General features: G+C 35.3%; 5 protein-coding genes and 1 pseudogene across 9 annotated transcripts in view; 3 read left to right on the forward strand and 3 right to left on the reverse strand.

Annotated features, from left to right (window-relative positions):
- Positions 1 to 3,486: 3,486 nt before the first annotated feature.
- LOC132600063 (ethylene-responsive transcription factor 13-like) lies at positions 3,487 to 4,088 on the reverse strand. Its single transcript, XM_060313195.1, has one exon. It carries the CDS (start codon positions 4,086 to 4,088, stop codon positions 3,519 to 3,521), a length of 570 nt encoding a protein of 189 aa, XP_060169178.1. The 3' UTR covers positions 3,487 to 3,518.
- A 2,462-nt stretch (positions 4,089 to 6,550) lies between these two features.
- Positions 6,551 to 7,426, reverse strand: LOC132600064 (ethylene-responsive transcription factor 13-like). The gene has a single exon (XM_060313196.1). It carries the CDS (start codon positions 7,348 to 7,350, stop codon positions 6,742 to 6,744), a length of 609 nt encoding a protein of 202 aa, XP_060169179.1. The 5' UTR covers positions 7,351 to 7,426; the 3' UTR covers positions 6,551 to 6,741.
- A 3,087-nt stretch (positions 7,427 to 10,513) lies between these two features.
- Positions 10,514 to 19,515, reverse strand: LOC132645791 (COP9 signalosome complex subunit 7). Of its 4 annotated transcripts, none has more exons than XM_060362991.1 (10): positions 19,368 to 19,515; positions 19,054 to 19,214; positions 17,505 to 17,580; positions 16,201 to 16,289; positions 15,373 to 15,462; positions 14,972 to 15,016; positions 14,816 to 14,886; positions 11,753 to 11,891; positions 11,353 to 11,458; positions 10,514 to 10,836 (listed from the first exon to the last, which is right to left on the reverse strand). In XM_060362991.1, exons 1-9 carry the CDS (start codon positions 19,450 to 19,452, stop codon positions 11,387 to 11,389), a joined length of 828 nt encoding a protein of 275 aa, XP_060218974.1. In that variant the 5' UTR covers positions 19,453 to 19,515; the 3' UTR covers positions 10,514 to 10,836; positions 11,353 to 11,386. The 4 variants fall into 4 exon arrangements, with proteins under 4 accessions (XP_060218974.1, XP_060218973.1, XP_060218972.1 ...); XM_060362990.1 differs by having other exon boundaries at positions 11,353 to 11,461; XM_060362989.1 differs by having other exon boundaries at positions 11,353 to 11,441; positions 19,368 to 19,514.
- Positions 19,516 to 29,374: 9,859 nt separating this feature from the next.
- On the forward strand, positions 29,375 to 36,080 carry LOC132645792 (uncharacterized; annotated as a pseudogene).
- A 17,480-nt stretch (positions 36,081 to 53,560) lies between these two features.
- On the forward strand, positions 53,561 to 61,533 carry LOC132645793 (leucine carboxyl methyltransferase 1 homolog). Of its 2 annotated transcripts, XM_060362993.1 has the most exons (13): positions 53,563 to 53,743; positions 53,932 to 54,020; positions 54,106 to 54,233; positions 54,993 to 55,040; positions 55,202 to 55,283; positions 56,981 to 57,083; positions 57,977 to 58,097; positions 58,258 to 58,305; positions 58,381 to 58,464; positions 59,693 to 59,757; positions 60,248 to 60,299; positions 61,008 to 61,046; positions 61,148 to 61,533. In XM_060362993.1, the coding sequence occupies exons 1-13, from the start codon at positions 53,664 to 53,666 to the stop codon at positions 61,217 to 61,219; spliced, it is 1,011 nt and encodes a 336-aa protein (XP_060218976.1). In that variant the 5' UTR covers positions 53,563 to 53,663; the 3' UTR covers positions 61,220 to 61,533. The 2 variants fall into 2 exon arrangements, with proteins under 2 accessions (XP_060218977.1, XP_060218976.1); XM_060362994.1 differs by lacking the exons at positions 59,693 to 59,757; positions 60,248 to 60,299; positions 61,008 to 61,046; positions 61,148 to 61,533 and adding an exon at positions 58,704 to 59,660 and having other exon boundaries at positions 53,561 to 53,743.
- Positions 61,534 to 70,536: 9,003 nt separating this feature from the next.
- The window catches only part of LOC132645795 (nitrate regulatory gene2 protein-like), a 4,808-nt gene continuing 3,255 nt past the window's right edge, over positions 70,537 to 72,089 (forward strand). The window contains exon 1 of the mRNA XM_060362995.1: positions 70,537 to 72,042. Within this exon, the coding sequence (XP_060218978.1) occupies positions 70,791 to 72,042 (1,252 nt within the window). The 5' untranslated portion in view covers positions 70,537 to 70,790. The remainder of the gene's footprint in view (positions 72,043 to 72,089) is intronic.

The following is a 72,089-nucleotide window of genomic DNA, read 5'->3' on the forward strand; positions in this document are numbered from 1 at the left end:
TCAATTCTCCCATTTTATTAAAAAAAGATTGTATAATGATCCAAAACTTCAGATGTTTTTCTATCATTATCCCAAAGGCTAGGGTCTCAACTATAAGGAGTTGTTCTTTTCTGCTTTTTAGGAGGATTAGAGTTGTTCTTTTCTGCTTTTTAGGAGGATTACCCACGGAAGAAGTATTAGGTCATTACCATGTGCTTGAGTTGCACCAAATGCTGATGTAACTGAAGTATCTTCTATAGGAATCTCCAAATCTACAACCTCTGTCCTTTTCATATGAAAAATATTAGAAGTTTAGGACCCATCCAGACAAAAAAAAAGGTATAAATTCAAAAAAAAAAAAAAAAACCTAAAATCAAATGGCTGACAAAGAAATGCTAAAAATTTAAGTTAAAGACATTAGACTCTAACATGAGCTTCTGTTAGTAAGTTTACACTTAACACTTAAAGAGTTAAAAGACTTAAAGACATGGGCTTGGACATATTCTTAAAAACATGGACCTTAAACAATCATGTGAAATAAGTAGATCAAAAATAAAATTAATGATTAAAAAGTATAAAATATTTATAATTATTTATGAAAAACTAATATTATACATATAAATAATTATAAAATTTATGTATATAATTTATCGGTTTGGTTCGGTTATTTATTCGGTTATTTTTTAATATAACCATAACCAAACCAAATATTATCGGTTTTTAAAATTTAAAACCAAACCAAACCAAATGTCGGTTTTTTTATTCGATTTGGTTAAATTTTCGATTTGATTTTGGTTTTAACCAAAACCGTGAACAGCCCTAGATTCTCACGCACTCTTAAACCAAGAAAATAGTACAGTTATATATTTAATAAAGTTACTTATATTGTCCTAAACTAATCAGTATTGCTAATTACATGATCTATATTATGCTGTTCATTAATTACATGATCTATATTATGTTAGTTCATTATATATACTCCCTCCATCCCATTATAAATGTCACCTTAGCCAAAAATATTATATTAAGAAATCAATATTGCAATGTGAAGTTTACTAATTACTCTTATATAATAAAAATAAATTACTTTTTTCCTCTTGATTAAAGCATGCATGAGTAGTTATCCTTTTGACTTTGAGAATCCAACAATACCAAGTTATTATGTAGATTTTTCAATCATCATTTAGATATTATTTAACTTGTCAGTTTTTGTCCAAGGGTAGAGTTGGGAAAAACTAGCCAATTTACGTCTTGGTTTCCTAAGATAACACTTATTGTGGAACAAATTTTTTTGACTAAAATAACACTTATTATGGGACGGAAGAAGTAACTATTTTCATGAATATCCGTGAGGATTCCTACTGATGATGCAAGTACAAATGTTTTGAACACGTTTTTGATATGCTTTAAGATAACTTTTATTTTTTAGGATATAAATAATATATTCTTCTATATGAATTATTGTCGATCTCCAGAGAGAGAGAAAGAAGTTTAATTATGAGAATAAATTATTTATATAGCTTGATACGTGGCGACAAAGCCATGTTCGCTTACATTAGCTGTATCCTGAAAATAAAAGATTTAATTGTTAGAGCTACATTTTTTTACCGCATTTCACAATATGAAATTATGAATAGTCTTGGATTCGCAAATGAATTTTAATATCAGGAACTCAAGTGTACTTCTTCTTTGGAAACAATAACCTTTTCATTATGTTTAGAATTTTATAAGTGTCTCCTAACCATTTTGAACTCATACTCCACATTCTATACAGCTGATGATGATATTGTTATCAGGCGTAACGGCAGGTTTCAATTATTCAATAGTTTATAAAAGATTCCCCTGCTTATCCAAACCGTTACAGGAATTTCTAGCATTTGATTACATGCGATTAAAGAATTGATCAGTGACAAAGCTCAATTTGAATAAAGAGGGTGAAAAAACTGAAAGATAAGCTCATAAATTGGATATAATTCATTTGTACAAAGAATAATACAGAGCAACAACGAGTAATTTTTAATCATACAGTCTTTTAGCAAACAGGAACTGATCATATGCCCATTAGAATGAGCCTCATTCTAATGATGCAATTTTTTTTTGCGAAGTTTGAAAAAATCTACTTATATGTAGCACAAGTTGTTAGAAATCAATTTTTTTTCAACCAACTCCTTAAACTAGACTAAAATGGTCGTTCTATTTAGAGCTTAGAACCAAGAGATGTTAATATATAACACTATATAACAGTCAGTCCTTATCCACTTTAATGTTTATGAATAACTATTAGCCCATGGTTGAACTTGAACCAGAAGAAAATAAGGAATTTCAATTTTCTTCCTTCTTCTTTTTCTTAATCAGGTGACATCCAATTGGAAAAATATATCATATAATATCGAATTGTGTAACTTTTGTAATTTCAATTTACGAGTCAATTTCTTTTGCGGGGAGCCTGAAATTATAAATGTTATAAGAACTATTTAAATACAAGCACGCATGATTTGGTATAAACATTGGTACGGCTAACTTTTTACCCCTCCTTAAATATGAAATTTATAATTGTTGGGTTAACACAGCACAAAGATACTCTTAATATAGAGTGATATTATCCGTTTTGGGCCAAGTCCGCATATATTCCCCCAGAAGGTCTCAAACCATTAAGAATATCCAACACCTTATAAATAAGGTACTTAATTTTCTTTTCAGCTAGCAATGGGACTTTGTTCACACACACCCAACAATCTCCCCCTTGAACTAAGTTTCACATAACCCATCATCGTTCATGGGCTAACTTGCAGATTAACTGTGTGCCACCCAAACCCATCATCGTTCATGGGCTAACTTGCAGATTAACTGTGTGCCACCCAAATCAACCGAGTATTTTTGGCTACAAAAGCCCAGTACCTTCTTTTTTGAGCATTCGTCTTTCAAGCTACCGATAAAGATAGCAAATCAGCAAGTAGAGGGGTCAATGCATTAAGCCAAGCCCTACATTATCACTCTGTCATCCCTATACTCATCGCTGGATAATGTCTCTGATACCAATTGTTGGGCTAAAATAACGCAAAAACACTCTTAACATGATGTGATATTGTTTGCTAATTTGGGCAAAGCAAACACGATTTTCCCCAAAAGATATCAAACCATTAAGAATATTCAACACCTTATAAATAAGATAATTAATTTTTCTTTTAACTACCAATGTGTGACTTTGTTCGCACACACCCAACAATAATAATATTAAAAATAAAAAAGGTTACTTGCCAGAACATATAAAGATAATCATGGTGTAAAACTTTCCACACACGTATATAACTTAAACTCTTTTTATAAATCGTAATAATAACAAGGAAATTTGTGATGACTCACTAAATTTTATCACATAAAATTGGATAACTTAGTATGTCATCAATACAAAAAGGATCATTTTACAATCTCTTGCGAAATCTAGCACGAGTTAACTATTTTATTTGTTTCATTCCCCAATATCACAAAATCAAAATTTATTCTTAATCAAAGTATACAAGCAACAAAACCTATGTATATCACTCAAATAGTTTTCTTGGTGTTCCATTTTCAGATGATAACTCTGGCGAGTGCGACCGACGTCTAGGGTTCACCCTAGCCGGCTCGGGCACACCAGAGCCGATTAAGTGAGGAAAATTAAGCCGAGCTTTCGAGCCACGGATTTTAAAAGCAGCTTGATCATAAGCCAATGCTGCATCCTCAGGTGTCTCATAAGTCCCTAACCATAATCTCCCATTTTTCTTATTCGGATCCCTTATCTCCGCCGCGAATTTCCCCCATGGACGCCGCCTTACTCCTCGGTACCGCTTCCAATCTTGTGGTGCGTGTACCACACTCGCCGCCACAGTCTCCTTATTAGTCTCTTCAAGCTCGGGTTTTTCTGTGGCTTCTAAAGTACTAGTAGTACTAGGGTTTATTAATGGTGTTAATTCCCCATAGTAAAAGTTATTTTCTGTAGAAGGGGAATTACCTAAACTTGATGAGCTAGGGCTATTTGAATCTATAGTTGAAAATATTTCTGGAATATCAGAATCATTGAGAAGATGATGTTGTATAGATTGAAGGAGGGAAAAATCAGCTCGATTCATGCTTCTTTCCTTTTTTTTCGTTTTCGAGTTTAGGGTTTATATGAAGAATGGGTTTTACAACGTGTAATATTTATATGCTTGACAGGTGGGATTAATTTAAGAGAACTTTTTAAAATAAAGTTTGTCTGAAGTGCAACGAAGGTTCCATTTGAAACACCGCATGGCATGTTTCTTTTTATTTGAATATGAATATATATTTTCATACTACAATATTAAAATAGATTTTCTACTTGATAATAATGGATTATTCTATTGGTCAGGAGTGCTCCATGTAGGTCTTTATTTATTCTGGAGCAAAAACCCACGTTTCACATGTAATTATTCTTTTGGTTTTATAACTTTGAGATCTACAGGAAGCTTCTCTCCGATCACAAAAGTTGTGGGAATTTATCAACTGCAAGTTTTCAAAAGCAACTTTCGCTAGAATTTGAGCTACATTTATCTTTACAAAAGACGATATCTTATTTCAAGAATTCTTGGTTTGAAAAGAGAAATCATTCCAGGTCGTAGTGGATGAATATGATCTGTTCATTTTTTCTAGAGGTGTGGATTCGAATCTTGAAAAGAAAATAATTCTGGTGGCCTGGGAAACGCTTTCTCTTTTAATGGACCGTACGCCATTATGTATTTGAGCTTCAAAGCGGATACCGAAGAATACCTAGCGAGAAACTAAAAGAAAATTATTGAAAAGAGAAAATTGTAAATTACAATGACTTTGAATTTATAATTTTTTTTAAGGAATGGCATAGAATCTTAGGAAAAGGTTATTTCATGTCCTGCTATCTAACATAACTGGAGACAGTTTAATTCAGTTTTACAAACATGTTCACACGTACTAAATAGTACTCATAGAGAAAGGCTAGTTATATTTTAAAGAAAACTCCCATGAGAAAAGGAAGGTCTATCAATCGATCTAGTTGAACAGTTGATCCAAAAAATTTATACATCCTACTACATGGCTGTCAACTGGGAGGTGTTTGGTATTCAGATTTTATTTTATTTTTTAGTTACATCAGGGAAACTCAGGGAGGGGGGAAAAGAAGAAAATGCTAAGCTACTAATGAAGTTTGAATCCTTCTCTTAAACTGCCGAAGGCATAAAACTCACTAAGTAAGCTAGCTCTCAACCCCAAATTCCGGTTACATTGAATGGTATAATGATTTTCTTCAATGCAAATATCTTTTATCAACGGATAAAATGTTAATTTCTCACTCAATTTTTGTTACAAGTATCTCAAGTCTTACTTCATAGTTCTTTCTTCTTCTTTTTTTCTTTCTTTTTTTTAGTCAAAGCTACCTTCACTTCATAGTTCTTTCTTCAACCAACATCAGACATTGTTGTCGATTGTCGATACTCTAAATTAGAACTTTAGAAGTGGTAAAATTAGCTTATGAAAATATGACATATTCAAGCTATTCAAATTTGGATGAGTTAAATATTAACTCAACCCATTTTGACCTGTCAAATCCAACCTATCTAAAAATCAGGTTGATTTAGGATAAACGTAGCCAAAGTGCCAAACCCATGAGATACGATGTCAAAATAATTTAAATAGGAATTTTCTTTTGTTTTCTATGTTATACATAATCATAATAAGAAAAGAAAAAAAGGTTATTCTAGTTTTATTTGGTAATTAAATAAATTATAAGAAAACAAATACAGAAATTAAATTTGATAAGTTTTGTGCAGGCCAGACTATGACCTATTGTTTAGACCATCCTGAACAATCCATCTCACATTAGACAGGTTGATGTCCCGTCTACTAATTAACTCACCTAATTTCAATCTGCAAAATTCAGCTCTACCCGTCAATTTTATACCCCCAATCCAAACTATTCCCACCCTAATCACATGCATATAATCAATATTGTCCGATTACTATATCATCTACACATGTAACAATGAAAATTAAATGATCTAAAAATGATTACCCAAGGTCAACCATTTTTGAGGAAAAACATAACTATATGTCAATCATTTCACCTACGGGTGGCTATCTAGCGAGAGTCGTTTTGGTTGTATGCCACGGGATCCTTATGGACAAAGGGACAAGTGAATCATCACTTTTGGGGGCAGGCAACCCTCTACCATCTATCCCATTGCATTCCATCGTCTCGTATTGTACTGTGCCGTGTCATACTATGTCGGGAGCTAGAAGAGATTGGAAAGGTTTAAATAAGAGTGTGCCTAGCGTCTTTCGCTCTCTCTTATTAGAAGAAGGAATGACTCTTTATTACTAGTAAAGATTCATAATAATCTTGCACAGTAAAACTCACCATAACGAGCGACTGCTAATTTCTTGTCCTAAAAGATTATGTTAATGTAAAGTATGTGCGAAATAAATAATTGTATAATGTAAAATATGTGCTCATCAGTGTTTAGACATCATAGATAAAATCCGGAAAAGAAAACTACGAGTTTCATAAACTGGTATTTAGTTCTAATTCACATCTGAAATTCAATTGATACATAAAATGATAGTATATATTAATTATATCACTCTTTCATATAAAATTAAAATTGCAAAAAGAAAGTATTGGTAACTCAATTCTGGAATGGGCGCCACACCCTAACAGAACAAAAAGATGAAACTTTACAAACACTTAAACTAACAATACATCTATATTGGACTAATACAAATTTTGCCTCCAATTTATAATTTTCTCTTCTTTAGAGAGGCATTTTCTACCAAAGACGACTCCGAGGAGTGGCAACGTCGCCGTGGAGCCACTCTAACCGGCTCGGACATATTCGAGCCGATTAAGTGAGGAAAGTTGAGTCGAGCTTTAGAGCCACGGATCTTATAAGCGGCTTGGTCATAAGCCAATGCTGCATCTTCGGGTGTCTCGTAAGTTCCCAGCCAAAGCCTAGCGCCTTTTCTATCCGGGTCTCTTATCTCCGCCGCGAATTTACCCCAGGGCCTCCGCCTAACGCCCCTATACCGGTTCCAATCCTGTGGTGCGTGAATACCACGCGCCACTACATGGTCCTTTTTTGGTTCCTCCTTGTGCTCCATTTTATCGACACGTTCCCATGGACTATTGATACTAGTAGTTACCATATCTCCCCCGTTAATTTCGGCTGATGCAGAGCTGCCAAAACTTGAGTTTGGACTATCAATAATTTCTGCATTACTAATGCATGGATCAAACATTGAAAGGATATGTGAAAAATCAGAATCATTTAGAAGATGGAATTTGATATTTTCAAGGATGGAGAGATCATCAGAGTTTGAGATGGTTGTTGTTGTTTGTTGGTTCATTTGAATTCAAAGAATTTTTCTTTTGCTGCAATATTGAAGAACTAATTTTGAGCTCAAGTACTGTGAAGTGTGAATGAATGATAAGGTTGCATTTTGCATTTTGCATTTTATAGAGCAACCACATTGTCCACTATTTAATTATTTAACATAAAATAATAAGTATTTGTTTTATCCAACACGTGGTCCTTTTCTTTAATTATAAGGAGTGTAACTTATAGGAATTTCCTGGAAGCTACGAGCCCATCAATCAGAGTAGTTATTTTGAACATGTGTTTGAAGTACTCCATTATTTTTTCGAGTAATAACTTTTTTAAAAAAAAAAATCTTCTTCTTATAATTGATTAATTATTCTTCTCGGAATGGACAATGAGGTATGGTTGTTTGTTTTTTTATAAAAAAGTATAAATTACGAACACGTTTACACATTTGATAGGAGATATTATTTGTTTAAGATTCTTTTTCATTGGAAAAAATTTCAGTTGGTAAGATAATGCTGCTGATTCACTGTTGCTTACAAAATTAATTGTTTTCCCTCCAAACTAATGATATTTTTGTGTAGTGGGATACCATGTTCGACGAGGCCAACTTATTTAAATGATACATATATATTGCAATCCAAACGAATATAGAAGTACGTATGTCTTATTCTAAGAGAAAATTCAATTAGAAAAACTGAAAGCCAACAGATTATAACATGTGATGATTTGAACGCAAAAGGAATTTATCAAACATTATGCGATTATATCAGTTTTTGTCTCTCAATTATTGGTAAATTCTTATTTTGTTCCTTGGATATATGTCTCAGCATATTTAACCTTTAATTAATTAAAATATGTGTTTTTAGACACTTTAGTATAAAATATGTTACATTTGAACTATTTTTAGAAGTATATTACCTTTAAATATGGAGTAACACTACAGCTTAACATACAACATGGGCAATTAAATGAAGAAACGGTTAATAATTCTGGAAATTAGTAAATATTCTCAAGAATACGGATCGAAAGTGTTATAAAACCCAACCATTAATTTGAAGAGGGAACTTTGGATTTGGTCCCTATGTTATGTGTTAATTCAATTTTAGTCCCTATTGTTTAAACCGATTGCATACATAGAAGTTCCATTTATTGGAAACTTACACAATTGTAAGTTTTAAAAGGTAACCTCTCAACTAATAGGTTAAAATAAAAATATGTTCAATTTATTTATTATAAAACAAATGGGGTGATTTGTGTACTATTGTATTAATCCAAGACGCTTCTAAAAACAAAAACTAGTACTAGAGCCCATTTGGATTGGCTTATAAGTTGCTTATAAGTTGTTTTCAGCTTTTTTGAGTGTTTGGCTGGCAGCTTAAAATAGTTTTGTGCTTAAAATAAGCTTCAAAAAATAATTGGGCCTATTTGACTTAGCTTATCTAAAGCAGCTTATAAATCAAAAAAAATAAGTTAGACTACTTCAACTTATTTTTTTTAGCTTATAAAGTGCAAACAGCTTATAGGCATAAGCCCATCCAAACGGGCTGCTAGTCTTAGATTCGTTTTGTTTTTTAATAATTTGCTGACGTGTACATGGAAGAACACTGGAATGGTCAAAGTCATCTAGCTATCTGCAGTAAAATGAAAGGAACATTTTGGTACACATTTTCCTAGTCCGTATATGAAGAAACGTTTTTGAAAAAGGCTACAAACATCATAGTCGAAGAAAAGTAGTAGTGATACCAGTAAATATTTAAATGGATAAAGGGTCCTGATTTGACCAAGTGTTGGATTGGGCTGGAACGGTATATTCCTTCCATTCCATAAGTGACTTTTTAGATTTTATATTTTATTTTGAAATAAGTAATATTTTAGAATTTTAAAAAGAAATTGATTTTCTTCTTCTAAAATGATCCTTATTTACATAATCAAGAATCATTAAGCTTTTATTTTTCTAGACATTTAATAAGGAGTAAGTTAGTAAAAATACTCCTAACTTTCTATGAGTAAGCACTTTTTGAAGAGGTGTGCATAAGCCTAAAAAGTCACTTATTATGAAATGGAGGAAGTAAAAGAAAGTGAATAAATAATGAAAGAATTTTTATGTTCTTAGTTTTTGGTTGAGTGAAAACTCAATGTTAATTAAGCATAGTCATGTGATAAAATCATGGCAAAAAATGACATTGGCATTTCAGTTAGTGCACCTACTGGGTACAAGTAACTTTTTTTGCCAAATTAAGTTACAAGGCTTGTGCAACTTTAATATAAAAACTTATTAAGCTTGTTTGGCCAAGCATCTTGAAAATAAGAAGTGCTTATTTTAAAATATACTTGGATGGTTAAGGTGTTTAGCCAAATTTTTTGGAAAAAATAAGTAAGTTTATTAAGAGGGATGATTTTGCATTAAGAGGTTACTCGATACCGATTTTGGTTGGTGATTAATTGAAGACCTATATCAGGCCACGTGTTTCCCCTGTGCATTATTGTCTTTTAAGTACCTTTGAAACTTGGAAATTATTACTTTTTAGGATTTCTGTACGTTGTGTAGTGCTAGTTTACACACTAAATTGCAATTGCTACATTTTTTCACCAAAACACAATTCTCCCACCGTTAACGGAAAAAAAAAGTATCATGACTCTCTTACAAGAGAATTTCATATTTTACATAAGAGATCTGAAAAGATCATTTTCTTCTACAATTCAAATGGTAAAGAGGCAAAAGATCTCATTTTCTCTGGTTAACTACATCTTAGACAAATCTACAGTTTTGATGGACCTCATCTAAGCCATAAGGCTCAACCTAGCATCAAAGACCTTAATGTCACTCACAAGTCATAATAAACGATACTGCTACAAAGATAAACTTTTATACACTTCATAATGTAAAACAAAAATTACATGTTATCACTTTAACATACTTGGCAACCTGCCTTATTTTTTACTAATCCCACCTTTAATGAAAAATCCCTGTAGGCTGTAGTTATCTTTTAGTGACCTGAGAGTGTAAATCAACTACTGTTAAATATTTATGCTCGCAGGGAATTTTTTCCGTCTAAAGCCAAGAAATCCTTTACCGATGACGAATTCAGGCTTAGATAAATACTCAACTATGTAAAACAAATTTCCATGTATATGAATAAAAAATACAGGCATTTCCCTTACCGCATGGCAATCACTTAAACACCTTATGGAAAACATGAAAGCATATCGACGTATATTAATGAATCAGCTCCATAAGTAAGTTTCAGCCGCATCATCGTATTTGAAGATCTTACCAACTCAAAAAAGGCAAACAAGATGAAAACAATGGAGTTCAGCACAAAATATAGCTATCAAATAGTTTTGGGTCTGCAACTTCATTCACGGCAGGTTAAACTTTAAAGAGGTGAAACTGTCTGCTAAAGCAGAAAGCATCTATGGTCGAAATGACATCAACAAAAAACTGGCCAGCAGCCCCTCTAATTTGTCCTAACATCGCCCATCACCTTAACCAATAGGGTGTCGTCTCCTGCAATTTTCACAAGTCGAAGATCAGCATATGAGAGAGTAATCTATAAAATATTTATTTAAATATACACTGGCAGTGTAAGAACTTTTGAGGATTTAAACCTCTTTTAACAGGTATCTACCTTAATTTTTCAAGTTACGAATCATCTCTTACGTGACCTGATAATATAAAATACTTTCATGCGAGTTCATAGAAGTAAAACTCATTAATTAGAGACTAAAGGCTTCCAGGGTTTCTAGCATTCAACTGGCATGAAAGACGGATGAAGTTTCATGTCTCCGCCAATTTGTTTTTTGGTTTGAAGCATTCTTGCAATGGCAATGGAATTGACTGAAGTACCCTGCAGTCCCCCTTCCCCAAGAACACAATACTCCATTGGCCACACTTGTGGATCAGCCAACCATAGGACCTTATCAGATTTTTAATGTGATATATTTCATAGGTCAATATACTGACCATGACTAGCTGCTAAATGACTGGAAAATTTAATCCCGGGATATATTAGACTACTACTACCTCTTCGGTCGGCCTCGGTCTTCCTCATAATCCATCACTCCACCAGATTCAGAGTAGATCTCCTCATGCCCTCTGAAGTCAACATCGGCCTGCTTACAGTTTGTAGCTTCTGCCACAGAGTAAGTAAGACAGAGCGACAAAAATATCCCAGAACTTAAATATAAAATGAGTCTTCAATATAACGGAACGCTTAAACACGAACTGAGGGTCATAGGACTCAAATGGTTGAACTATTAAGACAGTCTACCCAAAAAAAGACATCTCACAACCCGGGTGTACCAAACCCATCCGCTGAAAGGCATGGTCACAATTCAATACTGTCTGGTGCATTGTGAAGTTATGCCCATAGTTTTTAGATTTAACACAGAACTCATCTCTTGAGAAACTATACATTACTCACCTTCAAAGAGAGTGACTTCTTCACTTCGTCGACCCTTTCTTCAACTTCCTTCCGGTGCTTCTTGTCCGATTCACTCATTGTATCTGCCCATTTGATTTTCTCTTGAATTGAGACAAGAAGATTGTCTGATGTAGTCAACCTGTGTTTTTCATCAAAAAATGGAATAAATTTACGAGTTGACAGATTACAGTTAAATCTCACAGTTAGCATGCAAAACATTCAAAGATCACAAGGACCTCTTGTAAAACGGCACACACCAGAGTAACACCACACTTTACACAAAAACGCCAAACGCCTCTAATCTTATCCCTCACCTAAATTCGGTGGTATACCACAACTCCGCAGATTCAATTTACATTTGATTTATGGCATAGAAAGCTGAGTGGGATTGTACTTGGTCAAACAGATTATCATATACTTTCCTTCGCCGAAGTTACAAATTTACATTGCACAAGTTGTGTTCTTCATAGTTGCAATAAGAGAAAATAAGTATAAATAGAAATTGAAAAACAGATAAGTATATGTAGTTGTAAAAAATGGCAAGAATTAGGCTGGAAGACTTTTTTATTAGCTCAAAAACAAATAAAATGTATGATCATCTAGACATGATTTCCCTTTCATTTTTTCTGAGTAGATAAGTTCACTAATAATACATGATTTTTCTGTCATACGAGAGAGTACTTGAATGAACATTCATAAAAACATGCAACTGGAAGGCAAGTAAGCAGCCTTTTCATTGACCTATGAGTCAGCATCAGTTAGCAAATAACCACTGAGGTGTTCCAAACTACCAACTAGTTTGGAATTCTTCCATCCCGTGGACCCCACAGCATGGTGAGATTTCTACCGTCTTGGAAAAGTGTAGGGGCTCAAGCAAATTTACAGTCCAATAACATAGGCTTACTGACAGTTTCAAAAATGAGGTCCTAGATTGAATCACTTATGGGTCTCGGGATTGGCTTACAGGATACTATCATTGAAACTAGAACAGATAAGGAATAACATGCTTCTACATCGAAATGGCTACTAATAATGGGTTAAAATCTAGACTACATTCCTAAACTAGTGGACATAGATGCACCATCTAGGCAAAGTTTCTGTTGAACACTCTCAGCACAACTTTGCGTCAAACATGACTCGGACACATGCTCGACATGATTTCATACGTATCCAATTTCTTGACTAATACATCACTCAACTGATACGAAGACTCCACAAGGATACATCTGAACACCAATACTCAACAATCTCTTCTTCTTTTCTTTTTTTTTTGGGAAAAGGTAACAGGCAATACTCAACAATCTCTTTAGTAGGTAAATATGATAAATTTTATCAGAAAATATAACTCAACATGAACACAACTCAGTTACAGAAAACCCAAACGGGAGATGCAAAATGATCCAACCAAATAATAACTAGTAACATATCTCAAGGTGGGCTCAAATTAAAGAACCATGAATGCACCATGCCCCGAGAACATCATTCTACCCTGTTTTCTTTTGTCTTTTACTGTTGGCTCTTTCCTTGACAAGTTGACCACCTTTCTAGTTTTCACCGTCTACAAGCAACAAGCAGAATTCCTAGAACCTCCCAAGATTTCCAAACTGGACAGCAGGCCACACCCATCATTGAGCTTGTGTCTCACATGCCAGCATGTGCGATGTTGCCTGCCTTTCCTTCATCATTTCAAGCTACATCACCAAGACAACGAACCGACCAAAGACGAGACCCTCCCAGGCAAAAAACTTTACACTTTCTTCAAATCTCAGTCTTCAAACCTACCTTCATTTTTCTGCTCATCTTCCTTAATCAAACCCTACTTAAATCCAAAATACAAGTGCTTCACGAGAAACGCCATAATCTACATCTCCTTTCCCTTACTCCTAACAGAATTTCTTGTTTCTTGCTAGTAGTGCTGAAACTTCAAATGACAGCAACCAAATCTGAATATGCCATCTGTTCATCAATATTGCAGGCTAACAACAATGGTAGATCTCTATAACCAAATAGAAACAGGCGGCACTTGCTTCTCTATTTAAAAAAAACGAAGAGTAAAGAAGAATAAAACCAAATAAGGTGACTGAGCTCAACTTTTTCAATAATAACTGGTTTCGCTGCTCTTCCATTACTACTCTAACAGAATTCCTACATCAAATACTTATTCAATCTACTTTTTTATTTTTCATCTTGTGATACGATATCACATGTAATATACAATTTATGTTACTCAGATATCTAATGTTGAGTTCTTTTTGTTTCTTTTTTTGTGATGGGAAAACCCTAGAACGTAAAGTATCTTTTCTTTATCGGTCATCCCGCTTTGAGAAATTTAAAGATTTCAACTTAAATTTTTTGATATGTGAGAATTCAACGTGGAATTACATAGATATACTTCCCCTACAAGCCAAGTCATAATTTTGTAAGCGATTACAATCAATATCCACATCTGTCATACTTGTGGACTTGTATCAGCAGCAATGCCTCAGCTTCAAAGCCCGGTGCACTAAGCTCCCGCTATGCGCGGGGTCCGGGGAAGGGCCGGACCACAAGGGTCTATTGTACGCAGCCATACCTTGCATTTCTGCAAGAGGCTGTTTCCACGGCTCGAACCCATGACCTCCTGGTCACATGGCAGCAACTTTACCAGTTACGCCAAGGCTCCCCTTCAACCAACATAACATTATACTGAAGAAATTGCCAGATCCGATAAGCAGGTGACATAACTCATATAACTCCTATAACCTAGACTGACTGCTTTATATTTAAGACGGAAAGAAAAAAGAACTTCAGAAACTGACATGCAAAGTGCAGCTCCGTTAGTGATTATGAAGCAAAGGAGAACAAGACATGAGGGGGACCAGAAAAGAACTTCATCAACAACTCTTAAGACCAGCTAGTCGTGAACAGAAGATAGGCAACAGAATCTCAATAGGAATATCATATCGTAAAGTCAACAGACAGCCCCAAGCCCAAAATAACTAGATAACATGCTCAAACTCAGAAAATAGGGTATGATACAATGACATGGCAATCAGAGCCATCTAAATAAGAACATAGACATACCAGTCAGTTAATGTCTGTAGCATATTCCCCAATTGACCAGGTCTGAGATCCCTCCCTGCAGCAAATAGTACCTATAATTGTGTGGAGACAGTTAATTACCCCATGTCAGCTCATTGAACCCAAGAGTTGGAGAAACAACAAAAACATCATACCAACCTCAAAACATCTTTTCAACTGATCCAGCTTTCCTCTAACTATACCCTATCCATGGATGCAGAAAAATGGAGAATTAGTGCATTTTTTAATAACAGACTAAAATAAAATCAATTACTAGCAGCAAAGCCCCACCACCCCCAATCCCCCCCCCCCCCCCCCAAAAAAAGGGAAGGAAAAGGCAAAAGTAAGCCACAAATATCCTATGGGGCAACAGAAACCGCATTAAAAGACTAAGCTGAACTGCTATCCAGAAGGCAAAATAACCTATCCCTAGGACATCAATAGAAGCAAAGTCCTACTATAAACTTTAGTTCACGACACTTCCAATAGTGGAAACTGGAAAGTGCAATCATATCTCTATTCATAACACAATGATCCAGGAAGTGAGAGCTAATACTCACCACATACATGCACTCATTTATGAGAAAATCTTCAAGTTCACGCACATTCGTGACATCCAACTCCTGCATAAGTTGATCATATGGAAGCTCCTGGAAAGAAGAAAGGAGCCATTATTGGCAGTGACTCTAATAACAAAGGACATAAGAGAAAACGAAGTCAAACAAGTAGTAAATATGAACATCATTATCAAAGGTTGTTGAAATATGAACAGGGTTGTCACGATGAAAGTCATGAAACACAAAAAAGAAAGAATGTTAAGGACTAAAAAACATAACGCATAGAGTTTATTCTTTTCCGCTATGAGAAATGAACTTGAGAGATATGCTAATCATGCAAGCCACCGATGAAAACATGTCACGAGCAGTACGATATTCAGAGCTGTTGACACTGAGCGAGGTTACCATATAACAATGTCTCCAGTATTAACTTGAATAACATTCCAAATAGAATAGTTTATCATAGTCGGATGACTACACTCACATGCTCCATAACAACAAAAGGAAGGAAACAACACTGAACACATTCAAACTAAGGGAGGCCTAAGCAAACAACTTTAATAGTAATGATCCAACCCGATGGCAATGCTTTACATGCACCAATAGATTGTATCCATTACCCTGACCAGATGCCAAAAACAAAATTCAAGAGTTCCAACAAACAAGCACCACAAAACTCAGCCAAGCTTCTTTCCATTCATTACAAGGTTTTGCCATTCATTACAAGCTCTTACATTTTTAGCATTAATTAACTGAAGGAAGAATGTTAATAAGGATGCATCAATTGCCCAGTTTTTCCATAAAGGCTTATTACACTTATATGTAGTGTACCTTGCTTGTATCAGCTAGCGTAAGCACAGTAAGTTGCTTCAACTTGAGAACTTGTTCAGGCACCAACTGAGGAAGACGGCCAGCATTACCTAGAAAATCAAATACAGGCTAAAACTGACAAATTCGAAATGCACATAATATAGAACTCAGGAGTACATCAGCTTCCCTTACAAGACAACCCTGTTCAGTGATAGGTTCATGGGCTATTAGCAAAGATATTTGGGAATTTTACACTATATGCCAATTATGGAAAAATAGTTACCCGTTTTAGCCCATCTTTTTTTAATTACCTGCCATAGACATTTTTTTCCTCTTCAGTTTTTTTACTAATCTTATACATTATTATACACTTTTATACAAGGTTTATACATTGTCTACAGTAGATGTATAAAGTTATATATTGTTGTATAATATTGTATACTAGTCTTATACATTATCATACACTTTTATACAAGGTGTATACATTGTCTACAGTAGGTGTATAAAGTTGTATATTGTTGTATAAAGGTGAATATTCAAGTTGGGCCATGAAATGTTGGGCCGTAGGTTTGTAATTTAAAATATGGGCTATGAATATGTAATTTTGACCCATAAATTGTTTATAAGTGAAATTTTCCCAAGATATTTTCCATAATCTGTATTTTAAGCAATTATTGCCGATAAAATTTCACCCCTTTAGTACTAGGAACAGCAAGAAGGAAATCAAACCTAAGATAGTCTCTCTCTTTTTCCAGAGAAAGAGTAAATGTGTAAGAAATTTAGACACAGCCCTTCTTTCTAGTGGAAGTTTTACCACCTATCACTAAACCTTTGCCCATAAAGGTAGTGACATTGAGCACTGGCAAAACACCAGGATGTTACAGTGAGACTCACCCATGAAATTTAAAAAAATCTGCAGCAGTAGAAAAAGCAGCTAAATCGTGGCCTTATCGACTTTTCAACCAGCAACAAACTCAGTTTTTGAGATACAAAACATGAGAAGCTAATACTGATATCCTCATTTTGCACTAATGCTCTTTTAACGATTAATATAATCTTCAAGTTATTATACAGATGAGCAAAAGCATATCCTCTGTCTCAAAAGAGCGTCTCAAACTGATAAGGTACAAATTCCCAATATTATAAAATTTAAGGCATTTAATCTGACATCAGGGCAGGTGAAGAATCACAAATAAGATAACATAACGGCAATAAAAAGAACATTGCTGAAATCTCAAACCTGAAAATCAGATCAAATCAGCTACCCACCCCACCCAGGGAAAAAAGTGTTTCTGAATAATCAGATGTAGAAAATGTATGCTTACTTTTGTAATCACTCCACGTCCCATGAGCAAACAAACGAAGCAAATCAAGGTATACTGAATTCTCAGTTCCTTCCAGCTGCATACACGTTCCAACAGAAAAACAATTAGCCACAAATATGAAAGGGATCCTAAAGCATGGCAACACGCAGTTACCTACACAACTTGCAAATAGTATATCAAGGTGCACTTCCATATCAGGAAAGTTCAGGCGTTCCCAATCATCCCAGAATATTGAAACAACTGCTTTCTATGCCCATAGTTTTCAAAACAACTTATGGTTCAAGATTCAAAACTCACAACTAGATTTATTTTCTATCAGAATCAACTATAATCAAAGTCTGCGGTGCATGAATCTAACCTGAATCTTATGATTCAGCATTGAATTGCAATGAACGTTATAGTAAAGAAATACCACATTACATTGCTCCCTCCAGATATTGTCTAACCTGACTTCCCAAAAACACTTTGGTTCACCTTTATTCCCAGATTTATATCTAATTGTCATAAAGGAACTACATGAGTATAATGCCCATCTCAATGTGATTAGGGTTTTATGCTCTAAACTTGATGAAATTGGGAGGATGAACCCAAGTTATCTCCTCATTAATGATCAATCGACTGCATCCACTATATTTGTATAGCCTCTTTTTAAATCGTTCAAGTTTGTAGTATCTTGATTCTATTTAGTTGTATTTCCTAATGTTCATTCCTTTTGTAGTTAGAAAATCATCTGGTACTTTATCTGAGATGAAGTTCTGGACTTTGCATCTATTTACCCGTGATCTAAGACATATACAATGACTATTTAATTTTCAATGTGCAGCCTTTAATTGAGCAAGAGTCTGTAGCTCAATAGCAACATATTGTTGTCTGTTAATCCCTCCAGCCCAGTTTACTCAAAGCTTTCCTATTTTAGGACTTCCCTAACTTTTTTCCAAAAACAACTACTACACCTAAATCCCAAGCTAGTTTTGGTCTGCTGTGTGAATTTTCACTATTTATTTCACTCCATTGACACTCATTCTATTCCAATATTCAATAACTCATACATGTTCTTTATTTTGTACCGAAATAAAGGGAGAACACAATACGCAAGCAAGTGATCCAATGTGACAGACTAACCAAATTATCAGAAGAATGCAATCACATTCCTGATATTTCCAAAGAAATAGCATAAGATAACCACAAGACTATGTGCACAGGAAATAAATACCCCGAAACGAAAAAAACAAAAAACAAGAAAGATAATACTCCCTCATTTCAATTTATTTGTCTTACTTTCCTTTTTGGTTTGTTTGTCTCTCTCCTTTCTTTTTATCTGCAACTCTTTAAATTCCAACTTTCCGCATCACAAGATTAAAGGGTATTTCGGTACATTATATGCATCATTAATTACAAAAGCATTATTTTATTTACTTTCTTAAACTCCGTGTCAAATTAAAATCGAAAAGGATGGAGTAATAATTCTACACAAAGCCCAGTAACCGAATTATCAAAAATAAAATCGAATCGAATCAACATCAGAAGAATATATGGATTGAAGGGAAACCTGGACAACGTTGGAAACAGAAAGAATCTCGGAGAAAGCGAAGAGTGAAGGATGGGAGGTGGCTTCGACAATAAGGTTGTTTAGGGAAGAACCCTTTAGTGTTGATGCTTGTTTCACAAAGTAATCGATGTGCTCCGCTTGCTTTTGTTCGATATCCATCTCTACAAATTTGAATTTTGTAGACAAGAGTATTAATCAGAAATCAGGGTTCAATAATATGACAAGAAATATACTATTAGGGTTTCTGATTTCTGAATATAGATAGATTATGGGAAAAACAAATAGAGATGTAAGGGTTTTTATAGTTTCTCAACTGTAATAATAAACTTTTGGAGAGGAAGGGATGCACTGAAGCAAGGTCGCTACTCTGATTTTGTATGATGCTACTATTGAGCCCATCGTGGGTCGTTTTATACCTTTTTATTTTACTTAGGTGGCCTTTTCTACATTTTTCAGAAAATACTTATTCATAATGGAGTAGTAGTATTTTTATTTTATTTTTTGACAATCATCATAATAATAATAATAATACGGAAAATGGCCTAAAATGCCGAATTATGGGATTTGGTACAAAATGCCCTCAATTTACCTTTCCGCTCTAAAATACCTTGTTGTCAACCTATTAGGCCTAAATTGCCCTTATTTTTAACGGCAGGGTTATTTTTGACCCAATAGATGGACGGATGGCAATATTGTAACAAAATCCATAGTTCAGGGCCATTTTAGGCCCTTTTCCAAAAAAATCATTAAATATTTTATTTATTAACGTAAACTAATTATATCCAACATAAAATCTGGATCCATCTAACCTGCCCTGACTTAAAATGGTGATTGTAGCAGCATCCGTCCCCGCCGGCGAGCCACTATTAATCTCCACTGTTCTTTACTCTATTGAAACAACCCAAAATCTCAATTAAAACCATCACCGTAACACCGCTCGTCCAAACGGCCCATCGAGCCACTATTAACTAGCCAATATTCTTGGTTGGTGGCTCTATATAGACAAATAATCTAATCTGTTAAAAGAACGGATTATTAATTGAACTGCATGGATGGTTATCTCATGCAGTTACGAAGTTTAATATTTTTTAAAATGAATATTTCTGGATAATCATTTCTGCCACATGAACATTCCCATTAATTTCCCTTATATAGTTACCGAGTTTCAAGTGAAACTAACCCTCTGTTTGGATGGTTGTTTCCCGTGGTTCATTAATGTACAGTATGGTATGGTACAGTATGGTGTTGTATTGTACTGTATTAATGAATACAATGTTTGGATAGACTGTATCGTTTGTTGTGGTTTAGTAACATTTGTATTGTTTGGTTTGACTGTATGGTACTGTATAATAACTTATAAGTTTACTAAAATACCCTTAACTCTTAATTAGAAATAATTTATATATATTAATAAAACTCATGTAAAGAATAAAATAGGAACTTTAAAAAATAAGTAGGTAGTGGGTGGTGTGACGTGGGTGATTGTGAGATGAGAGTGGGGGTAGTGGGTAGTAGGGTGGTGGTGAGGGGTAGTGGGTAGGGGTGGGTAGTGTGGGATGAGGGTGGGGGTGAGTTGTTGTGGGGTGTGGTTGGGCGGTGGTGAGAGGTAGTGGGTGGTGGGGGTGGGTGGCAGAGGAGTGGGGTGGTTGGGGTGGGGGTGAGTGGTAGGGCGGGGTTGGGGTGAGTGGCGGGGGGGGGGGGGGTGAGTGGTAGCGTGGGCAGGGGTGGGGTGGGGGTGCGTGGTAGGGTGGGGTGGAGTGGATGGTGGAGGGTATAAAGGAGAAATGAAATACGTAACCACGGAAAAACCACCAAATCCGTAGTTTCAAAAATTGGGACTTTTCATGGTTATATAACAATGGAATGAACCATGGGTTTACAACACCATACCACATAATTTTAAGAACAATGGAAACAAACATGGTTTCCTATAAAACCATACATTAATGAACCACGGGAAACCACCATCCAAACAGGGGTAAGGGTAATCAATTTTGCCACATGAACATTCTCATTAATTTCCCTTATATAGCTGGGGTAATCATTTTTGCCACATGAACATTCTCATTAATTTCCCTTATATAGTTACTGGGTTCAGGTGAAATTAAGGGTAATTAAAATCATCATTGTAACACCATTAAAAACATTAGCTATTTAATGGAGGCTCGATGGGCCGTTTGGATGACCGCTGTTACGGTGGTGGTTTTAATGGAGGTTTGTTTCAATAGAGGAAAGGATAGTGGAGATTAATGGTGGCCCACCGGCGAAGATGGATGTTGCTACAATCACCATTTTAAGTCGGGGCGGGTTAGGTGGATTCGAATTCTGTGTTGGGATATGATTAGTTTAGGTTAATTTTAAAACTAACCAATTAAAACGTGTCACGTAATAAATAAAAAATTTAATTATTTTTTCGGTAAAGGACCTAAAATGCCCCTGAACTACGGGGTTTGGTACAATATTGCACTCTGTACATCTATTGGGCCAAAAATGCCCCTGCATTAAAAATAAGGGCAATTTAGGCCCAATAGGTTGACAGCAGGGGCATTTTAGAGCGCAAAGGTAAACATAGGGCATTTTTGTACCAATCCCATAGTTCGAGGGCATTTTAGGTCCTTTTCCGATAACAATATTATAAGTGTCCATTTAGCCTTTTTATTTTAATTCAAAATAAGTATTTCACTTACACCATCAATTAGGGAATTAACTTTGTTTTTTCAGTTTTGCCCTTATTAAGTGATGAGATCTCAATGTGTCAAGTTAATAATAATATGCACATTTTAATTAAGGGCAGTTTAGGGCAAATACCTATTTTTTCTCTAGGAGTTAGTATTTTCTTAAGGGTGCGTAATTGGAAAATTGTTGTCATGTGACCAGGAGGTCACGGGTTCAAGTCGTGAAAACAGTTTCTTGTAGAAATACAGAGTAAAGTAAGACTGCGTACGATAGACCCTTGTGGTCCGACCCTTCTCCGGACCATGGACATAGCAATAGCTTAGTTTATCGGGCTGCCTTTTTTAGTATTTAGTTAAGGATGTGCTAAAGATTAAATGAACATTTATTTTGAATCAGAGGAAGTATCTTTTAAAATTGAAAATTTCGAAAATATACGTGGCCTGTTTGACCATGCAATTTGGATTGCAAACTTAAAGTTTTAATTTAAAATTTTGTGTTTTTTAATCGATAATTATATTAATGACCAAGGAGAAAACATTTAACAGTTCCATAGCCGCTGAACAATGTCGTTTTTGATAGCTTGTGAGACCCTTCCCAAATAGACAGAGCATTTCCCTATGTTAGTTTGCAGATCAGAAGATTTTGAAAAATGGGAGAAGCTTTGTTAAATTGGTGTCAGTGAAGTTACATCACCCCTAAAAATACAACATATCATCTGCAAAAACCCAAATGAGTTATGACCAATCTTGCACACCTTAGGTGGAACTTGAACTCTTTTACTTCTTTAAAACAAATCAAGCTTCTACTCAAGTATTTCATGGCAATTGCAAAAAGAAAAGTTGAAATAGGATCACTTTGGCTCAGTCATTTAGCATTTGAAAAAGGTACAGTTGTCTCTCCATTCACAAATATTGTATAACTAACAATTTTAACACAACTCATTGTCTAGTCCTATAAAGCCACTTAAAAGGAAGAATTTTAATTCCAAATTTGTGATTTCAATTTTTTTTTTTTTTAAAAAAAACTTAACCTATGAGTTTATATTTTATAAAAAAAACTTATAATTTTAAATTTTGCAAAAAAAGACTCATGCTTGACGTGAAAAGATTATTCCTACCATGTGGGAGGACTATATTAAAGAATAGTTAGTTATTGATATTGTTAATTTATTGGACCAGAAGATCTTTTGTAAAATTATGTGCATTTAAAAATTTTGTAATAGCATATAATCGTAAGTATTTATTTACAAATGGAACATGGAGATATGAGATTTATTAATGTGGCGCTTTAGAATATTCGGATATCTTGTTTGTGAATTATATTTGATCACTTGGTAAGATTGTACAAGATTTCAATTTTTTTTATAGTTTTCACAAGTGGTAGCAGGCGAGGAACTTGATCGCCCCGCCCCCTAAAAAAAAAAAGGAAGTCACGATCGAACTCTAATTCTAGAAATAAGTCGGAGCACAGTGGGGTTTTTATTTTTATTAAAAAAGTATAATTTTTGACATTTAAATTACATGTCCAAATAAAATTTAACTTTAAATCAGCCCCTACCCAAGTCAATAATTTCAAGTCATGATTTCAAGTTCTTGTATGAGACACCCGTTTGGTCATAGATTTTGAAACTGAAACTTGAAGTTGTGATTTTTGGAAGTTGAAATTGTGTATGCATTTTACTTGGAAAAAATTTAAAGTTTTATGAGTGGAAGTCCAAAACCCAAAAATTGATCTGGACCAGTTTTAAAATTTTTTGAAGACAGATTTTCAAAATTTGATCCAAATTCTATGGCCAAACATAGACTTAAAGATAAATCTTCAAAATCTACTGCCAAACGCTAGCTTAAGGTCACTTGAGTTCTATATTCTTGAAGCTAATTGTCAGATTTGTGTAGAACGTTTAGGAATATAAAACTAGTAACTCTAAAAGTGTGTTTGGTACGAAGGAAAACATTTTTTGGAAAATGTTTTTACCATGTTTGTTCGGTCAAAATTTTTGAAAAATATTTTCTCTAGAAAAATAATAAGTTCCTTAAAATTGAGGAAAATGATTTACCTAGTGAAAGTAAGGGAAAACAAGTGACATTTCAAGTTCATTATCTTCTCGTCACCCACTCAACGCCCCCAACCCCAACCAGTGACGGATCCATAATTTTCAATTAGGGTGTTTGAAAAAACAAATGAACCAATTTTTGCATTTGTTCAGGGTGTTCAAAAGTCAATATATGTACATGAACACATAAAATTAACCCTAAATATACACTGTAATTTTTTGCCGAAGGTGTTCGGGTGAACACCCCGGGCCTTGACTGCATCCGCCCCTGACCCCAACCTCTTGACCATCCCAACTCCCCCCCCCCCCACCCCCCACACTCCCGAACACCCAATCCCTAGTCCCTACTCCATCCTACCCTCATAATGTTTGCTATATTAAATATAAATGCTTTTGGGGTAATTTTTTTTTCCTTACTTACCGAACGTTAGAAAATAAATAAAAAACCCACTTGTTTTCTAGGAAAACATTTTTCTGCGTACCAAACACACCCTACGAGATTGATGCTTTTTCTATTGCAGATAACAACTTCTTCACACACTTGTCATGATTTTCATCTAAACGATCTAATATTTTACACGTGTGTGTATATATATGAATTTTCAATAATTGAGATTTGCATTCATTACGATAAAATTGAAAATGATTTTCTAATATAAACATTTTTTTTTTTAAAATCAAGTTATTAAAAAGGATTTAAAGCATTTGCAGTTTATGAGGTGACATTAATCATTGTGTTTCTTGACCCATAAGACAGGCCACAGTATGCCTGTCAACCGGTTCCAACCGGAACCGGACCGGTAACCGGTTAGGAAACCGGCCGGTTCCGGTTCCAAAACCGGAACCGCCTAACCGGTTCCGGTTCCAAAACCGGAACCGCCTAACCGGTTCCGGTTTAACCGGTTCCGGTTAACCGGTTTGAAGGTCCAAACCGGAACCGGTCCGGTTTGGACTCGTTAAATTTTTTTTTTTTTTTTTTTTTGTATTATATATATATATTATAGTATTTATTTGTATATTGTAGGTATATTTACATATGTTATACAATTTTATAATTAAAGTTTAAATATTTACTGACTAACAGCCTAACAGCAAGTCAGCAATACAGAATAATGCTTTTCATACACATATATATGTATAACTTACATATACTTATATATATGTACTATATACTTATATATATGTATAACTTAATATATATATATATATATATATATATATATATATACTATATGTACTTATATATATGTACTATATACTCTATATACTTATATATATGTATAACTTAATATATATACTATATATACTTATATATATGTATAACTTAATATATATACTAAATATATGTATAACTTAATATATATACTATATATATGTACTATATACTATATATAGGATAGCTTAATAGATATATAGGTATAACTTAATATATATACTATATATACATATCTACTATATATACAATATATACTATATATATTTATATAATATATATACTTATATACTATATATACTTATATATGTGTATAACTTAATATATATACTATATATACTTATATACATATCTACTATATATACAATATATACTATATATATTTATATAATATATATACTTATATACTATATATACTTATATATGTGTATAACTTAATATATATACTATATATACTTACTATATATACTTACTTATTATATATACTATATATACTTACTTATATACTATATATACTATATATACTTACTTATATACTATATATACTTACTTATATACTATATATGTACTATATACTATATATAAGTAAGTATATATAGTAAGTATATATAGTATACTTACTTACTTATATATGTGTATAACTTAATATATATAGTATATATACTATATACTTACTTATATACTATATACTATATATACTTACTTATATACTATATATACTATTTTTTCTATATATACTTAAAATATACTAAGAATATACTATATATACTATATATACTATTTTTTCTATATATACTATATATACTTATATATGTTTAAGTATACTATATAACTTAAGTATATTCTTAGTATATTTTAGGTATATTCCTAACTTAATAAAAGTAAAAATATAAACACAAATAAATAGAAGAAAGCTCAATGAGCCATATATTTTATTCATTCTTGGATAACATTTATTTGCAAGTTGTATTTTTTTTAACTTGCAAATAATACATGAGTTATACAAAAATAGTAGAATAATAAAATCACCAATTTTGAACCATTTCGTTAATTTCCCCCACATCATATTCGGTCATGGAAATATCTTCAAAGTCTTCCATTTGGTCCGGTCCACTAGCTATCAAATCTTCAATTTCTTCGTCTTCGCCTTGCTCCGCTTCTGAGTTTTGGTTGCGTCGCTCCGATCTAATCCAATCTCGAATGCACACTAGTACTTGCAAGCTAAAGCCGGATAATGAATGTCTATGGTCTCCAATTTGCTGTCTTCCTTGGCTAAATGCGCTCTCCGAAGCCACGGTTGATACTTGAACCGTAAGGATATCTCGAGCCATTCTTGAAAGTATCGGATAGCTTGCCTTGTACTTCTTCCACCATGCTAAGACGTCCACCTCATCCAGTTGGCTGATATCCACATTTGGCTGCATCAAATAAAAGTTAAATTCATCAAAGTTTGCAGTAGAAGAAGATAGAGGCTGTGAATGTAAAACTTTTAAACCCGACAAGCCCTTTTTGCTACTATGAGAAGTAGTAGGGCGTGGAGCAACTGGTGTAGCACGTTCTTCCAAACTAGAATAATGAGTAAAAACTCTTCTAAACTCATCATCAATAGCGAGATCGGCTTCAGCTAAAGATGGTTGAACTCCCTCTTCAATTTCTAAAAATGTATAAATTTGACTAACCAAATTTTTAGTATAAGACACTTTTAAACAAGGATTTAAAAGAGAACCCAATATAAATAAAGTTGGGATGGGAAAAAAATACTTCTTAAATTTGATTATCATTTCAAAAATAGCCACTTGATAATCGGGTTTATATTTATACTCTTGTAAAACTCTAGCTATTTCCGCTAAGTAGGCTAAAATTCCGGTTACCGTGGGATAGAATTGTCTAGAAAAAGCAAGAGTTGCATTATAAAAATTTTCTAAGAGTTCAATACATTCTTTAACATCTTCCCAATGCCTATAAGTTAACCAATCCTCACTATCAATATTATATTTGTTGTGAACTTGTTGTATGGGAATCCTATACTCATATGCTTGTTGTAGCATAATGTAAGTGTAGTTCCACCTAGTCTCAATTTCTACTTGAATTTTCCTAGGTCTAAGGTTATTTTCCACACAAGCATTCTTAAAATCTCTAATTCTTCCCCTATTAGCATTACAAAAAAGAAACGCAACAGCATTTCTAACTTTTTGAACAGAATCATCAAAATGCATAAGACCATCTTTAACAATTAAATTTAAAATGTGACAACTACATCTTACATGAAAAATATTTCTTAGAGGAGGGTTTATTTCTCTTTTTAAAAGACCAATTGCCTTTGTATTATTAGAAGCATTATCTAAAGCAATACAAAGTGTTTTTCTATAAATGTTAAAAAATCTCATTATAGTAGACATTGAATCGGCTAAAAATTTTCCATCGTGACGACCTTTTCCTTCGTCGTATAAAAAAGCTATAATTCTTTTTTGCATAACCCAGTTGTCATCAACCCAATGACATGTAATAGCAAAGAAATCTAAATGGTTAATACTAAGACCCAAATCAGCGGTAAGACAAACATTACAATTTAAAGAATTAAATACATGACGCAAATAAAATCTATATTTTTTAAACAAATCTATAACATCGGCTCTACAAGTACTTCTAGGAATACCCTCAAATAACGGGTTATAACAACGTTGAATGTAAGTAACAAACCCTAAACCCGAGGGAAAGGAAAATGGTAAACAATCATAAGCTACCATTTTAGCTACTTCTACGCGTTCTTTTTTCTTGTCATACTTAAAATTTCTACCAGTTCGTGGGTCTATCGTCATTTGAATCCCCCCCACATTTGAACCCGTTTGCTCTCCCCAAACATCCATATGTTTGGTTCTCATATGAGCATTTAGTGTACCCGTTCCACCATCCTTACCAGTTCCTTGCTTAAAACTAAATACTTGTCCACATAGGGTACATGTAACTGATTGATTTTCCCTATCCTTAGTCATAAATTTCCAAACTTTAGCTGTTGGCCTACGAGTTCTAGGCGGTTTGTCTTGTGTATGTGATTGTGCAGGACCTGTATCTCCTATAGGATTTTCGGGGGGTTGTGTTTCATCATCATCATCATCATCTAAGTCTTCATTAAAAGTGTCGGTAAAATGTTGTTGCATTGCCTCATGACCTAAAAGTGGATTATTTCCACCAACATCAATACCTAAATTAGGTGTTTCTTCCACAAATGTTTCCTCATTAAGCGCACCCCTAACAGTACGACTACTACTACCGGCACCACGTCTTAATCTCTTTGACATTATTAAATAGAAATAATTTAAATCACAATAAAATAAATTACAACAAATTAAATTGCTAGAATTAAATTGCGTAAATTAAATTTCAAAAAATAAATTGCTAGAATTAAATTGCGTAAATTAAATTTCGAAAAATAAATTGCTAGAATTAAATTGCAAAAATTAAAGATAGAGTTGGAACGAAGGTACCAAATTGCCGGAATAATTTCCAACAAAGCGAAGGCGGCTAGAATTGCAAATCCACCAAAGCTACTTCGGATTGTTGCAAAATCACCAACTCCACCAACAATATTATAATTGCAAAATTAATAATTGAAAGTTCAAACTATAATAAGACTTTGTGGCTAATTATTGCAAAGTAACTATAATTGAGAGATTGAGATTTGAGAGAAAGATGAAGAAGAGTGAATTGAAATGAAAATGAAGAAGGGTTTATATAGGGGTGGGGGAGGGGTTAAAGTGTTAAAAAAAAAAATTTGGGGGCCAAAAATTAAGAAAATGACCGTTTGGCAACGGCCATTTTTGCAAATGGACCGTTGCCAACGGTCCATTACCGAGGCCCAAGTCCAACGGCTCTTTTCTTTTTTTTTTTTTTTTTTAACCGGTTTAACCGGTTTAACCGGTCCGGTTCCGGTTAACAAAAATTTGGAACCGGACCGGTTAACTAATATCCGGTTAACCGGAACCGGTTAACCGGTTATACCGGTTCCGGTTCCGGTTCCGGTTTAACCGGTCCGGTTACCGGTTAAAACCGGTTACACGGAACCGGTTGACAGGCATAGGCCACAGCAACTTTTCCATTTCCAGCTGTTACATTTATAATTATATATACAAAAAATAAAAATAAAAAAACCCCGTTTTTCTCTTTGTTCTTGGTCAATGTTCGTCTACGTAGCCAGTGGCCCCTCCAGCACATGTTAGCCTTTTGAATTCCGTTTTGCATCGTCATGCCAAGGTCCTTTGTTTTTCCCCTCTATGGAATTTGTGTTATTATTTCTATATTGAATTTGTTATTGTTTGATTAATTGCTGGTTTGCTTTTTTTTTTTCATATATTCTCATTTTCTTACTTTTGGGTGAACTAATTATTATACATTTCGTTCAGTTTGGTATGCTGGACAAGCATAAATAGTTCTGAGTTAAAAATTTAGTACTGACTTATCTCTTGTTTGGTCACTAATTAATTAGTACCAGGATAAGTTATTTCTACTAGATAGTGGAATAATAGTACTGGGATCAGTTATTCATGGATGAAATAATTAAAATGACAAAATAATTCCAATATAACTAATCCAACATAATTTGTCTTCAAACCAAACGACCCCTTAGTTCCAAAATTAGTTGAGAATCCGCTATATGATTATTGCCTAACTTCTTCCCGTTAATAATTATGTTATTCGGACGTAGTTACTAGCTTTTTCTTTGATCAAATAACCAAACTGATTTATATTCTTAACTGATGAATACCTTTTTCTTTACTTCACTAAATTGACCTACTCGTCAGTGAAGTTAGCGAAGAATCATGAGGTTTCAGGTTCGAATTCTGGCGGAGACAAAACCAAGTAGTGATTTATTTCTATCTGTTAAAGCTTTGATGAACTACAGTTACTCACTATCTGTAGCTGGCGAGAGGTTGTAGGTACCTAGTGGAATTTAGTACAAGCGCATGCAAGTTGGTCCGGATACCAACTTTTTAAAAAAAAGGCAGCCCGGTGCACTAAGCTCCCGCTATGAGCGGAGTCTGGGGAGGGCTAGACCACAAGGGTCTATTGTACGCAGTTTTATCCTACATTTCTATAAGAGGTTGTTTTCACAGCTTGAACCCGTGACATCCTGATCACATGGCAGCAACTTTACCAGTTACGCCAACAATACCACTCTTATTAAAATAAAAATAAGAAGTGAGGTACATTTAGGTGGAATTTTTTTTCTAGATTCGTGAGGGCTTTGGGTTTTAATTGGAAGAACCTCCCATCCTTTATTCTAAAATTTGTGTTTGAGATACTTTTATCTTACTAAACAATAGTAAGTACCCAAGATGACGAAGGGAAAGAAAAAGGAGTGGATGTGGTGTTTAGTTATGGGTTAGCAAACTGAGTGGTTTTTGCTCAGATTCTAATTCAGTGTTGTTGAAACTTGAAAGTTCGCTCAAAGTGCGCTTAAGCCTCGAAGCCTGGTGAAGTCTAGGTTGTGTCGCTTCGACTTGCTTAATCGACGCGTTAGTGTAGGCGTCAAGGTGCTAGGACGTGTATCTCCACCGATGGATTCTGTCTTTGGGCATAACAAAACACACTCACACACACACATATAGCTTAATTATAGTCTTCCATTCTCTTGTCCAAAATAATTATTGTATTTGTTAATAGTTATGTATCCTTGCATTACATTTCTATTTTCTAATATATCCTTGTTGGCGCTTTTTTCCGCTAAAGCCCTCGCTTTAGTTGTGCCATGTGCTTAACGCTCCAACTGACCTGAGCATTCCTTTGAGCTTTGAGCTTTTGACTACTTTGAACCCTATATATGATGTGTGGTAAAAAACCTTTTGTATAAATACTAATCATAGATTTCGAATCCAGTATATTAAATGTGTTGTAGTAGAATCCATAACTCAAACCTATGAAGTTCAAATCCTGGATCCACTTCTGGAAAAGAAGACATGAATTATTGTGCATATGAATGACAAAATGAGTAGCACAGTAATCAATGTGTGGTTGACAAGTTGTCATGATCAGTTACAAAAGGAAGAAGAAAAACAAGTGGAGTGTAACATGTTGTTCTTGAATTATTAGTTATTCCATTCATGATTTCCGGATGGATGTTGTTTATGCATGTTGGTACTTTGGATAGCACTTTATTTTTCTTTTGAATGCATTGGTGGTTTCTTGTCTCGGAGTGCATTAATTTTTTGTAATTCAAAATTGTACTTTGGACTGTTAATGCAGATTCTTTACAATCGGTTATATCAAAAGAATCGCTCAATCAGTTGAAAAGAGCCATCTAAGGGACTATGCAAAAGAAAAACATGGATTGCTTTTTAGGATTGGGATATGTTCTTCTCGATACAGATATTACGGCCAATACACATCTTCCGCTAGAGGATATGCTTCATTTACCGGGTACAAATCACAAAACGGTCTCTACAACAAAGATGCCATCAGCTACTTGGTCACGTAATTTTAAATCAAATCTGCTGAATTCTTTGTACAAGGGAAGATATTTTACTTCTCCTAGAGGATATGCTTCATTAATTAGCTACAGAATACAAGATGGTCTGTGTAACAATTTTCACAGGATACTCTCGGCCAGAGCACATCATGCCCGACTCGCTTGGAGGAGGTTCTTGCTGAGTTCTTCTTTGTACAAAAGAAGAACTTTTCTTCCGCTAAGTAGAATCGCCCAAGCAGTTAATTTGGCTTTGTGCCGCTCTTTTGCCGATGTTCCCGGTATATTTGCCTTAACATGTCGAAAGAACCCTACATTGGCAAAAGCCTTGCCGGGTATGGACCTCTCCTTCCTTAGGAATAATGCATCTTTTTTGCGTGCACAATATGGATTTACTGGACTAATTCTAACGGTATTCGAATGCGCTAAACTTTTGGTAAGAGCTTTTCATTTGGCGATCCTGTTTTCTCCGTGCATTGCAATGGCTCGATTTGCGGATGTTCTTGGACCTCAGTTCAGGAAAATCTGGATTCGGGTTGTTCGCTGGACGCTTGAAAGCGCGGGTCCAGTGTTTATAAAATGGGGCCAATGGGCGGCTTCACGGCCAGATTCGTTCCCACAAGACTTGCGTGCTGAGCTGTCAAAGCTTCAATTGAGAGCTCCCCAACATAACTCTGCCCATTCGATAAAAGCCATTGAAGATGCTTTCGGACGCAAGCTCACGGAGATGTTCGACGGGTTCAACGAGACCCCCGTTGGGTCCGGAAGTATAGCTCAAGTGCACACTGCTTTCTTGAAGCATAGTCCCCCAGATGGTCGAAAGATCAAGCCCATGAAAGTGGTGTTGAAGGTTAGACACCCAGAAGTTGTTGAATCGATTGAAAGAGATTTTAAGATTATCAATATAATTGCAAAAATATCCCGGTTCGTACCGTCACTTGAGTGGCTTAGGTTGGACGAAAGCTTCGAGCAATTTTTTGTCTTTATGATGTCGCAAGTTGACCTTCGGAGAGAAGCGGACAATCTGAGTCGTTTTAATTATATTTTTCGGAGATGGAAACACGCCTCTTTCCCTAAGCATGTTAATGTACATCCCGACGTGCTGGTGGAAACTTTTGAGGAAGGGAAAGGTCTCGCGGACTATGTTGATGGACTCAAGGGTCATGATGAACGACTTAAGAGTGCTCTTGCTCATACCTTGGGCAAAGCACATCTCAAGATGCTTGTGGTAAGCTCTTCATATGTTTTTTTTAGAATTAAACTTTGTTCTTATTGCGATTACATTCTTTTAAAAAGTAAACTTCGTTCTTTCGGGTTGACAACTTCTTCCATGCGGATCTGCATCCAGGAAATATTCTTGTGCGTGTACTGCAGCAAAAATCCTCTTTGAAACGTATATTCAAGTCAAAAAAGCCCCACGTGGTTTTCCTCGATGTAGGCATGGCTGCTGAACTTTCTCAGTACGAAAATAGAAATTTGGTTGAATTCCTTAATGCAGTTGCTCGCCGAGATGGTAGCACTGCAGCTAAGTGCACTTTAAATTTTTCAAAGAAGCAGAACTGCCCTAATCCAGATGCCTTCATTAAGGTGAATTATTTTATCCATTCAGAATTTCTTTACTTTCTAGGCAACGGATATGGTTGTTTCTATTGACTAGTGACTTTGTTTCTTTGGACTGGTTTAACCAGTACTTTGACTAGTGACCTATCATTAAACTCTTCATTTGCAACCTCCCATTGGCATCCAATGCTCTCTTGGCATGATGTTTGGTGTGAACCCTTAGCCGTGCTCGTATCGACTATCTCTTTTGTGCTTGAGATTTCTGTTGTTGAGCATGAAGTGCAACCATGGCTTAATGATGTTGGCAGTATGTTGCATTTACTAGCTTCTCTGTTTAGTATTTTCAGAATCCCTGGTCAGTCCTTAATATGTCAATATGAGTTCCAAATTCCTTTGTCAGTTCATTCCATGCTTGGTTTCTGATGTCATTTAGGTTGTTTTAGATTTTAAAAGATTGGAGCTTCTTATGGAGCTGATTTCTAGATCAAATGCAAATATTCAGTTTTAATTTCTATTTCAAACCAGTGAATGTTTATATCAGTCAGATTCAGTGATTATTTTCTTATATTAAATATATGTATTCCTAATATTTAGAACTAACATATTCATTCATAATGTCTTTCTTATTAATAAATCCTGCTTCCAGTTATATTCATCATGTAATGGTACCCTCTTCAAGGGAGGGGAAGAGGGGGGGGGGGGGGGGCACTAAGGTGCACTCTTGAGCGCTTTGGTGCTTGCACCAAAATGTCACCAAATTGAAGTGACGAAGCGTCCAACCACACCACACCTAGCTGCAGGTTTATCTGTGCTTTTAACTAATATCTTGGTTCCAAATAGAGATCAAGATATGCTTTAATATCTTTTGTCAAAAACTCTTTGCATCTCAGTCCCAGATAATAGCTGAATGTTTTGGGAAAAAAATCAGGCTTTTCATTGTCTACCTCCGCCCAAACAGATACTTATGGAACCACCTGAAATGAGTAAAAGTTTCCTTTCCAACCGTATTTGCGAGACTCCTTTCTTCATACAAATGTTCATAGCCAAAAGAGACCTCCTTTGCTCCTATAACGGAATCAGCCAATGTTCCCATGTGCAAGGTTCATTCCTTGAAGAGGTCGAATAGTTCATTTTCATTCATTGTATTGTTGCCTTATGTGCTATTTCTATCTGCAGGTAAATTCTATCCAGTACTGGAATTGGATAGGATATATCTGGCCTTCGAGAAGGATTTTATTGTGAGGGGACTCCTCGTCTTTGGAAGTTTAATGGTTTGGGGGACATTGAATCCCTGGATTTTCTGGCTTCCGTTTCCCGTCAATCAACACTCTCTTAGTTCAGAAGCATAGTTTAGTGTTTTTAGTTCTCATACTTCTAGATATATGCGACTGAACTCTTTTTTTCTTTTTTAAATTGTTGATGGAGATAGAATCAGAGTATAGTCTAAGTATGCCAGCATACTGTTTATGTACTGTATATATATAGTGGCCTTTTTATAACGATTTTTGTTACATCCGTATGGCTCATATATCTTAAAACATTTGTATTATGAATATCTCTCCTTGATTCCTCTTTGTTCCTGAATATAAATTTTTATGACATTGCTGAACAGGAAGTAAAAGAGTCTTTTGATTTTTGGGGGACTCCAGAAGGTGATTCAGTCCCTCCTGCGGACTGCGTGATGCAGCTACTTGAACAAGTTAGGCGTCACAAAGTGAACATTGACAGCAGTGTGTGCACCGCCATTTTGACAACTTTAAGTCTCGAGGTAGTTTCTTCCTTCATTAGTCGACCTGTTCTAGATTGTAAGTAAATTTTTTATTTTAGTTCCCACCCGGTGTCCCCCACCCGCACTGGGCCCAACTAATCCGAATTCGCCCTATGTAAGCCTATTTATGGGGGAAGCGCTCCCTGCCAGGTTTTTTGGTTTTTGCATTCCCACAGCTCAAACCTGTTTAAGTAATTGATTGAACGTAAAGTTTCTGCTTGTCTATAGATAGTTCAGCATGAACCGGTAAGTATTAAACCTACATTGTCTTACACTACCAATAATGTGTTGACAACATATACGACTGACATTGCCCATAGCCTCTGTCACGTCTACCTGTGGACGACAAAGGGAATGAATCTAAAACAGTCAAACCTCTCTATTTCGAACCTTTTTCTGCCTGTTTGGTATTTATAATTTAATCGATAAATAGATATTTAAGTAGGACTATTATATAGTTATTTTTACAAACTGTGTAGCGGTACAATGATGGTTGTTACTGTTATAAGGTAAAAAACTGTTTTAGAAGTAAAATATAATATAAAAAATTGGTTCTCAAGAAAACTCGCCCTATTATAGTGAAATGCTCTTAATGGAGTGTGGTTTTGTTATATAGAGATCTGACGGTAAATCTTTTGTTTCCATACTTTTGAGTAATCCTGTTCTTTTTGTTGTAGGGTTTGCTACGGGAACTTGATCCTAAATATGATATGATGCATACTCTCAAAACGTTGCTTATGAAATAGGATCTTTCCGACACAATTGTAAAGTTGTTATAGAGGTAATATATGACATAAAAAATAGTTCTAAAGAAAACTCGCCCTATCATAATGAAATGCTCTCATAGGGTGTGGTTTTGTTATAGAGAGGTCTGACAGTAAATCTTTTGAGTAATCCTGTTCATTTTGTTGTAGGGTTTGCTATGGGAACTTGATCATAAATATGATATGATGCATACTCTCAAAATGTTGCTTTTGAAAGCTAACTGGGCAGAGGATCTTTCCTACACAATTGAAAAGACGTTTTAGAAGTAAAATACAACATAAGAAATCGGTTCTAAAGAAAAAGGCCTATCATAGTAAAATGCTTTTATAGAGTGTGCTTGTTATAGAGAGGCTTGACGATAAATCTTTCAAGGCTCAGCAGAGAAGTCACTTAATTTTTTGTTATGTTTGCTGAACTTGATATGTTTGAAGGTTCTCATCTCACTTGTTGGCAGCCATACTCGGTGCATGGACAGAAACCTCCATTACATTGGCCTTAAGGAAATAAGCAACTTGTGGATATTTTAGCAAGATTAGAGAAATAGTATTGTTTGAAATATGATTTTTAAATTATTTTCATGAGTACAACTTAATTCTTTATTTCTTGATCGTATTCTTTACTCTCTCACATCTGATAGGTTCTCCATCAGATAGACGTTCCGCTAGCAACCAATATCCGGAAGACAAATAGATAGAGAAACTCGAACCACAATGAAATAGAGGGAGAAGAGATTAAAAATCAAGCTAAAAACGTCACTAATAACAGCAGTAACAATTAGAGGGGGAGAAACAATTAGAAAAAAGGCATTGGTAAACTAACAATCAAATACTATTAAATGAAAGTAAATCCATGGGGAAAGAGACTTGAACCTATAAATGAAATGCACACTAATGATGAATCCAAGAGGATCTAATTAAAGAGATAGAAGAGTAAATAAAGGTAGAAGAGTAAATAAAACTAGGAATTTTTACGCGCTACAACTACTTCTAATAAATAATTAGTGTTAATAACTATCTTTTATTTTAATTACTAATAATAACTAAATACTTTTCTAATTTAACTATTATAGCTACACAGTAACTTTCAATTACCATTTCACAAATACACCTAAAAATTAGCACCCCCAATCTCATATCCCCTTTTAATGGTAACAATATTAATCACTTAATATACATTACCATTCTCTATCATTTTTCATAAATTCTTACCTTTTTAAAAAGGGAAGAATCTGTGAATGCCCAGTGAAATAGTCGTCTTCTTCCTCTCTTCACCCTTCTGCAAAATTCGATTTTCCATTTTGGGATATTGCAATCCGAAATGGTATTTTCAGTACAGTTATTTCGATTCAAGGCATATGTGGTCAAAGTGGGCCTCTTTCACGTTCTATCCCATCTACTTTGTTTCGTGAAATTTTCGCTATTTGTGTCATTATTCTTCCACAAAAACAACTTGGTGGAAGTGATTGTTTTTGCTCCAAGCCGTGGTGGTGGTTATGGCGGCGCACACGAGAGAAGGGGAGAGAGAAATTTTTTTAAGGTTTTTGAGAAGATGAAAAATATATGCATTTGTGTATGTTCTATGATATAACTACCAATTGTTGTGGTTGGTGGTGTATTTTTGTAAGTTTTTCTATATATTTGTGCATTTTGTTCAAATTAATTCCATCAGTTCATCTAGTTTCAAATACACGGGTGACACAAATACATGGTAAGTTTTCTATATATTTATGTAGTTTGGTCAAATTAATCCCATCAAATACATGGGTGATGCAGATTATTACTCACACAAATACATGAGATTTAATATAAAATATATGGGGTTTGATTGGAAACTTCAAATACATTAGTTATACTATCAAATACATAGGTAAATAAATAAAAAAAATCAATATTGAAAACTTCAAATACATTACCACTAAATACATGGGTGATGCAAATTGTTACTCACACAAATACATGATATTTAATATAAAATACATGGAGTTTGATTGGAAACTTCAAATACATTAGTTATGCTATCAAATACATGGGTAAATAAAAAACGAAATCAATATTGAAAACTTCAAATACATTGGCTATTGAATGTTTTCAAATTTTGAATTTTTGATTTTTTACGTTTGAATGTTGAAGATTGGATGAAGGAATAGAAAACAGTTATGGAAAGAAATCTAAACTCTGATTTTGTGGAAGAGTATGCTAAAAAATACCAATTAATAACTAATTAAATGATCCCACTATTATGGCCTAAAATCAAGGGATATGTTTTTTTTTTTACTGTGTTTCTATGAATTTACACGCATCAAATACATTTGAAAAAATACCTTAATTTGGGAAAACATAGCTACAAATGGTAAGATTTGAAAGATTAGCTATAAATGATAGGAAACTACCATAAGGTAGTCATTTGAGTAATTTTACCATAAAACTATCCAATATCGGATGGAAAATAATTCTGCCAGAGGTAATATTTTTTCTTAAAAATTGACCCTGTTTCCTTACAGTAGTGGAGAAAATACTCAAAATACCCCCCAACATTTTGACCAAAATCCCAACTACACACCTAACCTTTGCGTTGGTCCTATTTCCCCCCTGGACAATTTTTTTCAGTATTAAAATACCCTTTTTTTGCTGATATGGACAAGAGCGTGACTACACCGCTCAGTGGCGCGTTATAGCCTATAAAAGCATCCGATGTGTTTTAAAATGCCAACTGGACTGCCACATAGATGCCACAAAGATAAATTTAAATTCCCTCCATTTTTACACCCAACGGCTACTTCATCTTCTTCTTCACCTCATTTAATACCCATCTCCATTTTTTTGTCAAAAAAGCAAACAACTCCATAACTTCAACCACTCCAATCGTTACAGCTCCAAAAATCAACACCTTAATCGCTCCAATCGTTGGAAAGAGGTTCGTTAGTTAGGGTTTATTTCTCTTTAAATTGGTTCATGTGAAATTTATTGTTTTAAATTTCTTGAGTAATTCTTGCTCATATTTAGTCATATTTCATTTCTTAGGGTTTGTTATGGAAAAAATTGACCTTGGTTGATTGTGTATGGATGAGAGTGATCCTATGCTTAGAACTGTGATCCAATGTCAACATGGGAATTTGTTGCAAATGCAAACTTCTTGGTCCAAAAACAACCCTGGAAGAAGATACTGGTCTTGTCCCTATTATGGTGTATGGTCTTGCTCCTATTTTTTGATTTATTAAAAAATTAAATTTGTAAATTTATGCTCTGTTTTGATATTTTTCAGGCTAAAAAATGCAAGTTTTTTCGTTGGAGGGACAGAGATGAAGTTGATCCAAGATCAAAATTTATCCTCCCAAAATTGGTTAACAAAATTAGAGATTTAGAGAAGGAATTGGGGCAATATGGAAGTTTGAAGATGGAATTGGATGAGATCACTACTAACGATAATAATTCGGTTAGTGTTGACATGAGTTTGGTCGAGGTTGATGGACCAAAAAAAAGAAGACACAAGGAAGACTAAAGGGGGTAGGTTCCATAGGAATTTCGTTTTTTGTTTTGTTGTTTATGTTGTTGTTGTGTTCATAAGTTTTGTATTCCGTAGTGGCAATTCAAACAATGGAAAAATCAAATTGCCATAGATAGTGGTAGTGGTGGTAGTGTCTCGGCTATGTTATGTTTTGTTTGCCTTTTGTTATGGCAAATTTTGTAACATATACATCTATTTTATCATGTATGGATGAAGAAGTTTGATGTTAAGGTGTTTTGAAGTGCTTATCCGAAATTAAAATCAAAATCATATCCATATAACATTAATCATTGTCTTAATCAAAATAGTAGCATACATGGAGATGTTAAACATAGACAATTGAATAATAGAGATCTACTAATCAATATTTATGATCTCTATCTCTTTTTTAAATACACGAAACCCTATGCCATCTCCACACTCACATTTACACGCCCAAATCTCTAGTGTGTTTCCCTCTTTCAAACCTTTTGAATCTGTAAATTCCTTCCACCCTTGGCATAAACGAGCTTTTTTTCCAATTCTGAACGTCATCTTGTGAACGGTGTCATCTTGATATTTTAACACAGCATGCGTTGTTCTCGTTGGAAAAATGTCATGATGTTCATGTGGAAGTATCTTCAATAAACAAAAAAGAAAGTTTACATCATCGGTTTTCACGTAAATCAAATAATAATAACAAATATAAAAAAACTTACAAAATTATCGGTTTGCACGTAAGAACGGGTTAACTTTTTCACAAAGAAAGCTAGCATCTTCTTTTGGTATGATGTAGATGTTATATGTTGTTGTGTTTGTTGTGCTTGTTGTTGGTATGTTGTTGTGTTTGTTGTTCTTGCTGCTGGTTGCACGTTGATGTTGTTGTTGTAGTTTAGTGTAGTGAATGTGTGATATGGTGTGTGTGTGTATGTTGTGTTATGTAGATGGGTTACAACCGAATTAATAGGCCATTTAATGGTCCTTGACCATGTTGGATTTAGTGCCTTGAATAACCTTTGTTGACCATATTAAATTCATGCCCAACCTGAATTTGTACACGTTTAACAGCTATGTCAAGCTGAAATGGAATTTGTACACGTTAAACAACTATGTCAAGCTGAAATGGTATAGCAAGCTTACTGTAATGTTGTTTTGATTAAAATACAAGGCAAAAACGAACACAAACTAGATCATTTGACCATTAATTAACAAGACAAAATACTAAAATGTCAATCCATAAATGTGTACATTTAAGAACTGCAGGGACAGTTTTCATCATAATTAGATTTTCCATGGCTGCTTGGACTGTGAACAGGTGCTTTCTTGGCTTGGGTTTGCCTGATTTACCTCTACCTTTTGTCATTTTCTGTTGTATCTCTTGTAGTTTCTTGGTTGTGATTGCGTCATTGCCTCTCCATTTCAGCTTACTATTTGCACTTTGCTTGTAGCCATGTCACCAGTTACCTCTGCTGATCTGGTCACCTTTGCTTTACTAGTTGAGACAATCCTACTGCTTGACATGCCAGGCTGTTCACACAAATAATAACAAGAAGTTAGTAATGGAAACAACACATAAAAGAACACTTAGTAATGGAAACAACACATAAAAGAACACTTAGTAATGGAAACAACACATAAAGAACACTTAATCTTACTAAGGCACTCACATTAACAGCTTTGAACCCATTTTCTGCCTGGAAAACACCCATTCCCATGACTCTAGGCCTTTTATATGGTACACTAGTGCCACTTTCTCTTCCTTTTTTAGCAGTGGGCTGTGCACTAGTTGCTGCAGGTGCAGAACATAAAACATGAACTTCAGCTGGTGCAGGACTATTTCCTACTGCTTGGGCAGTTTTCCTAGGTCTTCCTCTTGGCCTCTTTTCAATAGGTACTAGTTTTGTTGGTAGTTTCTTTGGTCTCACCATGACCTTGCTTGAAGATGGTGGTTGTGATGTGTTGGCCCTTCCCCTACTAGAACTTGCTGGTTCTGTCCATGCTGCTGAGTTTTTTTTTTGACACCCTCTCTTGTTGTGGCCTCTATTATGGCAGTTGCTACAAGTCATGGCCATTCCGATTCTTGGCATCTTCCCAGACTTTGGAATTTCACCTGCCTCCTTCCTTCTGGCCTTTTGAGGCTTACCAGGCATGTTTTTTATGTCTGGTGGAGCCACACTAGGTTGGGTAGAGACAGGCCACATTTCCATGTTTGTGACTGGTTGAAGAAATGCTCATATGTTCTTATGTAAGTCTGTTTGTTGTAGCAATAGTGAATGTAGCCAAGTGGATCATACCTTTTGAACTGAATTGCAGCTAAAGCATGTGCACATGGAAGGCCTTTTAGCTGCCACACCCTACAGCTGCACTGCCTTCTAGAAATATCCACAGTGTGTTGACATAGTCCTTCCCTAATTTCAAAACCAGCAACTCCATTAAACTCAATGTTACATTGCATTGAAAGTGTAACATTTTCCTCTAACACCTTCGTATATATTGGAGAGTAGTTACATCTCCAAGTGTTTACAAACTCCCTCAATGTTCCAATCCTTGGCATCATTTTCACCCTAATCGTGCCTACCAGTTAGCCAATAAACAAACAGTCATATTGTTATCTACAAACAGTTTGTAAAAAACAAACAAACAGCAAGGTAAATATGCATTACTCATACCTGGCAGCCAAGATCCAAGCATTAAAACACTCAGCCATATTGTTATCTACATAATCTACTTTTACATTAGTGTTGAAGTAGACCTTACACCAATAATCTATGTTGTAATACATCGGTTTGTCCATCATTTTCGCTGGACCAAGCAACTTCGTCAGCTCAATATTTCTCCTTAGTACTCAAAGGTGCTTTTGGCAATCCTCCAAAACTGTTGTCTTTTTTGTAGCCCTCTCCAGTCTTTGCTGAAGTTAGCCAAGATGTGCCTAGCACACTTTCTGTGTTCAACAGCAGGTAGAAGATCTTGAATAGTAACAAACAGTCCCTGAAACAGTAATAGTTAGTATAGATGAATACACATAAGTTTTTATGGAAAAAAAATTGCAACAAAAATCAAGGAAACATACCTTCTGTATATCTGTTATCAATGTTAAATCTGTCCCATCTCCAAGTGCCAAATCTTCCTTCAAAATTCTGATAAACCAAGTCCAAGTGTTCTTGTTTTCATACTCCACCACAACCCATACCAGAGGCAACATTTGGTTATTACCATCTTTACACACAACTACCAACAACTGTCCTCTACAAACCCCTTTCAGAAAACAACCATCTAAACCAATACATTTTCTACAGTGCTGAAATGCTTTCTTCAAAGCATCAAAACAGATATAAAAGCTCTGAAAAACAGGCCTACCATCAGCATTTAGTTCAGCAAGTCCAACTACACAAGTGGAACCAGGATTGGTCCTTAACAATTCATCCATGTATTTTTCCAAACTCCCGAATGTGATCTCCCATGATTTCTTTCAGTACTTTTTCTCTTGCTCTTCTAACTGTGGTCTTACCAACATGAAGATTAAACTTTGTCCTAATTAGCTTTTGCAACTGTACAACTTTAATGTTTGGCTGCTCAGTTATTCTCTTTCTATAGGTCTCAACAATAAACTTGGCATTACACAAGTAGTTTTTGGTAGTTTGGAGGCAAGTATGCTTTGGAATGTAAATTTTAATTTGGAAATCATCTGTGGTTTTATCAAGCCTAGCATTCAATATCCATGGACAACCATCCTTGCACCTCACCCTAACCCTTGTAGGCTCATTCACCCACTTTTCTACTTTAACCCTTTTCCTAACAGCATATTTTGTTACTGCTCTCCTAAACTCATCAACATCTTTAAAGACCATACCCAACTGCTATACAACATTATTGGTAGGGAGGTCATGAATGATTTTGTTCTTATCATTCTTCCTTCTTGTAAACCTTTGTCTTCTTGGCAGATTTACCCCAATAGATTCAATGTCCTCTTTATCATCCCAACCCCCATTCAAAGCTATCATTAGCAGAACTATCAATGTAAGGTTCATCACCTCCTAACCTACCCTCAAGACTAACCTTACCTGTTGTAGTTTCATCAAATCCTAGATCCACACCAGCTTCACCTGCTGGAACCTCTTCACTATCAGGTTTTGCCCTCTCACTTCTTTTTCTCCTCTGAACTTCAATCCTCCTTTCAGTCCTCAACTCTCTTACCTCATCAGGCTCATCACTTGCATATTCATCCTCACCTTCGCCTTCTATATCATCTACAGATTGTTCACTAGCATCAGTTGAGAAATCAGAACCTTCATCTAAGGAATCAGATCCAACTGGACCTAAATATTCAAGATCTTCATGAACAACAGGTGTAGAAGATGAAGGACCTGCTGTATTTTCAGCAGCACTAGCAGCACAAGTAAAAGAACAATGGGGTGGATTATTTTCAACTGAAGCTGCAGGTGTAGAAGAGGAAGGGCCTGCTGTATTTTTAGCATGAAGTGTTTTTTCTGGAACAGAAAAATTTGAAGTAAAAGAGGAATGGGGTGGTGTGTTTTCAGCAGTAGCAGCAGGTGTATAAGAGGTAGGAGGTGGTGGTTTTTCACAAGTTTGAGTAGAAAAAGACAAATGTGTATTAGGACAATTTAAAGGCTCCTCAACAACCCTTTCATTACTACCTCTTTCATCAGCCCCTTTATTAAAAGGGGAACAAGATTCCTCCCCATCCCTATGACTAACATATTCTAATAAAGGTTGGTCAACAACTGCTTCATCAACCATGTGCTTGACAAAAGCCTCCACAGTATCACCATCATTCAAACCCACAATCATGTTTAAAATAACCTCATCACTATCAACATCTACCAAAATGCCACTATTAGGTGGCTTAATACTAAATGTGCAAGTAGTTGTGTATCCTAATTCTTTAATAAAATCTCTCAACTCAAAAAAAGACAACATATCAACATCAACATTGAATATATCAGTAACTTCCCCACCTTCATTTATTGGCTCCCCATTATTTAAGTGTAACACACCTCCATGGTACCATCTTAAGGTTACATACACAAAATCAGTCATGTACTACCTAAATAAAAAACAAAAAAACAAAGAATAACAAGTAATTCAACTTAATGTCAAATGAAATCAAAAAAATGATAAGCATATGCACAGTAACTGAAAACCCTAGACTACTTCGTTTTTTGAAAAAAAAAAATCAAACAATATGCACAATATGATAATAAATATGCTAATTACAGTTGGGGAGCTATGAAAATTTGTTCTTTATAGTCTAGATTTCAGGTAAGGCGACAAAGTACAAAATCCTAGTATCGTTTTTTGAAAAAAAAAAAGTAAAGAACTAACCTTTACTACATGAATAATGAGCAGCAACGAAAATATGTACGTGATAATATGTTGACAAAGATTGGGGTTGAAAATGGTGTTTATCGTGAAATTTGGGATAGGTGTTAGGTTTTGTGAATATGAGAATTGGGGGTGATTTAATTTAGGTAATGGGTGGGTTACGGGTCAAAAATGGGGGGAAATTAAAGATGTGGTACGTGGGCCAGACGCGTGTGGACAAGCGCAAGTTAATAATTGGGGGTTGGCATATTGGACTGCTACATCAGCAAAAAAGGGGCATTTTAATACTGAAAAAAATTGTCTGAGGGGTAATAGGACCAACGCAAATATTAGGTGTGTAGTTGAGATTTTGGTCAAACGTTGAGGGGTATTTTGAGTATTTTCTCTACAGTAATGCATGATGCAGGAGTAAAGGAATCCGTCATTTTCAAATTGGAGAGGAGATTAGAAAGTCGGAAAACGAACCCCCACCAAAACGGTGGAAGTTTAGGTTGGTGTTGAGTTCGAAAATTATTTTCCTTTGAATTTACAAGGAAAACATTTTCCCTCATTTTCTTTTATTTGAGGAAGACATTATTCATGGGGAAATATTTAACAAAATTTTTTAGTGCAACCAAACAAGGAAAAATAGAAAAACATTTTCTGTCATACCAAGGGAAAACAGAAAAATATTTTCGTAGTCAATTATTTTTTCTTCTATTTTATTTAATATCCAGAATCCAAAGTTGATTGGTACACTAATTCAAATTTATAAGTAGATCCACAAATGGGTTCTTATTAGTAGTAAGCATTCCTACCATCTCTACTAAACAATTTAAGATTAAAAACAATTAATAAGTGCTATTATGAAGATTGAAAAAGAAAAGGTGAGGAGTGTTATAAAATAAAACTATGAAGTAAATACACAGAAGAAATATGTAGAGAGAATATGTAGAGAGATATCAGATTATATTACTTGTTCTCTCAACATTGCATCTGTGCATCCTATTTATAGGAGCAACATACAAAGGATTAACATATTTAATTGACATGGGATATTTTGGGATATTTATAACTTAATGGATATCCACTACTTGGGATATTTTTAACACTGTTATAAAATAAAACTATGAAGTAAATACACAGAAGAAATATGTAGAGAGATATCAGATTATATTACTTCTCAAGAGTTGAAGTTGGCAAAGATTTAGTGAACAAATCTGCAGGATTATCACTTGAACGGATTTGTTGCACATCAATATCACCATTCTTCTGGAGATCATGTGTGAAAAATAACTTTGGTGAAATGTGCTTTGTTCTATCTCCTTTTATGAAACCTCCTTTTAATTGAGCTATGCATGCAACATTATCTTCATATAATACTGTGGGTATTTTTGTATCACACTTCAAGCCACATCTTTCTTTGATGAAATGTATCACTGATCTCAACCACACACATTCTCTGCTTGCTTCATGAATAGCGATTATCTCAGCATGATTTGAACAAGTAGCAACAATGGACTGCTTGGTCGATCGCCATGATATAGCAGTACCTCCGCATGTAAACAGATAGCCCGTTTGAGATCGAGCTTTATGTGGATCAGATAAATAACCTGCATCTGCATAACCAACAAGATCTGTACTACCTTTGTTAGTATAAAACAGACTCATATCGCTAGTTCCCTTCAGATATCGCAATATATGCTTAATCCCGTTCCAATGCCTCCGTGTAGGAGAAGAGCTATATCTTGCTAGAAAATTAACAGAAAATGCTATGTCAGGTCTTGTAGCATTAGCAAGATACATAAGTGCACCTATTGCACTAAGATATGGTACTTCAGGACCAAGTAGCTCTTCGTTTTCTTCCTGAGGTCGGAACGGATCTTTGCTCACTTCAAGTGAGAGAACAACCATAAGAGTACTTAAAGGATGGGAATTGTCCATGTAAAACCGATTTAAAACTTTCTCAGTATAGGCAGATTGATGGATAGAGATCCCTTTTGCGAAATGTTCAATTTGCAGACCAAGACAGAGTTTTGTCTTTCCGAGATATTTCATCTCAAATTCTTTCTTCAAATATTCAATCGCCTTTTGGAGCTCTTCTGGAGTTCCAACGAGGTTTATGTCATCAACATAAACAGCAAGTATAATGAACCCTGATTTTGTTTTCTTAATAAAAACACATGGACAAATGGCATCATTTATATATCCTTCATTTATCAAGTACTCACTTAGGCGATTATACCACATACGCCCTGATTGTTTTAAACCATATAATGATCTTTGTAATCTGATTGAATACATTTCCCGAGACTTTAAACCAAATGCTTCAGGCATTTTATATCCTTCAGGAATTTTCATATAAATTTCATTATCAAGTGAACCATAAAGATAAGCTGTAACCACATCCATAAGATGTATTTCAAGGGTTTCATAGACAGCTAAACCCATGAGGTATCGAAATGTTATAGCATCCATAACTGGTGAATATGTTTCTTCATAGTTGACGCCGGGTCTTTGAGAGAATCCTTGTGCAACAAGGCGTGCTTTGTATCGAACAATTTCATTTCTCTCATTTCTTTTCCGTACAAAGACCCATTTGTGACCAACTGGTTTTACACCATTAGGCGTTTGGACTACAGGTCCAAAAACCTCACGTTTAGCAAGTGAATTCAATTCTGATTGAATTGCTTCTTGCCATTTTGGCCAATCATATCTTCGTCGACATTCTCCGACAGATTGAGGTTCCTGATCCTCACTGCCTTTTATAATATTTAGTGCAACATTATATGCAAAAACACTATTCACCACAATTTTCGAACGACTCAAGTTGTCCTCATCACCAGTAAAACTTAATGATAGTTCTTCACTCACTGAAGTCTCGGGTTTGCTGATTTCTTCAGGAATATCAGAATTAATCAGATCTTGAATCTCTTCATGAGATCCTTTCATAGTGTCATTCTGATCATTGTTTGTATTTCTTTTTCTTGGATTTTTATCCTTGGAGACCAATGGCCTACCACGCTTCAGGCATGGATAAGATTCAGAGGCTATGACACTAGTAGATTGTCCCTTTGGAACATCAATTCGAATAGGCACATTCTCTGCAGGGATATGCGACTTAGTTATTCTTTTCAAATCAGTAAATCCGTCTGGCATTTGATTTGTTATTTTCTGTAAGTGGATGATCTTCTGGATCTCCTGCTCACATATAGGGGTACGTGGATCAAAATGAGATAGTGATGGAACTCTCTACGCAATTTCTCTTTTGGTTTCTTTTCTCTCTCCCCCTAATTGTGGAAAATTTGTTTCATCAAATCGACAATCTGCAAATCGGGCAGTGAATAAATCTCCCGTCAATGGCTCAAGATAGCGAATAATGGAGGGTGATTCAAACCCAACATATATTCCTAACCTTCTTTGGGGGCCCATCTTAGTGCGTTGTGGTGGTGCTACAGGCACATATACATCACAGCCAAAGATTCGGAGATGAGCAATATTTGGTTCATGACCAAATACTAATTGTGACGGGGAGTATTTATTATAATGAGTCGGTCTAAGACGAACAAGAGATGCTGCATGTAAAATAGCATGACCCCAGACGGTTGTAGGCAACCGTGTTTTCATAAGTAATGGTCTTGCTATCAATTTCACACTCTTAATAAATGACTCAGCAAGGCCATTTTGGGTATGAACATGTGCTACAGGATGTTCAACCTTTATCCCAACTGATAAACAATAATCATCAAAAGCTTGGGATGTAAACTCTCCAACATTATCAAGACGTATAGCCTTTATAGGATAATCTGGGAAATGTGGCCTTAAGCGTATTATTTGTGCCAATAATTTCACAAACGCCAGGTTGCGAGACGATATGAGGCACACATGAGACCATCTCGAAGACGCATCTATTAGAACCATAAAATATCTGAATGACCCACAAGATGGGTGAATAGGTCTACATATATCCCCATGTATACGATCTAGAAAAGCAGGGGATTCAATGTCAACTTTCATTGGTGATGACCTGGTTATCAATTTGCCCTGATGACAAGCGACACATGAAAATTCACTACTTTCAAGAATCTTCAGGTTCTTAAGTGGATGCCCTTTTGAATTTTCAATAATTCGTCTCATCATTATTGATCCAGGATGACCCATTCGGTCATGCCAAAGCACAAAAGTTCCTGAATCGTTAAACTTCTGGTTTACGATTGAGTGTGCTTCCACTGTACTAATTTCTGCATAGTACAGGCCAGAAGACAAAGTTGGTAATTTCTCCAAAACATATTTCTGGCCGGAGACATTCTTTGTAATGATAAGATATTCATCATTTGTTTCATTTAATGTCTCGACGTGATACTCATTACGGCGGATATCTTTGAAACTCAACAAATTTCTTGGGGATCTAGAAGAGAATAATGCATCTTCTATAACAAGTTTCGTCCCCTTAGGTAGAAATATAGTAGCTCTTCCGGAGCCTTCAATTAATTTCGAATTGCCAGAAATTGTATTAATATTTCCCCGTTTTCTACGCAAGTGAGAAAAGTATTTCTCATCTTTGAATATAGCATGCGTTGTTCCACTATCAATCACACAAATATCTTCATGATTGGTCATTGATCCAAATAATATTTGAAGATTTTCCATATATTCTTCAAAACGAAAGAATAGGCAAAGTAAACATCGAAGTAGATATTTTGATTAGACAAAGTATTACACACACTTTATTACTTATATATGGAAACATAACCACATTAGCTAATACAAACGACATGTATGAAATATCTAAGTTAATTGTTACACCCCGTATTTTTTTTGGACTAGGAAATTGGATCGTCCAACATGAGTAAATTTACTCAAGCCCGGAGAATTCGATCATATCCAAGGATGAAAGCCAAGAGCTCGGTGTACAAAAAGAATGAAGTCCTGAAATGATTTAAGATGAAAAAAAAAATGTGACAGCAATGATTGAAAATAATATTTTATGTGTGGCAAATGAGGCTATGGACTATTGCTATATCACATGATTATGATAATGATTATACGAACTGTGTTAAAAGTGGTTCATCTTTAAGTGAATTGAAATCAAGAAATTAGTTATGTATGTAATTGGTTAAATGGGGATTTATAGTGGAAAATAAGTATTAAATTTAGATCAATGGATAAGTTAGATAGACCAACCCATGTGGCTGACGTATGGAAACAAGTGACAGCAAGTGTAAATTTATTTATCTCTACATATGATAGTGGTGGCACCTACTGTTGTAGGGCACTAATCATTATAATAAGAAGAAGTGGGTCCCATAATCCACTTGCAAGGTTTTTATATGGAGATTACTTTGGCCGGAGAAAGTTTCAAGTAGAATGAAGGTGTAGTAATTCCTTTTCATGAGGAAAACGTTACATGCATCAACTTGTTCTAATGGAATTTACTAAAATGATATGTATGAAGTGTATTAAAAATGATTGCTATTTAAGTTAATTGTGATCAAGGAATTAATTAGGTGTGCAATTAGATAAATATTGAATTAATGGAAGACAGGGAGATAATTAGTGATTATGTAAGACATGGAGATAAAAGGACGTATGGTCTATGTAAAATCTTATCCGTGTATGTATTCATTAAATATTGGTGTTAAATTATTTTTAACCTTGATTAGTGTTTGTCCTTGATATCGTTATCATTGAACAAGTGTCCTTTGTGGGAAATTGCACCACCGCTTATTCTTTTTACATAAAAGGCATATTCATTATTTTGCCATTACTTTCCTTGACACGTTTGTAAGCACAAGGTATGTGCTGGTCATTCTTTTTCATATTAAATTCACAATGGGCTGCTCATACAAGACTATGCTATAATATGGTCAATAGCACCAATGTTTTCCCTTCCAATAAAAGAACCATAGCAGCAACGTTTTTGCTAGTGTAGAGACATAAATATATGTTCATTCTTGTCAACTTAAATCGTGAAAGTTCACTTCTGAAAGATGAGGACAACAGCTAATTTATATAGCTGCATCGTGAATTTAAGGATATGGGCAGAAACGTACTAGTACATTCAGTGTTTGGAAGTTTAAGCAACGACGCTATTCGATTTTTTACGGGTTTTGCACGTCGCTTCAATCTCGTTGTTCCGTCTTATCGTGCTGTTGAATTCGGGTTTTCTTCGAAGTGAAGTAAGGAGGAAAAAGATTACTTCTTGGCATATAAGGTAATAATTCTCCTCTCCTACGTATATTTAAATTCATCTAGGTCATAATTATATCGTGGGACGAGAATTACGAAAACTATATTGGAAATTGGATAAATTGTTACTATTACCATGTGGGCTGTTGGGAAGTGATTTAAGAATGGATTTGATTCTATTTGGGCATGTATTTGTTGATATTGATATTAGTACTGGGATTGATATTTTGGCTAAATTGGAATCATGAGGATTATTAAGTTTTTAAGGAAGATGCTACCCGAATATCGTTAGATTTCTAAGTAATTAAGGATTGGTTTAAAAGAGTATCCTAATTTGATTATTGGCATAATTGGTCTTGTTTGTAGATTGGTGAAGCCCGAGACCTAAGTTATGGTTAACTTGAGAAGCGGCAATGGTATGTAAGGCTAACCCTTCTTTCTTTTGGCATGTCTTAGATGTAAGTGATGAATGATATGAACTTTGGGGTAACTCTGTTCATAGGTTCCGAATGTGATTCATGATTCTCGTGCTATTCATTCTATATGTACTCCTATTCTGTTCCGAAGGGAACACCCATAAGGTGCCAGTTGAATTGTGTATATGGTTTTACTAATGATTTCGAGGAAATTAGTTTTATACTAAAAGAAATATAAAGTTAGACTTTCAAAACCACTCCGAAGGGGGTGCGAGATTTTACTACTTAGATTTCAAAACCACTCCGAAGGGGGTGCGAGGTTTTACTATTTCATTTCATTTACGACTTATGTTTACATTCCATAGCATCATCTCTTGTATTGATATTTGTGGATTAAATTTGTGTTGACATGATTGTGATACTAAGCCGGAAGCGGCTGCCCGAAGGGGCCATTATTATTAAGCCGGAAGCGGCTGCCCGAAGGGGCCATCATTATTATGCCGGAAGCGGCCGTCCGAAGGGACTATTGTGATACTAGCCGGAAGCGGCTGTCCGAAGGGACCATTTTGTTAATATGTCGGAAGCGACATGTGTGTTAGATTGCATTATTTACTTAAAGAATGTGTGTTAGATTGCATTATTTACTTAAAGATTGTTTTGGAGACTTCGTGTATACATTTACGTTTCTTCCAGCGAGGGCTGCAGGTATTGAGCTAGATTGTGATTTCTTCTCTCCTAAATCAAATTATGATTATGATTTGTTACCACCTTACATACTGAGTACATTGTCCGTACTGACGTCCTTTTGCCTGGGGACGTTGCGTTCATGCCTGCAGCCCCAGATTGTTTGGCAGGTTAAGTGTATAGCTAGGATGCTCTGACGTCTGCTGGGATTGACAAGTTCCATCTCATTCTGGAGCTGTGTTGAGTCATGTATAGATATGCATGATTATGGGTATGTCAGGGCCCTGTCCTGACTCATAATGTCCAGTTCACTTCTTAGAGGCTTCTGCAGACAGTGTCCTGTGGTATGTTTGTCGAGATGTCGACAAAGTGATATCAGTTGAGTCATTTATGGATTTTAAAAGAGTATGTATTTTAGATGATTTAGATTGGTCTAAAGTACTTATTGATTGAAAGTTTTCATAATCGTTATAGAGATAATGATTTCTATTTAGAAAAAATTTATGTTCTCAAAAGTTTTTGAAATGACAGGTTTTAATAGAGTGAATGTCTAAGGGTTCGCTCGACTCTGATGAGAGTCGGGTGCCCGTCATGCCCTACCATTGCTAGGGTGTGACATTAATACAGATCCATCACCGATCAGATGATCTATTTTCCCTTTAGGGATTTCAAAGAAATCTGCCACATCTAGATGCATGGGCTCAACATTATCTTCAGAAATAAAATTTGCTTCGGCATCCTTTTCTGCCTTTTTTAGGGAGGCTTGGTATAGCTCAACAAGGTGCTTTGGCGTACGACAGGTACGTGATCAGTGCCCTTTTCGTCCTTATCAGAAGCATTTATTTTTTGAATTTTTCTTTTGCACAGCTTCATGCTTTTCATCCTTCCTTTTACACTGCTGGTGGTGAAGGGTATTATATGGTGCAAAACGAGAATCATGATTAAAATTCCTTCCTCGACCACGACCATGACCACGACTGGGGCCACGACCTCTTCCACGCCTAGAATGGCGAAAATTTGCCTCATTCACTTCAGGGAATGGGGCAGTACCAGTGGGTCGGCTTTCATGATTTTCCATCAGTAATTCATTATGTTGTTCAGCCACTAGAAGATGTGAGATTAGATCAGAATATTTCTTGAACTTCATCTCTCGGTATTGCTGCTGCAGGAGCATACTCGAGGCAGGAAAAGTGGAGAATGTTTTCTCCAGCATATCATCATCAGTAATATTTTCACCACATAATTTCAATTGAGAAATAATTTTAAACATTGTAGAATTATATGCCTTAACAGATTTAAAATCTTGGAACCTTAAATGGAGCCAATCAAAACGTGCTTGTGGAAGTATGACCATCTTCGGGTGATCATATCTATCTTTCAGATCATTCCACAGCTTAAGAGGATCTTTAACCGTGAGATATTCCATTTTCAAATTCTCATCAAGATGATGGCGGAGGAATATCATTGCCTTAGCACGGTTTTGGTTGGATGCCTCATTTTTATCTTTGATGGTGTCTTCCAGACCCATCGCATTAAGGTGAATCTCGGCATCAAGAATCCAAGACATATAGCTATTGCCGGATATATCTAAGGCTACAAATTCACGTCTAGAAAGATTTGCCATTAGTAATGAAAAACAAAGAAATCAATACCTTCGAGGCTTGTAAAGTATTTGCTCGAGATGACAGAGTCTCGTGCTGATAACGTGTTATAAAATAAAACTATGAAGTAAATACACAGAAGAAATATGTAGAGATATATCAGATTATATTACTTGTTCTCTCAACATTGCATCTGTGCATCCTATTTATAGGAGCAACATACAAAGGATTAACATATTTAATTGACATGAGATATTTTGGGATATTTATAACTTAAAGGATATGGACCGCTTGACATATTTTTAACAAGGAGCACATTGTCATAACATAATCTGTAGCGAAGTGAAAAAGTAATACGGAGTAAGTAGAAGGAGCGAGGCAGCCTCCGCCCAAATTGTCAAAGGTCGGGGCAAATTAAGGATGGCGAAACCAGTTGGCGATTCGCGCAGCAACAGAGCTGCTGTTCAGGCCACAAACGACGACGCTTCCGCTAGCAAACTGTATGTACCCCACCCGAGAGATATAATACTCCCTCTGTCCCTGATATTTCGAGATCTTGATCGTCAATTCTGAAAAAAGATTTTCTTGTTTGACTCTTGAAATCCAAAATAAATTGGGCAGACGGAGTATATAATATTACACCTAATTATCCAATTAAAGTTGGTTTAATAGAGTATTTATTTTGAAGGTCATGCGTGAAAAAAGGATACATGAAAGATGATTATGTTCATCTCTTTGTTAAAAAGGAGCTGAGGCGAGCTCCCATTATTAATCGTGGTATGCCATCCCTTTTTTTTTTTTGCTTCTTAATGTGATGTGCTTAGTATTATTTGGGGTTGATATGCAAGTTAATAATTGTTAGGTTATTTTGCCCGCTGGGCTGCTCTTCGCAAGATGCTCTATCAATTTCTCGATTCTGAGGATGGAAATATGAAGAAGCAGATACTCTCACTTGGAGCTGGCTTCGACACTATGTTTTTTCAGTTGCACGTAAGCCACTTTTCTTGCGAGTATTGAAAATTTTATATGAAATGTATTTTAGTCACAAAAAAGGATTTTGTTTCATTGCCCGACCCCGACTAGTTTGGGAGTTTGGTTCTAAGGCAAGCTGACAGTGTCTATTCATATGTATCAATATCAATATTCCTCCCTGTCTAAGGGACCCTTAAGGAAAACAAGGCAATAGCTTCGGTTAAAGCAAATGGCCGAACTGAATAATCTAGATAGAAGGGTGTTCTCCCTATTCTTTGAGAGGTTGCTTGCGACGGTACCATTAGCTAGGCAATCAAGGCAGGTCGAGCAGAGTAGGCCCGTTTACTTATGTTTTCTCATATGAATCTTTTGTCTCCGGCTATTCGGGATCCCATTTCCGTACCAACGCAAGATATGCTTATTGGATGCTATGTATTAACGAGCGGAAATCATCAAGGTATTTGTGTAAATAGATATAATCCATGTAATCGCAGAAAATATCAAAAATGAACTTGTCAAGAGAAAATGGAGGTTAAGAGCAATCATTACCGATGCCTCAAACGGGTTACTGTACATAGAAATCTGAGTGTCTGGTTTGAGTTATCTGCAAGATTTGTTGAACTTGGTTGACACGTGGAGTATTGCTTTATGTTAATTTATCTGATAATGCTCCTGCTGCTTAATGTAGTTCTCCGATACAAATTAATACACTCCGATGGTTACTATAATTCCCTTCCTTTGGTAAGAAGAAGTAATAGCTAAATTTGTCTTTGGTAGGATGAAGGAAAAGCTCCTTATCTTTACGTGGAACTGGATTTCGCTGAGGTGAGATTTTCAAATTCTAAGTCCCCTGACTTTGTTTAAAGTTTGGCATTTTGCTATAGTAAATGAGATCTGTTTTATTTCTATGTGGCTGCGATATTCTTTGCTTTTTGGCAAATTCTTGGCTCAAATAAAGAGCTCAGCTCTCGATATTTGTCTTTTAGGTAACAAGTAAGAAGGCAGCTCTTATTGAAACATATAGTCAGTTGAGGGATAAAGTTGGCGAAACAGCATCAATCTCCTCAGGTAATAAACTCTTTCAGCGCTTGCAAAGTTGTGAATGTTTTTCTCTTGTGGATTGCCAAATTGGTGATCCCGCTCTTTCGTTTACCTGGGCAAACATTTGATTGCATTTCCCTAGCAAGGTACCATGTTTTTGACTGTGAGATGGATAGGTCTAGCATTTAATAGATGTCAGTTAACTACCACAATGTTCTTAAATACAATTAGTCAACTATAATCTATTCTATTTTTAATCTATGTAAGTTGAATCTGTATGAATAAAGAAAAGTGGCCCGTAAAGCGTCGCCTGTGACCTAAGGGTGTGCTTTTTGCCTTGGATGACTCTTTGACGTTAGATAAATTACTTGAACAGTCTTTTGACACTGACATGATGTTCAGCAATGAAGTTTTGACTTATCACAGGAAAATCCTGCAGTTATGAATAAAGCTAGATTTCATTTTAAAATCACTGGGAGGACATGTGAAACACTACTGGTAGTTTCTGTTCGATGCTATATTGCGTGGATCCTTCAATTTCGTTGACGTACCTGTGTCAAATGAGTGTGATACGGGTATGGACTTTGTGTAGATTCTTCAAAATACACTAAAAATTAGCAAAAAACTTGACTTACCCGTATGTTTGATGTCTTGAGGCTGGTAAGATGGGAAGAAACCATTCATGAATAATGACAGCTGATGAAAAATATGTTCATGATAAGGCTCCTCAAGTCCATAACCAGGGTGATCCCTACAAGATCCATATATAGATCAACAAAAAGATAGTTTGATTTTTTCGGTTTCTTCAATTATTAAAATTTGATGCCCATGAACAACAAATCTGCAATGCAGAAGGAAACTAAAACAGAAAAAAAAAATGCTAAAAAAAAGGAGGGGCAGAAAGAGAAAAGGAGGTGTAAAATGGATGTGTGATATCTGGTTCCTGTATAAAGAGAAACGTACATGCCAAAATTTTCAAAATGTTGTAAGTTCTCTAAATGTTATGTTGGTCTATTTTTGCGGGTTGCAGTGCAACTTGTCTGTTTGTGGAGGTCCTTTGTTCTGGGAAATGCATCTAATGACGGTGGAAAGTGACAGTAGATATTACTCAGGATAACCAAAAGGAAAATCTAACATCCAACTCAGATTTGGATCCACAGAATGTAGTGAATCATCTAGGAGTTCCAACTACTATAATGGTCCTTTTGTTGTACTTGATCACATCCTTCGTCAAAAACTAAAATATGTTTGGTAGTTTTCAGACTTTAAACACTTTACAATCTTATGGACATTAATCTGCAATGACTGGCAAGAGTGGTTGCAAAGAAGCTAGGTTGTCATGTCACACAGAAACTCTTAGATTATAGAATCTAACTATAAACTTTTAACGAACTATTTGTGAAGGAAGTTTTATTTCCAGTTAACTAATAGATAGATATTTTTACCTCTAAAACAAACAGTAGATATACTTGCTTTGTCCATGTTGAATCTAATTCTTCGATGGAATCTGTTTCTTAAAGTTTAATGCTTAGTGCAACTTCTTGGACATTTATTCTCTGCAAAAGCTAGAATGAACTAATATCTAGCTGATGTAGATTCTCTGCTTTTTGGCATACCTCTTGTGTACAGGAGTATTCCTTACAATTGTCAATAATATTATTTAGCATTATCAAAAAGGAAAACTAATATCTAGCACAACTAACTAATCTTATGCTTTCATGCAGAAAAGGGGGAAGTCCATAGTGATCATTACAAATTGCTGCCTGTAGATTTGCGCAACATAGACAATTTAAATGATATTATAGCCCAAGCAAATTTAGACCCCAGGTATGTCATTGCTTCCCTGCTATTTTTCCTTAAACAGTTTTGTCTTTAATCTCCAGAAACACAGCACAAGTGATCGTGGATGATGCTATTATCACTCTTTTTGTATTTAGCTTTTCATATGCATACTAGATCGTTCTGCCTTTTCACAAGTTACTTGCACTTCCATTCTTGATTTTGTCATTGTTCTCGGCTGATGTGAAACCTTTGTTTGATGTCTATGTTCTCTTCAAATTTCCCTTTTAAGTAAATATTATTGGCTAGTATATACCTAATGTCATTTCAGGAACAAGACATGATCTTTTAAAATTCAGTATGAGCTGATGATGGACTAGGAAGTGATTTTTTGTATTTTTGGGTAAATTTTTTCCTGAGTATGTAATACGGGATTGATACCAATGATGTAGAAGGCGAAAATGGGAAGACTCAGTAAGGTCGTAACAACACCCCCCCCCCCCCCCCCCCCCCCCAAAAAAAAAGATTGAGGTTCTTAATAGCTGACAGGTGTGGTGTTCAAAGACTCATGTCCGGTAGCATGTAAAGACTTGTAACTTGAAAACTGTGATGAGCTATTAAAGTAAGAAGTTTACATACTATTCAGCCAGTTGTGGTTGCTTATAGTTAAAATCTAGGGACTACACTAGGAATGCAGTAGTTAATAGTCATGTATTGGACAATTGAAAGGGTATCAGACTAATTGGCTGTTAGGTGCTTTCTCAGTCTATACTACTGCTAATTGTATTCTTTTGATTGTCTTCCTTTATTTCTCCTCTTTTCAAATTTAGAACTATCTTGTTCTCTTTTCTCCTTCCCATGTTTTGAAAATATTGATCATTTATACATGTCCAAGTTCATACCTGATTAGGGTTAACTGCACATTCTGATGTTATCATCAGTTTGCCAACATTTATAATTGCAGAATGCGTTCTTATATATTTGGATCCTGATTCAAGCCGTGCTATTGTTGGATGGGCTGCAAGAACCTTTTCCACGGCAATATTTTTCTTGTATGAGCAGGTTGTGGAAACTATTAAGTTAAATCTTGTATTCTTTCATAGGCCTGATCCCTCCCTTAGTCCTTTCGACTTGAGTTCCACTGCTCTACTGTCCTAAGGTACTGTGGATGCCTTGCTGATTTATTGTAATGACTTTCTTCTACTGTGTGGCTTATTGACAGATCCATCCGGATGATGCTTTTGGCCAGCAAATGATTCGGAATTTGGAGGTATTCTTTGCGGATTATCTTTTTTCTTTGATGTGTCCGTGGAACAGAGTTATAATGCCTCTTTTCCTTTTTCAGAGCCGAGGCTGTGGACTATTAGGAATTTATGCTACACCCACTTTACAAGAGAAAGAAAATCTATTTGTTGATCAAGGATGGCAGGTATCTCCAATTTTCAAAACTGCTTCTTAGACCTTTGATGTTAAATCACCATACCTCTCTCTCTCTCTCACACACACACATATGTATACCTGTTCCTTCCGTTCCAGGTGTAGGGTGCATATTTTAGTTTTTATACAGACCTGCAGTATTTCCAACCATTTGTCTTGTGACCCCATCTTCTGCAATCAGGGATGGTAGAAGATTTACTTTTTAGCTGAGACTGGCCTTTCTTGTTGAAGGTCTTAAAGCTTAGAAGAGAATTAATGACTAGCTTCCTTGTAAAGTAGGACCCGGAAGAGAATAAAAGTGTGTAGCCCTGGTAAGTTATTTGGAAGACGGAGGATCCAAGCAAAGTTACTTGCTTTGGTTGGATTGTGATGCATGAAGCATGTTTGGCACAGGAAAATGTGCAAAGAAAGGGTTTTTACTTTTTTTTTTTTTTTTTGATAAGGTGTGAAAGGGTTTTAACCTATGCAGCTGGTGCTGCTTTTGTAAAGAAAATGGGAAGACAGTTAATCATTTACTATTGTGTTGCAATTTTATTTGGAAAATATGGTGTATGTTCTTGGACTTACATGGGATTCATTGGTGATGCCTGTCAACATCAAGCAAACTTTGTGCAGCTGGCAAGGGCAACCTTTAAGAAAAAAAGCAGAAAAAGATTTAGTTGTGCATTCCTTTTTGTATTATGTGGACAATATGGCTGGAAAGAAATTGAAGGTGCTTTTATGGAAGGGAGGAAAATGTCAGTTCTGGTAAAAATAGATGTATTTAGAACCTAAAAATGTGGTGTAGTGCTTCTTTTGATTTTGAAGTTGATGTGATGCTTGATTTCCTAGAATCCCTTCAGGTTTGAGGGATCTGCATCCAGTTTGATACTTTTTGTAATGCTGCAGTACCATCTTGGTACTGGCTGACAGTTTTCTAAAATAAAATTCACCTTGTACTAATCAAAAGAAAAAAGTAGGAATACCATCCAATAGGATAGATAAGGCTAATGAGTGATCTCGTTATCCATTTAGTATTAAGCTATAGCAGGTTAGATGAAAAGTGCATGCATTAGTTGCCTCTGAACTTCATTAGTTGTAGGCTCAAGCATTTTAACTTCCTATTTGCAATCACTGATAATTTGAACGATTACAGGTGCTGAAGCTCTAGCTAATTAATTGTTTATATGACAAAGCACACATGCAATTACAACTAATGGTTTGTTATTGATTGGTTGCAGAAAGCAGTTGCTTGGGACATGCTACGGGTTTATAGTGATTTTATTGAAGCTCAAGAAAGACGCAGGTTAGTATGAGCTTTCATTGCTCTGATGCATTGATATATAAACAAGGGAATGATATGATTCATCTGAAGATAATGATGAGCATCCCACTAGGCTGACCTGACGCTAATATTTTGGTCTCATATATGATTTTCAGTTGTTTCTTTGTATCTTTAGAACAAACAAAATATGCTTTTATTTCCCTATGAAACACAATAGAAGCTTTATCTTTTAGAAACTTTCTATTGTCTAAAGGTACCATGGTTTTCATGAAATATATTCATACCTTTTTTAGATTTTAATATATCCTTTTCCCAGCAGAAAGGTTGATTCCTAATTTTTCTGTGTGCACCTTTTCACTGTATCTACTTTGCACTTGGAGAAACGTAAAACTGTTGCAGCCCTTCTCCCCCCCGCCCCCCCCCCCCCCCCACCCAACCAACACACACACGTACGTACACCAAAAAAGAACCAGGGCAGTCCTCAAATACTTGTATGTGAATCTCTGAACAGGATTGAAAGATTGGAAATATTTGACGAATTTGAAGAGTGGTATATGATGCAGGTAAGTTTCTATCACTCTTCTGATTTTGACTGCAAAATATATTCAGTTTTTGCATGGAATGGCGTGACCTTATCTGTACCATCATGAAAGTTGAACACTTTTTTCCAGATTCGCTGATTGGATTGTCTATTTTTTTTGTAACGCAAGTTTCTGACCAGTACATCTGGTATCTGGTATCTTATTGCATTACCATCTGTGACTGCTAGATATTGTACCTATAAGACGCCATGATATAACTTGGAAATTGGAAAAGGATGAGAAGAAAATGCATCCGACCCTACATATTGAAGGTTTCGTAACTTTATTAAGATGATGAGTAGCTAAAGGTTAAGAGCCGAACCTTCTAAAAAAAGGTATAAGAGTCGAAGAAGAGAAGTTTAATTAGAGTATCTTTCTCAAGTATTAATGTGTGAATTGTGATGCACAATCACGAAGTACCCAAGGTTTCATTTGTGGTCCAATTTGCTAGTCCCCTTTATGCTCAAAGGAGAAGTTCATGCAGTCATTCAGGATTTTCTTCTTGCAACTGTGTCTATTAATGAAAGGTTGGATTCTTTTTTTTTTTTTTTAAATCCAATTTGCTGGTCCTCCTTTTTCAGATTATGCTGGGGCAAAATGCTTACTTTAGTTCTCTGCTTTATTTATCTTGTATAATGCTCCTCTTCATCATTAATTCATTAGTTTTTATTTCTGAAAACTCAATTCCAGGAGCACTATTGTGTTACATATGCAATTAACGATGCTATGGTAAGCTTATATCTCTGCTACATTAAACTATGTAAATTAGTTTTGGACTTCCAGGAGTATTCCATTAATTGTGTCTACTTTTAATTTGATCTATACTTCAGGGTCTGTTCAAGGAATTTGGTTTCCCTAATAGACAGCCTACGACAGACGCCTCGATTGCAACATCCACATGAAAAATGGACCTCATCTAGACAATCATTTATTTTCAACCTCTGATGCTAATCAGAATATGAATGGAAGCTGGTTACTAGTTGTCAACTTGTCCGGTCTTAGAGGTTTGAGGTACTGAAAGGGTCTCAACCAGTACTGGGTCCTAGTTAGATGTTTTAGGGATGATCATTAGTGTGAATGCATCTGTACATATACTTGTTTGACATGAAGGGGAAGATCCTTTCCGGATATTCTTTTATTTTTCTTTTTATTTTACATAATTTTGGACTGAACTGAGTTTGAATGGATCGACATGGGCAGTGAGAGTTTATATGGAGCCCGTTTAGATTGGCTTATAAGTTGCTTATAAGCTGTTTTTAGCTTTTTTGAGTGTTTGGCTAGCCAGCTTAAAGTCATTTTGTGCTTAAAATAAGTTCAAAAAAATAATTGGGCCCATTTGACTTAGCTTATCTAAAACAGCTTATAAGCCAAAAAAAAAAGTTAGACTACCTCAACTTATTTTTTTTTAGCTTATAAGCCGTTTGCAGCTCATAGGCATAAGCCCATCCAAACAGGCTCATAGTCTATCCCAACTTGTTTCGGGTTGAGGTGCAGTTGGTGTTGGTGTATGAAGGGTAGATCGTCTTTTTGCTAGCTGTCTGTTTGGCAAAGAAAAACGTGGTAGGGCCCTTTGAGAACGGAATTGTGTTGTTTTGGCCCTTGTTGGGCATGGTTGTCTCCTTTTTTTCTGTTAGATACTCTTTTCTCTTTCTTTACTTATCTACTTGCAAGTTGCATCAACCTTTTGTTTTTTTGAATTTAATTTGATTATTTTACCACCGAATTGGTAGATGCGAAAACTCAATGCTTCATCATGACAAGTTTTGTACCTCAAAATAATATTCATAGCTATGGAAGATAAAGGTTTTTCTTTTTTGTGTTACTGCAATTTGAGGTTACCATACACGTGCGGATTGAATTTGCAAACTCTATTCATGCATCTTGTATATCTAGCATATGGCAAATCATTATTTGCTCTAATTAAATTCTTGACATTGGAGTTACAGTCTAGTGATTACTACAAGTTTTCTCTATTCCTCTCACCTTATGCTAGAGAAATATTTAGGAAATAGAAAAGACCCGTACTGGATGGAATTCCTTCGGAGGATTTTCTTTGTACCGGTGAGGTACCGAACGTTGTAAAATTAAGCATTCAATATTTATACCAATTCAATGAATACGTTACTACATTACATATGCCTTTATATATACTGCCATCACTTAACTACACTTAACTAATTCATATCTTTACCTTTTATAGTTAATCATAGTAAATCGATGTAACTTGGCGTAAATATCGAGAAAAAGTTTTTCAATAGTCATGACTATAGAGTGCATTGAAATAAAAGATGAAGGGAGGGGGCAGGGCCCAAAGCAAGAAAAAGTGGATGCACCTAGTGCAGGTTGGAATAATGTAATCCTGACAAATAAATTTATGTGAACGGGTGTGGGCAACGGGGGGAAAAAGGGTCCCCCTTTGTTGTTCACCTTTTTAGGAGGGTGGAATGGTGTATTATAGTTCTATCATTTTCTATGGATTGCAGCCCTATTTGTGTCTCACACTATCATCTTTGCTGGTATATTTATTTCAACTTTCTAATGCTCTATTTGCCTATTGCTGCTTGCTAAATGCTAAAACCCCAATTTTTTAGGATATACATTAACTAAATTTTGTTGCAGCTTTATAGGACCTCTTTGTTTACTGCATGAAACCTTCGAGGCTTCTTTCTGTATTGATGTTGTTCCTAAACAGTTTAACGACCGTTGGAAAAAAGTATATAAATAATGTTACTCCAGTTTAAACAAAGATCAAATTGTACTTGAAAAACAGTGAGCAATGTGATACTATGTTGTCCTTATTATAATTTAAAGAGTCGCATCGTATTCGTACCAGCCTTACTCTGTTGACCTCTTGAGGGCATGCTGAATTTAAACTCTTTTCACTATAGACTAATTTAATATATGGGTTAACATTTTGGGTTCTCAATTGGAAACTACTTTTGTCATATATTTGTCCAGTACGTACCATGAAATAGCAGTTAAACGAAGTTGGACAATAAATGATAGTGATATATATAGTCAAATGAAATTGATCGGGTATTCATTATGAAAATGGTGATTAAGATCATATATACATTTCCGGCGGACATTTAATCATTGAAGTAGGTGATCTTTTCATTTAAAAGTATAGTCTACAATGGCTAGGAAAAATACACTTTATTTATTTTATCTCTATAACACTTTTTTTCACTTGCGGGATGATTTTTTTCATGAGTCAAATTTCAAAGTGATTTTTTTTTTTTTTTTTGACGATGTGGTAAAACTCGAACTTAGGACCTGTATTTGCTCTTATATCATGTTGATTTAGTATGTTAATGATATGGTCAAACACTTGTAAGAATCTTGATTGGAAGAACTATTAGTGCTATATATTCCTCGAGAATGGCGTCATTAATTCAATAATTTTGACTCAGACACTGAAATTATATTCAGAAATACATTTAATATGTATAAATAATTTATTCAAATTTCAATAAAAAGCCTTTTCTAAAATTCAAAACACGTAAATTCAAAATTCAAGCTCCCATCTTTCCTCGAGTAGTGATACAAACTCTTGTAATCTACTTGCCTCAATACAAAAAAAAAAGAAAAAGTTAAAGAAAGGTGACTAAACAATCTCTTTTTTTTTTCTTCCTTTTCTGATGCCTAAAAAGCATCTGAAAATTTTGGTAAAAAATAAGATAAGAAAAAGAGAGAAAGTGAGGAAGAAAAAGAGAAGCATGTGAGAAGAATAGAATACCTTACACTTAACAGTATATTTTCAAACTTTTCACCGCTCTCTCCCTTTCTCCAATGTCCTTTTCTTTCTTTCTTTAAATAATATATATTCATACTTTCAAGAATATTGTAGAATCACTGTTTTATTCTTTCCTTTTTGGTCTCTTGTTTATTTTTTTCTTTCCTATATTAATTTTTTTAAAAAGGCTCTTTAGCATTAGCATAAAGCTTGGGTTAAGAACTAATCGTAGAGACGAAGATTTACCTTTTTACCTTAATATATATATTTAGAAAAAGTTCTGTTAACAAGTACCATAAAAGAAAAGTACTAGCAATTACCTTACCGTTAGGTTGAAATCCAATTGTAAATATGAAGATTTCCTCAAACATATTCATGATAGTTGCTTGAGTTTTCTATTCTTCTAACAAGTTACTTTGTGAGTGTGAGGGATTTATCTATTGTTTTAATCGTTAATGTTAGGCAAAGTTTGAAAACATATATGGCTGAAACATTGTTATTTGATTTATGAAAGTGAATAATTTTCACGTCTCACAATGAAATTTCTTTGGCATCGATATTTCAATAGATAATAGGTCAATTAATCTGTTCAATTGTTGTAAACATTTGCTCGTAGATTGAATGAATTGTATTAGTGTTTTATGTGGAAAAAAATCATACAAAAACCAACAAAATTGAAGGAAAAAAACAACTCTATCTGTTTTGGTTTGATTTGTATATTAATTAACCTACATAGTTGATTTAATTTTGGTTAGATTAAAAAAAAATAAAAAAATTGAACGATGTATCCATCAGTAATAATTTTGTAAGATAGTAATTTCTGTATTTGATAAAGTTGAAAATTGAAATGAAGTTACACTAATTTGGCATATTGCTGCATGGGTAATGTAAATTTTTGTGAGTTTTTGTCACGACCCAGCTAGGGGCCGTGACGGGTACCCGGGGCTAGCCACCGAGCACCACTCGTTCTAATACTCATCTTACTCATTTAATGCCCTTTTACCAATTTTATACACGAATTGTAGGAAAATCATATTTTATATAGAAACATAAATACTTATATACATTTGCCTCTCGGCCATCAAAATAATATATACATAATAATAACATCTTGTGAGACCATCTGACCCACACCGCGTATCTACGAGCCTCTACTGACATACTAAACATATGGACGGAACAAGACTCTGTCATGCCCAAAATATGCATATATACCAAAAGAAGAACCATAAGCACCTCCGGACAATGGAGTGCTCTCAATCAGTTGACAGCTACTAAGGGTCTGGACCAAGCTCACCTTCCTGTCTACCTGTGGGCATGAACACAGCGTCCAAGGAAAACGGACGTCAGTACGAATATTGTACTGAGTATGTAAGGCATAACAATGTAAATACGTCAATGAGATAAAGGAAACATCAATAAGGAGCAATTGTGTGTGACTGTCACGTATAGAAGAAATAGCACATGCTGACTTACTTCATATCCATCATCATATCATATATTGCTGCGGAACGTGCAGCCCGGTCCATACATCATCATACATATAAATATATTACCGTGGAACGAACGGCCCGATCCATATATCCTCATATATAAATATATTGTCGTGGAACGTACGGCCCGATCCATAAATAATATATTATATTAGTGCCGAGGAACGTACGGCCCGATCCATCACCCATATATCCCGCGTCCGGGATGATATCATAAGATGCCAGCTGATCAGGTGGCTATGCGTCTATAGCGCCTCACCTTTCCCCATGTCCCCTATGTACATATACATACCATATACATGCATAAGAACTCAAGGACAACTATACTTTGTCGGGGTGACGTAGGGTCGTGATCCCCCGACTTCATTATGGACATCTATACGTATCCTGCCTCACCATGAAGGAAGTAGTGCATAAGGTGAGTGTATGCCATAACAGACATCTGTAACTTAATAGTGTTCTGCCTCACCTTGAAGGGACAATACATAAGGTGAGTGTATACAATACATGACATACTTAACTTAATGGTATTCTGCTTCACCTCGGAGGAAACAATGTATAAGGTGAGTGTATACAACATACGACATCATTAGCGTTATAGGAATGTCATAACATGAACTCTAGAATCTTTAAACTCAAGCTTATCATCATTGGACTCATAACATATCTCTTGTCTCATATAGCTATTCATGATCATAGATTTTTGACTTTCTGGGATATATATAGAGAATTCATGTAGAGAAAGGAGAATCATACCATCGGATTCATGCCATAGAAACAAAGGACTAGCCTCACATACCTTTGACGTTTACTATTCTCATCGCTTGCTTGCTTCCCCTATGATGCACTCATGTATACCTTCAAGAGAATTCATGCCGTCATTAGCTAAGCAATTATAAGAACAGACTGCTATTTTTAGGGAAAATTGGGCAGCATTTCCTTTGTTCCTACTACTTTTCCCATATTCTGTTTCAGCTCCCAAACATTCGCAACCATAATCATAATATAGAAACCAACAATCATCATTTATATACATTTAGTAAAATCCACCAATTTCTCCACATTTAGTGGTTTTAGCTTATCGTCACATTTTTCTCATACATCACACTCATTTCATGGTCTAAACATCATTTATAGCATACTCATGATCACAACATATCAACGTTCATGGTTTCATTCAACTACCATTCAATAGTGACACTACTCATCCTTCCAAAACTCATTTTCCATGTTTTTCTACAATCCAAGCATCTTAGTTTTACAATACCTTAAATAGCACAATAAAACCATGAAACATACCTTAGATGATGGTGTAACAAGCTTAGAGTTGAATCCTCCCTTTATCACCAAAACCCTTTTTCACCTTCCTTAGGATTTTCTTGAAGAAGATGAATCCTACTTGAGTTTCACACACTTGGGTTCATGAATTTGATGTTGTTAATCTTGGTTCCCTTTGATTTTTCTTGTGGATGAAATGTTGAGAGGGTTCTAGAGGGTTCTTAGAGAGAAGTGGTGTGGAAAATGAAATGAATTTATGAACTTGGGTCCTCTTTTTAATGGCTTGAAATCTGATCCTTCGGGCAACTCTACGCCCATTTTTACGGATTGTCAAACTGTTTGACGGACCGTCAAAATGGACCGTAAAATTGCCCAGCAAAATATGAGTTTCTGTGACCGTTTTACGCTGGTCTGGGTCCATTTTACGGACCGTAAAAATGTTTTACGGTTCGTCAAAAATTTCTACGGACCGTCAAATGGTCCGTAGAACTCTTCTGCTCAGACAGTCTGTCGTATAATGGCCATAACTTTTTATCCCGATATGATGTGAGGGCCCACGACCTATGGTTAGAAATCTCTTTCAATTATCTACAACTTTCATCCTGTGGTGTTTTTCCCAAATTCCAACTTTATAATAGCGGTTTGGCCCCTCCAAGTCAGATCATCCGAAAATGTTTCCTTAACTCGCCCTTTTTGGATGGCTTATGCCCATATTTGGCTTATGGGTCCTTCTTGACACTTACTTAACACTTCATTACCAATATAAGGGACATTATAACTCTTCTCCAAAATGTCATTAAGCCATCATTAATTCGATACTCAAAATTCTTTCCCGATACACAACATATACCTTGCTTTCCTTAACAACTTTCGTCTCCTACCTCCAATGTCTTTGAAATCTCATTTAGAATCATTAAATATTATTTCTTACTTATCAAAACATCATATGCATCATGCCCTTCGTCAGTCAATTCACTGTGCATGAACGGAAAATTTTCCGAGGTGTAACAGTTTTCATGGTTCACGCTTCCCCTTAAAACCTAAAATGTGAAATATCTTTTTGACCAAAGGTGAGAATATGCTCTTGTCCTCTCTTTTGGAAAGCAAAAAAAAAAGGAAATAAAGCTACTCTAAAAATAAGTTTCCTTTCTTGCCCTAATTAGTGTTTATCCCTACCCAAACCAAAATCTTGTTACTTTTCCCATTTCACATTTATAAAGAGAGGGAAAAAAAAGGTAGAATTTCTCAATACCAATTCTACGCCCCCGTTCGGCTATAAGAATTATTCACTTTATTTCAGAAATTTTTTTCACTTTTTTCCGGAATCAGCGTTTGGTCATGAGAATTCCGAATACAATTTGAAGTTGTATTCCGGAATACCAAAAACTCAAAAAACTTATTTTTCAAAATTTTTCATTTTTTTACAACTACATTTCATCAAAAACTACAATTTCAAAAACTATGACCAAACAACTCCAACTCTAAAATTTCAAAAAAAGTGATTTTTTTTTTTTTGATATCTATGAACAAACGGGTCTAATTGTCTTTGGACATTATAATTGGTTTTTGCTGTTTGCCAACAAGATTAATCTATATCCCTTAGGTTCTAATCTTTTATGTATGTTTATCTTAATGAATGATTGCACTTTAATAGTGTCCCTTTATCCGTAAATTATGGAATTGGTCCTCAATCCACTTATCTTTCTTCTTTAGTCCCTAAATTATACTTCCTCCCAAATTTATGTGAAACAGTAGGCAATTACTCGCTTATTCTCATTATGATCGCTATTATGGATTTCTTTAGCTGCTAATTTAGTTGGTGACGTGTCTTTCTTCAAGTAAAAGGCACTCCACATTTTAACTACTTATGGATAAGTCAACACAAGATTCGAGTTTTTCCCTAAATATTTTGGAAAACACGAACTAAATACAAGGAAAGTAAATGTTCGAAGTTATGTTGTTCTTTTAATAAATCTAACATAATCTGCCAGTAAGATCTACAACTATTTAATTGCATCTTGCAAAGTTGATGATCCAAGAATTTACCCTCTACAATTCATCGCTTCATATTTCACTTGAATTTTAGTACTACTCTAGAAATTGGTGTGCATATAATATATATTCTCCATTCATTCCCCCAATTCTCAATCACTCATTTCACATTTTTTGCTTACCAAAACGAAGATTAATACTAAATTTTTAGAGCTAAATTTGACTAAACAAACTCATTTCCGAATAATATTCAGACTATATAGCAACAATACGATAAGTTATGTTTTTTTTTTCCATATAAAAACGGGAAGATCACATGTGTTGAATTGAATTGTGAATCAATCAGTAAGAATTCACATAGAAGTGGATGCGTAATACTTTGTTGCTATATTGAAATAAAAATAAATAAACTATTCCATGTTTTCTTAATTTGGTTCGCGAAAACGAAATATATGACAAACATTGAAAAAAAAAAAGATTACGACATTATTACAAATAGTATTACAATTAAGACAAGAATCAACCAAAAAGGCATTAGAAATAATACACGTAGAATTAAGACAACAATCAGCCAAAAAAAGAATTGGAAATAATAGTAGAATTAAGACAACAATCGACCAAAGAAAAAACATTCTAAAATAGGCAAATAGAAAAATGTTACTCACGGTAATTCTATAGTCAACAATAGTGGCCTCTATTCCAAGATCCCAAAGCAGCTACCTCATAGCTAAGCTAACCTTCCACCCCACCAACACTATGGGGTCTCCAACCCTACAGTTTCTTGTTACCTCTGCCAGCTGCAACCCATATCCAAGCAAAATTACAAAAAACAGCCTTTTTCTGTTCTAACCAAACTTTAATTAAAATAAATAAAGATTATAGACTCTACTATTTTAATCCGATTAGGAAATTCATCTCCCTTTTTGGAAAGCGACCCCATTTGTTATTGAAAATTAAATCAAGATCTTAACATTCCAAACATAATCAAAATCACATTAAAAATATTACTCTTTTCATATAACAGTAATAAGATGTCTAGAGTAGGTGAATGAATACATCAAGATAATTTAACCACTAATTTCTTAATCTTTATAAATTTCCATAAATTACATAAGATTATAAATAGCCAATTGATTAATTAAATAGCCAGACATTTCCTTAACGGTAAGATCTAATAACTCAATTGATTGACTATCTGAACTTTCACATTATTGATAAGGATTCGAATCCCCCAATCCCTTCCTATTTTCCCTTCCCCTATCTCTTGGTGTAATTAAAAAAAAAAATACTTTTCCTTAACCGTCAACACATAAATGATATAGTTAGTATCAATTATATGTAATCATATGATATATATTATGCATTTTTACTGACTATTTTTAGAGCATGTTTGGATGGGCTTACATCTATAAGCTGTTTGCAGCTTATAAGCTAAAAAAAATAAGTTGGGTAGTCTAACTTATTTTGTTTGGCTGCTTTAGATAAGCTAAGTCAAATGGGTCTAATTATTTTTTTGAACTTATTTTAAACACAAAATGACTTTAAGCTGGCCAGCAAAACACTCAAAAAAGCTGAAAATTAGCTTATAAGCAACTTATAAGCCAATCCAAACGGGCTCTTAATTTATTAACTGATTAGATGAGCGGTTATTTATGTTTCTTAAATGGTTAGTTGTGATTTTCTTTTGGGATAGACTTGGCATTGAAACCAATAGCTTCAAAACTTTTCTTTTCTAAGAAAAAAAAATAGCTTCCAAACTTTTGAATATTGAAAAAAGAAAGACACAGCTAGTCATTTTTAAAGTACTCAACAAAGGCTTTTTGAGTGGAGAAGGAAAGTGAAGTAGCTCTAGTCACACTCTGTGTGTAAATTTCACTCTCATCTCATGGCACTTGTTCTCCGTCCATCTCCGTCGTCGTCACTTCTTTAACTCCATAGCCACTTTCTTTAACTCATAGCCACCAATATTTAGAGATGGGTTGCACGGCGTCAAAGCTAGATAACGAAGACACAGTCCGTCGGTGTAAAGACCGACGTCGTTTAATGAAAGAAGCCGTTTACGCTCGTCATCACTTAGCCTCAGCTCACTCTGATTACTGCCGTTCTCTTCGCATCACCGGCTCGGCTCTCTCTTCCTTCGCCGCCGGTGAACCTCTCTCCGTTTCCGATCACACCCCCGCCGTTCTCCTCCACACATCCTCCAACACCACAACCACCCCTCCACCACCGCCACGTATTCATATCCCAAAACCACCGCCACCGGCGTTTACTCCGATGACGTCATCACCGACGATAGCTTCTTCAAAGCTCCCTCATATACTCTCTGCTTCTTCTGTCTCCTCTCACAATCACCGTCAACAGCCTTTACAGCAGAAAAAACCCGTTAAACTGCCGCATATTTTATCTGGGTCAAGTTTGAATTCGTATAATGAGGATTATAACTATACGTATGATGCGAAGGCGAATTCGAACTATTCAGGTACTCCTTCACAGGCTTCATCTGTTTGGAACTGGGAAAATTTCTATCCTCCTTCTCCTCCTAGTTCTGAGTATTTTGAACGTATCAACAAGAAAAACAATTCGGAGGATGATGATAAGGCATCATCTTATTCACAATACTCTCAGCATCGTTATCATCATGAGCAATCAGTTCATGGGAAATCGAACAAGCAATTTGACTTTTTCGATACTGATAGTGTTAAAGATGAGATTTTGACAAATGGGTCTGTCAAGAATCAGAAAAATGTTGAGCACAACTGGGAAAGTGAAGCTGAGAGAGAAGAAGTACAGTGTAGTGAGTGGGAAGATCATGATCATGATCATTACAGTACCACATCTTCATCTGATGATGATGAAGAGGAGCAAAATGATGAGATAAGATCTGGATTTGGGCCAACCCCGTCGAATTTCGGGTCTACTGCTTCAGTCAAGAATGAGGAAGGTTCTAATATTAATATGAATACGAAGAGTTTTTCAGGGAAGAAATCTGATGATAAGATGTCGTCGGAGGATGGAGGGTCGTCTTCGATGAGTTGGGGGAATAATGGAAATGGGAAAGTGGAAATGGTATCTGATACAAGTATGGTGGTGAGGCACAAGGATTTAGCAGAGATTGTTGCTGCCATTAAGGAATACTTTGATAAAGCTGCTTCTGCTGGTGAGCAGGTTTCTGAGATGTTGGAGACAGGTCGAGCTCAGCTCAATCGCAGCTTTAAGCAGTTGAGGAGTGAGTTTTTTGAGGATTCTTGATTTATGTGGACTGCAAAATTTGAT

The sequence above is a fragment of the Lycium barbarum genome, chromosome 6 (genome assembly GCF_019175385.1).
Source record: "Lycium barbarum isolate Lr01 chromosome 6, ASM1917538v2, whole genome shotgun sequence".
Lineage (NCBI taxonomy): Eukaryota > Viridiplantae > Streptophyta > Magnoliopsida > Solanales > Solanaceae > Lycium > Lycium barbarum.

Excerpts from the sequence above, each read along its gene's own strand:
- LOC132600063 (XM_060313195.1), bottom strand. The coding sequence starts at position 4,088 with ATGAATCGAGCTGATTTTTCCCTCCTTCAATCTATACAACATCATCTT.
- LOC132600064 (XM_060313196.1), bottom strand. The coding sequence starts at position 7,350 with ATGAACCAACAAACAACAACAACCATCTCAAACTCTGATGATCTCTCC.
- LOC132645791 (XM_060362989.1), bottom strand. The coding sequence starts at position 19,452 with ATGGGCTCAATAGTAGCATCATACAAAATCAGAGTAGCGACCTTGCTT. Across the intron at positions 14,887-14,971 it reads AGTTGAAAAGATGTTTTGAG|GTACTATTTGCTGCAGGGAG; the intron begins GTTGGTATGATG and ends ACACAATTATAG. Across the intron at positions 11,892-14,815 it reads CTACAGACATTAACTGACTG|GTTGACTACATCAGACAATC; the intron begins GTATGTCTATGT and ends TGAAAAACACAG.
- LOC132645793 (XM_060362993.1), top strand. The coding sequence starts at position 53,664 with ATGGCGAAACCAGTTGGCGATTCGCGCAGCAACAGAGCTGCTGTTCAG. Across the intron at positions 54,234-54,992 it reads CTATGTTTTTTCAGTTGCAC|GATGAAGGAAAAGCTCCTTA; the intron begins GTAAGCCACTTT and ends TGTCTTTGGTAG. Across the intron at positions 58,465-59,692 it reads TTGTTGATCAAGGATGGCAG|AAAGCAGTTGCTTGGGACAT; the intron begins GTATCTCCAATT and ends GATTGGTTGCAG.